Source organism: Nerophis ophidion, linkage group LG26 (assembly GCF_033978795.1).
Source record: "Nerophis ophidion isolate RoL-2023_Sa linkage group LG26, RoL_Noph_v1.0, whole genome shotgun sequence".
NCBI classification, from domain to species: domain Eukaryota; kingdom Metazoa; phylum Chordata; class Actinopteri; order Syngnathiformes; family Syngnathidae; genus Nerophis; species Nerophis ophidion.
This window is the reverse complement of record NC_084636.1, coordinates 5,438,817-5,500,915: the sequence shown is the minus strand read 5'-3', so window position 1 is coordinate 5,500,915 and position 62,099 is coordinate 5,438,817. Positions and strand designations below refer to the sequence as shown.

Below are 62,099 nucleotides of genomic sequence, written 5' to 3'. Positions count from 1 at the left end.
ATGATGTTAAAATGTAATGTTAGCATGTAGCTCACATACTTATGCTAGCGTTTCTCATGTAGATTGATGTTAAAATGTAATGTTAGCATGTAGCTCACATAGCTATGCTAGCGTTACTCATGTAGATTGATGTTAAAATGTAACTTTAGCATATAGTTCACATAGCTATGCTAGTATTGCTAACTTAGTATGATGTTAAAATGTAATGTTAGCATGTCGTTAACTTACCTACGTTAATATTGCTGACTTAGTATGATGTTAAAATGTAATGTTAGCATGTAGCTCACATACTTATGCTTGCGTTTCTCATGTAGATTGATGTTAAAGTGTAATGTTAGCATGTAGCTCACATAGCTATGCTAGCGTTACTCATGTAGATTGATGTTAAAATGTAACTTTAGCATATAGTTCACATAGCTATGCTAGTATTGCTAACTTAGTATGATGTTAAAATGTAATGTTAGCATGTCGTTAACTTACCTACGTTAATATTGCTAACGTAGTATGATGTTAATAGTATAATGTTAGCATGTAGCTCACATAGTTATGATAGCGTTACTCATGTAGATTGATGTTAAAATGTAATGTTAGCATGTAGCTCACATACCTATGCTAGCATTACTCATGTAGATTGATGTCAAAATGTAATTTTAGTATGTAGCTCACATAGCTATGCTAGCGTTACTCATATAGATTGATGTCAAAATGTAATGTTAGCATGTAGATCGCATACCTATGCTAGCGTTACTCATGTAGATTGATGTTCAATTGTAATGTTAGCATGTCGCTCACTTACCTATGTTAGTATTGCTAGTTTAGTATGACGTTAAAATGTAATGTTAGCATGTCGCTCACTTACCTACGCTAGTATTACTAACTTAGTGTGATGTTAAAATGTAATGTTAGCATGTTCCTCACATACCTATCCTAGCATTAATCATGTAGAGTGATGTTAAAATGTAATGTTAGCATGTAGCTCACATAGCTATCCTAGCATTGCTCATGTAGATTGATGTTAAAATGTAATGTTAGCATGTCGCTCACATAGCTATCCTAGCATTACTCATGTAGAGTGATGTTAAAATGTAACGTTAGCATGTAGCTCACATAGCTATCCTAGCGTTACTCATGTAGATTGATGTTAAATTGTAATATTAGCACGTAGCTCACGTACCTTTGCTAGTATTGCTAACTTATTATGATGTTAAAATGTAATGTTAGCATGTCGCTCACTCCACTACGCTAGTATTGCTAATTTAGTATGATGTTGAAATGTAATATTAGCATGTCGCTCACTTATCTACGCTAGTATTGCTAATTTAGTATGATGTTGAAATGTAATATTAGCATGTCGCTCACTTATCTACGCTAGTATTGCTAACTTAGTGTGATGTTTAAATATAATTTTAGCATGTCGCTCACATACCTTTACTAGCGTTGCTCATGTAGATTGATGTTAAAATGTAATGTTAGCATGTAGCTCACTTACCTACGCTTGCATTGCTAACTTAGTATGATGTTAAAATGAATGTTAGCATGTCGTTAACTTACCTACGCTAGTATTGCTAACTTAGTATGATGTTAATAGTGTAATGTTAGCATGTAGCTCACATATCTATGCTAGCATTACTCATGTAGATTGATGTTAAAATGTAATATTAGCACCTAGGTCACATACGTATGTTAGTGTTGCGTTGTTGTATTATATTTTAGCTTATATTACATTTTATATAAAATATTATATAATACGACAACGCAACACTATGCTAGTGTTGCGTTGTCGTATCATATTTTAGCTTAGCTGTCCTTGGCGAGGCTTAGCTTGCGTTAGCTTAGCATGCTATTTAACTATGGCAAAATCCACTCCAAACAGGTCATGTGCTAGTTTGAGGGGTTTACAGCCCGTCCCGTGACGCAGTTTTGCATTTTCTTTCACAGATTTTTTTTTTTTTTTTTTTTTTTTTTTTGTGTTGTTGTTTTGCATAACGGCCCGACTTATCTCGAAGCTGACGACGTGCGGGGGGGGGGGGGGGGGGGCATTCTTCTGCAACGGCCATTCAAATGAGCAGGTGGAGGCCGGTGATAAAGTGTGTGGCGTCGACAGGCCGGCTCTTGTTTGCGCCGCACACTTAACCCCTCCTGACTAAAAAGTGTCAATAAGCTGATGCAGCTCGGAGGGGACGGCAGATGGCAGGTCTGGGGGGGGGGGGGGGGGGGGTTGACACAATGCATCCCTCACAGCCAGGAGGAGGGGAGGGGCCCTTTAAGGACAGCTGGCAGGCCGTGTAGACCACCACAACCCCCCGCCCCAGACACTCAATTACTCGGCTTAAATATTTACCAGGCAAATACTTTTTTTATCAAAATCTCTACGGACATTTTATGACGGAAAACACTGCTGGCCCCGCCCCATGTATAAGCCCACAACTTGCTTTGAAAAAAAAAAACAAAAAAACGAGGCTTCGCTACATGTCTTAAAATGGAATTCTGCCAACTATCAGTTGGTTACAGACATGGCACTGCAAGGTTGTTTGGTTTTGTGTCAATCAACATGCTAACTTAGCATGATGGTATCACGTAATGTTAGCATATATATAGCTCACGTAGCTATGCTAGTGTTGTTAACCTAGCATGACGTTGAAATATAATGTTAGCATGTAGCTCACCTAGCTATGCTAGTGTTGTTAACCTAGCATGACGTTAAAATGTAATGTTAGCATGTAGCTCACATAGCTACGCTAGTGTTACTAATGTAGATTAATGTTAAAATGTATTGTTAGCATGTAGCTATGCTAGTGTTACTAATGTAGATTGATGTTAAAATGTAATGTTAGCATGTAGCTCATGTAGCTATGCTAGTGTTATTAATGTAGATTGATGTCAAAATGTAATGTTAGCATGTAGCTCACATAGCTTTGCTAGTGTTACTAATGTAGATTGATGTTAAAATGTAATGTTAGCATGTAGCTATGCTAGTGTTACTAATGTAGATTGATGTTGAAATGTAATGTTAGCATGTAACTCATGTAGCTATGCTAGTGCTACTAACGTAGATTGATGTTAAAATGTAATGTTAGCATGTAACTCATGTAGCTATGCTAGTGTTACTAACGTAGATTGATGTTAAAATGTAATGTCAGCATGGAGCTCACATAGCTATGCTAGTGTTACTAATGTAGATTGATGTTAGAATGTATTGTTAGCATGTAGCTATGCTAGTGTTACTAATGTAGATTGATGTCAGAATGTAATTTTAGCATGTAGCTCATGTAGCTATGCTAGTGTTACTAATGTAGATTGATGTTAGAATGTATTGTTAGCATGTAGCTATGCTAGTGTTACTAATGTAGATTGATGTCAGAATGTAATTTTAGCATGTAGCTCATGTAGCTATGCTAGTGTTACTAATGTAGATTGATGTCAAAATGTAATGTTTGCATGTAGCTCACATAGCTATGCTAGTGTTACTAATGTAGATTAATGTTAAAATGTATTGTTAGCATGTAGCTATGCTAGTATTACTAATGTAGATTGATGTTAAAATGTAATGTAGCATGTAGCTCATGTAGCTATGCTAGTGTTACTAATGTAGATTTATGTCAAATGTAATGTTAGCATGTAGCTCATGTAGCTATGCTAGTGTTACTAATGTAGATTGATGTCAAAATGTAATGTTAGCGTGTAGCTATGATAGTGTTACTAATGTAGATTGATGTCAAATGTAATGTTAGCATGTAGCTATGCTAGTGTTACTAATGTAGATTGATGTTAAAATGTAATGTTAAGCATGTAACTCATGTAGCTATGCTAGTGTTACTAACGTAGATTGATGTTAAAATGTAATGTTAGCATGGAGCTCACATAGCTATGCTAGTGTTACTAATGTAGATTGATGTTAGAATGTATTGTTAGCATGTAGCTATGCTAGTGTTACTAATGTAGATTGATGTCAAAATGTATTGTTAGCATGTAGCTATGCTAGTATTACTAATGTAGATTGATGTTAAAATGTAATGTTAGCATGTAGCTCATGTAGCTATGCTAGTGTTACTAATGTAGATTTATGTCAAAATGTAATGTTAGCATGTAGCTCATGTAGCTATGCTAGTGTTACTAATGTAGATTGATGTCAAAATGTAATGTTAGCGTGTAGCTATGATAGTGTTACTAATGTAGATTGATGTCAAAATGTAATGTTAGCATGTAGCTCTGCTAGTGTTACTAATGTAGATTGATGTCAAAATGTAATGTTAGCATGTAGCTCGCATAGCTACGCTAGTGTTACTAATGTAGATTGATGTTAAAATGTAATGTTAGCATGTAGCTCACATAGCTTATGCTAATGTTAATCATTTAAATTGATGTTAAAATGTAATGTTAGCATGTAGCTATGCTAGTTTTACTAATGTAGATTGGTGTTAATAGTGTAATGTTTGCATGTAGCTCACATGGCTATGCTAGTGTGACTAATGTAGATTGATGTCAAAATGTAATGTTAGCATGTAGCTATTCTAGTGTTACTAATGTAGATTGATGTCAAAATGTAATGTTGGCATGTAGCTTATGTAGCTATGCTAGTGTTAGTAATGTAGATATATGTCAAAATGTAATGTTAGCAAGTAGCTCACGTAGCTATGCTAGTGTTACTAATGTAGATTAATGTTACAATGTATTGTTAGCATGTAGCTATGCTAGTGTTACTAATGTGGATTGATGTCAAAATGTAATGTTAGTATGTAGCTCATGTAGCTATGCTAGTGTTACTAATGTAGATTGATGTCAAAATGTAATGTTGGCATGTAGCTTATGTAGCTATGCTAGTGTTACTAATGTAGATATATGTCAAAAATGTAATGTTAGCATGTAGCTCACGTAGCTATGCTAGTGTTACTAATGTAGATTAATGTTACAATGTATTGTTAGCATGTAGCTATGCTAGTGTTACTAATGTAGATTGATGTCAAATGTAAAGTTAGCATGTAGCTCATGTAGCTATGCTAGTGTTACTAATGTAGATTGATGTCAAAATGTAATGTTAGCATGTAGCTCACATAGCTATGCTAGTGTTACTAATGTAGATTAATGTTAAAATGTATTGTTAGCATGTAGCTATGCTAGTGTTACTAATGTAGATTGATGTTAAAATGTAATGTTAGCATGTAGCTCATGTAGGTATGCTAGTGTTACTAATGTAGATATATGTCCAAATGTAATGTTAGCATGTAGCTCACATAACTACGCTAGTGTTACTAATGTAGATTCATGTTAAAATGTGTTGTTAGCATGTAGCTATGCTAGTGTTACTAATGTAGATTGATGTCAAAATGTGATGTTAGCATGTAGCTCATGTAGCTATGGCTAGTGTTACTACTGTAGATTGATGTCAAAATGTAATGTTAGCATGTAGCTATGCTAGTGTTACTAATGTAGATTGATGTCAAAATGTAATGTTAGCATGTAGCTCATGTAGCTATGCTAGTGTTATTAATCTAGATTGATGTCAAAATTGTAATGTTAGCATGTACCTCACGTAGCTATGCTACTGTTACTAATGTAGATTAATGTTAAAATGTAATGTTAGCATGTAGCTATGCTAGTGTTACTAATGTAGATCGATGTCAAAATGTAATGTTAGCATGTAGCTCATGTAGCTATGCTAGTGTTTACTAATGTAGATATATGTCAAAATGTAATGTTCATGTAGCTTACATAGCTACGCTAGTGTTACTAATGTAGATTCATGTTAAAATGTATTGTTAGCATGTAGCTATGCTAGTGTTACTAATGTAGATTGATGTCAAAATATAATTTTAGCATGTAGCTCATGTAGCTATGCTAGTGTTAGTAATGTAGATTGACGTTCAAATATATTGTTAGCATGTAGCTCACATAGCTATGCTATTTATACTAATGTAGATTGATGTTAAAATGTGATGTTAGCATGTAGCTCACATAGCTATGCTAATGTTACTCATGTAAATTGATGTTAAAATGTAATGTTAGCATGTAGCTATGCTAGTGTTACTAATGTAGATTGGTGTTAATAGTGTAATCTTAGCATGTAGCTCACATAGCTATGCTAGTGTTACTAATGTAGATTGTTAAAATGTAATGTTAGCATGTAGCTATGCTAGTGTCACTCATGTAGATTGATGTTAAAATGTAATGTTAGCATGTAGCTATGCTAGTGTCACTCATGTAGATTGACGTTAAAATGTAATGTTAGCATGTAGCTATGCTAGTGTCACTCATGTAGATTGATGTTAAAATGTAACGTTAGCATGTAGCTGAGGTAGCATGAAATTGTTGTTCAAAGTGGGAGAGTTAAAGGTTGAAAATGAACATTGTGGTCGGAGTTGAAGACCAGGAGGAATCCTCAATGGAGCGACATGCAAACCCCGCCCCTTTCTCTTTGCCCCGCCCCCATGCCCGCCCCCCTCCTCAGGGACGCGTATCCTCAGCATTCCACTCATTCCAGCCCTGCAACCTCACTCAGGACACGCGTGGACACACTACATCCTCACTCGGGGACTGGAAGAAGCTTTGTGGCGGCACACATGACACCTGACACCTGACACGTGACACCAGCTTTGGGTGAGTTTGGCCTCTTTATTTGGATTCATCATCATTATCATAATGATAATAATAATAATAATATGAAGACTAACTGATAGGCTGTTTGTGCGTCCATGCAACTACATGCAGCAAGTCAATGATACTATACCGAATACATCTGAACACAAAGCCCTTTAAATTAAAGTTATATATATATATATATATATATATATATATATATATATGTGTGTGTGTGTGTGTGTGTGTGTGTACACATAAATATATGAACATGTGTATATATGTATTTATACACACACATATATATATATATATGTATATGTGTGTATATATGTATTTACATGTGTACATATGTGTGTGTATATATACTTATATGTATATATACTGTTTTATAATATGCACACAAATAGTTTTAAAAATGTGTATATATATTGTATTTGTATAAATGTGTGTATATATGTATATTTAATTTTATATATGTATGTGTGTATACATACATAAGTATATGTATACATATGTGTATATATGTGTGTATGTATGTATATGTATTTATATATATGTATTGACATATGTATACGTGTGTGTATATATAATTATACATGTATATATACTGTTTTATAATATGTTATGCATATAAATACTGTTTTAAAAATGTGTATAAATATATTGTATTTGTATAAATGTTTGTATACATATGTGTGTATTAATGTGTATATGTAATTATATGTATGTATGTGTGTATACATATATAAATATATATATATTAGGTATACTGTATATGTGTGTATGTATGTATATGTATTTATATATATATATATATATGTATTTGTATATACAGTATGTGTGTGTATATAAGTATATGTATATACATGTATATATGCTTATATATGTATATATATACTGTTTTATAATATATTATGCATATAAATACTGTTTACTATGTGTATAAATATTTTTTCATATAAATGTGTATATATATGTATATACATATATATGCATGTATATATACATACATATATGCATATATATATATATATATATATATATATATCAGCTCAATTGACAAATGCAAACACTAAACATATACTTTGCACACAGGGACACAGTTTATTTTACTTCTGCTTTAAGTATTTCTTTTTATCTTACGTTTACTTTTTTTAAACAAGTTTTATTATTATTACTGGCATCCAACGTAATCATTTCATTTATTTTTTTTACTGTTCAAATAGTGTTTAAAATGTTTTAAAAGTACAAAAAGACATGAGCTGATTTATTTTTTTTTTTTTGTCCTGTCCAGCTTCTCAGGCCAATCATATAGTTGATGTAGATGCCCGTATCGGCTGTACAAGTTTACTTTACAAAACAGAAGTGTGGGATACTTCTGTCGTTGTTTTATTTGTATTCGACTTTATTCTAACTTTTCGTACAATTAGTTGTTTTATATTGTATTTTCCAAAAATTTGCTCATCTAGGAGTGGCCTGATTTGATGACTATATCGGATATTGGTTCGATATTGGTCCGATATCGGCAAAACAAGGATTGTATCAGCATGCATGTAACATTTAAATACAAGCAGTCCTGCAGCGCCTTTTAAATGTCCTCCAATAAGCACACAAGCTTTGTTTTCCTATTTTAGTGCAAAAGTAAACATGCTGGGCTAAAAACACCAAATGATAGTGTCCATTGTGTATTTTACATCAACACAATAACAAGGTGGAGTGTTGTACATTCACACAATAAATGTTTACACTTGTAGAAATGACACAACATTCCAACAGCAAACATTGTGTATTTTACATCAACACAATAACCAGGTGTTGTACATTCACACAATAAATGTTCACACTTGTAGAAATGACACAACATTCCAACAGCAAACATTGTGACTCTTAGCGTTGTCGCCCTCTGCTGGCCAAATGTGGCACTACATGTACGAAACGAGGTTGGATCGTTATTCTCAGACCAAAAAAATAACACGCCCAATACAAAACACATTACAAAGTCAGCACTTTCATTACAAAACAAAATACACATATTTATTTGCAAATGATATTTAATTACAAAGGTTTCACCGAGTTTGGTGATGAAGAATACATGTGAGCATTTCAACCTTTGGATCAATGTGTGCATCACTTAAAAGATCCGCCAGGAAACAATGACTCCAGCACTTGAACCTTCCTACTTTGTTATTTAGTCCAATTTGTTATAAGCCAGGTTTGAATGTGTAGTTTTCTTCTGCTGCGTCACTGTGTCTCGTTGTCGCCCCCTGTGGGCTGGCGGGAGTACTGCACACATGAAGACTGGTGATGAACAGCTGACTAGATAGTTGACTAGAGCTGCACACAGCAGCTACACAGCAGCTAAGCACACTAAAGCACAGAAGCTAGACGTAGCTAATAATAAGTGAACAATATTGCAGTACAAAAGAACCACTTTGTCGATGTATGGAACTATTCTCCTTATCTCCTTTCATCAATCCTTCCTTCTTCCCTTGCCTCCTTTTGTCAATCCTTCCTTCTTTCCTTATCCCCCTTTATCCATCTTTTTCCCTTACTTCCTTTTATTCATCCTTCCTTCTTCCCTTACTTCCTTTTATTCATCCTTCCTTCTTCCCTTACTTCCTTTTATCTATCATTCCTTCTTTATTTACTTCCTTTTATCCATCCTTCCTTCTTTCCATACCTCCATGTATATCCATCCTTCCTTCTTTCCTTACCTCCTTTTATCCATCCTTCCTTCCGTCCTTACCTCCTTTTATCCATCCTTCCTTCTTTCCTTACCTCCTTTTATCTATCCATCCTTCCTATCTCCTTTTACACATCATTTCTTATTTTCTTATCTGATTTTAACCATCCTTCCTTTCCTCATCTCCTTTTATCCTTCCTTCCTTCTTTCCTTACCTCATTTTATCCATCCTTCCTTTTTATCTCCTCTTACCCATCCTTTCTTCTTTCCTTATCTCCTTTTATCCATCTTTTCTTCTTTCCTTACCTCCTTTTCTTCCTTCTTCCCTCCCCTCCACTTTACTTCCCTCTTTCCTTATCTCCTTTTATCCTTCCTCCCTTCTTCCCTTATCTCCTTTTACCCATCATTTCTTTGTTCCTTATCTCTTTATATCCATCTTTCATTCTTTCCTTTCCTCCTTTTATCATCCTTCATTCTTTCCTTACCTCCTTTTGTCCATGCTTCTTTCCTTCCTTACCTCCTTTTATCCACCCTTCCTTCTTTCCTTACCTTCTTTTATCCCTCCTTCCTTCATTCATTATCTCCTTTAACCCATCCTTTCTTCTTTCCTTACCTCCTTTTATCCATCTTTTATTCTTTCTTTACCTCCTTTTGTCCACCCTTCCTTCTTTCCTTATCTCCTTTTACCCATCCTTCCTTCTTCCCTTCCCTCCACCTTTCTTCGTTCTTTCCTTACCTCCTTTATCCATCCTTCCTTCTTTCTTTACCTCCTTATAGCCATCCTTATTTCATTTCCATCCTTCCTTCTTTCCTTACCTCCTTTTATCCATCCCTCTTTCTTTCATTACCCCCTTTATCCTTCCTTCTTTCTTTCCTTATCTGCTTTTGCCCATCCTTTCTTCTTCCCTTACCTCCTTTTCTCCATCCCTACTTATTTCCTTGCCTTCTTTTATCCATCCTTTTTTTTCCTCATCTCCTTTTATCCATCTGTCTTTCTTTCTTTCTTTCTTTACCTCCTTATATCCATCCTTAATACCTTTCCATCCTTCCTTCTTTCCTTACCTTCTTTTATCCATCTTTTCTTCTTTCGTTACCTCCTTTTCTTCCTTCTTTCCTACCCTCCACCTTCCTTCCTTCTTCCCTTCCCTCCACCTTCCTTCCTTCTTTCCTTATCTCCTTTTATCCTTTCTTCCTTCTTTCCGTATCTCCCTTTATCCATCTTTCCTTCTTTCCTTACCTCCTTTTATCATCCTTCCTTCTTTCCTTACCTCCTTTTATCCACACTTCCTTCTTTCCTTATCCCCTTTTATTCATCCATCTTTCCTTCTTTCCTTACCTCCTTTTATCATCCTTCCTTCTTTCCTTACCTCCTTTTATCCACACTTCCTTCTTTCCTTATCCCCTTTTATCCATCTTTCCTTTTTCCCTTACTTCCTTTTATTCATCCTTCCGGCTTCCCTTACTTCCTCTTATCCATCCTTCTTTCTTCCCTTACTTCCTTTTATTCATCCTTCCTTCTTCCCTTACTTCCTTTTATCTATCCTTCCTTCTTTATTTACTTCCTTTTATCCACCCTTCCTTCTTTTTTTCCTCATCTCCTTTTATCCATCTTTCTTTCTTTACCTCCTTATATGCATCCTTAATACCTTTCCATCCTTCCTTCTTTCCTTACCTCCTTTTATCCAACTTTTCTTCTTTCCTTACCTCCTTTTCTTCCTTCTTTCCTACCCTCCACCTTCCTTCCTTCTTTCCTTATCTCCTTTTACGGACCCTTCCTTCTTCCCTTCCCTCCACCTTCCTTCCTTCTTTCCTTATCTCCTTTTATCCATATTTCATTCTTTCCTTACCTCCTTTTATCATCCTCCCTTCTTTCCTTACCTCCTTTTGTCCATCCTTCTTTCCTTCCTTACCTCATTTTATCCACCCTTCCTTCTTTCCTTATCTCCTTTTATCCTTTCTTCCTTCTTCCCTTATCTCCTTTTACCCATCAATTCTTTTTTCCTTACCTCCTTTTGTCCATCCTTCTTTCCTTCCTTACCTCCTTTTATCCACCCTTCCTTCTTTCCTTATCTCCTTTTACCCATCCTTCCTTCTTCCCTTCCCTCAACCTACTTTCCTTATCTCCTTTTATCCCTCCTTCCTTCATTCATTATCTCCTTTTACCCATTCTTTCTTCTTTCCTTACCTCCTTATATCCATCTTACCTTACCTCCTTATATCCATCTTTCATTCTTTCCTTACCTCCTTTTGTCCACCCTTTCATTCTTTCCTTACCTCCTTTTGTCCACCCTTCCTTCTTTCCTTATCTCCTTTTACCCATCCTTCCTTCTTCCCTTCCCTCCACCTTTCTTCATTCTTTCCTTACCTCCTTTTAGCCATCCTTCCTTCTTTCTTTACCTCCTTATAGCCACCCTTATTTCCTTTCCATCTTCCATTCTTTCCTTACCTCCTTTTATCATCCTTCCTTCTTTCCTTACCTCCTTTTATCATCCTTCCTTCTTTCCTTACCTCCTTTTGTCCATCCTTCTTTCCGTCCTTACCTCATTTTATCCACCCTTCCTTCTTTCCTTATCTCCTTTTATCCTTCCTTCCTTCTTCCCTTATCTCCTTTTACCCATCAATTCTTCTTTCCTTATCTCCTTTTATCCATCTTTCATTCTTTCCTTACCTCCTTTTGTCCATCCTTCTTTCCTCCCTTACCTCCTTTTATCCACCCTTCTTTCTTTCCTTACCTCCTTTTATCCACCCTTCCTTCTTTCCTTATCTCCTTTTACCCATCCTTCCTTCTTCCCTTCCCTCAACTTACTTTCCTTATCTCCTTTTATCCCTCCTTCCTTCATTCATTATCTCCTTTTACCCATTCTTTCTTCTTTCCTTACCTCCTTTTATCCATCTTTCATTCTTTCCTTACCTCCTTTTGTCCACCCTTCCTTCTCCCCTTCCCTCCACCTTTCTTCATTCTTTCCTTACCTCCTTTTATCCATCCTTCCTTCTTTCTTTACCTCCTTATAGCCACCCTTATTTCCTTTCCATCTTTCATTCTTTCCTTACCTCCTTTTATCATCCTTCCTTCTTTCCTTATCTCCTTTTATCATCCTTCCTTCTTTCCTTACCTCCTTTTGTCCATCCTTCTTTCCGTCCTTACCTCTTTTTATCCACCCTTCCTTCTTTCCTTATCTCCTTTTATCCTTCCTTCCTTCTTCCCTTATCTCCTTTTACCCATCAATTCTTCTTTCCTTATTTCCTTTTATCCATCTTTCATTCTTTCCTTACCTCCTTTTGTCCATCCTTCTTTCCTCCCTTACCTCCTTTTATCCACCCTTCTTTCCTTCCTTACCTCCTTTTATCCACCCTTCCTTCTTTCCTTATCTCCTTTTACCCATCCTTCCTTCTTCCCTTCCCTCAACTTACTTTCCTTATATCCTTTTATCCCTCCTTCCTTCATTCATTACCTCCTTTTACCCATTCTTTCTTCTTTCCTTATCTACTTTTACCCATCCTTCCTTCTTCCCTTCCCTCCACCTTTCTTCGTTCTTTCCTTACCTCCTTTTATCCATCCTTCCTTCTTTCTTATTTACTTATAGCCACCCTTATTTCCTTTCCATCCTTCCTTCTTTCCTTACCTCCTTTAATCCATCCCTCTTTCTTTCATTACCCCCTTTATCCTTCCTTCTTTCTTTCCTTATCTGCTTTTGCCCATCATTTCTTCTTCCCTTACCTCCTTTTCTCCATCCCTACTTATTCTTTGCCTCCTTTTATCCATCCTTCCTTTTTTCCTCATCTATTTTTATCCTTCTTTCTTTCTTTCTTTACCTCCTTATATCCATCCTTAATACCTTTCCACCCTTCCTTCTTTCCCTACCTCCTTTTATCCATCTTTTATTCTTTCCTTACCTCCTTTTCTTCCTTCTTTCCTACCCTCCACCTTCCTTCCTTCTTTCCTTATCTCCTTTTACCGACCCTTCCTTCTTCCCTTCCCTCCACCTTCCTTCCTTCTTTCCTTATCTCCTTTTATCCATCATTTCTTCTTTCCTTATCTCCTTTTATCCATCTTTCATTCTTTCCTTACCTCCTTTTATCATCCTTCCTTCTTTCCTTACCTCCTTTTGTCCATCCTTCTTTCCTTCCTTACCTCATTTTATCCACCTTTCCCTCTTTCCTTATCTCCTTTTATCCTTTCTTCCTTCTTCCCTTATCTCCTTTTACCCATCATTTCTTCTTTCCTTACCTCCTTTTACCATCCTTCCTTCTTTCCTTCCTTACTTCCTTTTATCCACCCTTCCTTCTTTCCTTATCTCCTTTTACCCATCCTTCCTTCTTCCCTTCCCTCAACCTACTTTCCTTATCTCCTTTTATCCCTCCTTCCTTCATTCATTATCTCCTTTTACCCATTCTTTCTTCTTTCCTTACCTCCTTTTATCCATATTTCTTCCTTCCCTTACCTCCTTTTATCATCCTTCCTTCTTTCCTTCCCTCCTTTTGTCCATCCTTCTTTCCTTCTTTACCTCATTTTATCCACCCTTCCCTCTTTCCTTATCTACTTTTATCCTTTCTTCCTTCTTCCCTTATCTCCTTTTATCCTTTCTTCCTTCTTCCCTTACCTCATTTTATCATCCTTCCTTCTTTCCTTCCTTACATCCTTTTATCCACCCTTCCTTCATTCATTATCTCCTTTTACCCATCCTTCCTTCTTCCCTTCCCTCAACCTACTTTCCTTATCTCCTTTTGTCCCTCCTTTCTTCTTTCCTTATCTCCTTTTACCCATCCTTCCTTCTTCCCTTCCCTCCACCTTTCTTTGTTCTTTCCTTACCTCCTTTTATCCATCTTTCCTTCTTTCTTTACCTCCTTATAGCAACCCTTATTTCCTTTCCATCCTTCCTTTTTTCCTTACCTCCTTTTATCCATTCCTCTTTCTTTCATTACCCCCTTTATCCTTCCTTCTTTCTTTCCAAATGGCTTTTGCCCATCCTTTCTTCTTCCCTTACCTCCTTTTCTCCATCCCTACTTATTTCCTTACCTCCTTTTATCCATCTTTCTTTCTTTCTTTCTTTACCTCCTTATATCCATCCTTAATACCTTTCCATCCTTCCTTCTTTCCTTCCCTCCTTTTATCCATCCTCCCTGCAGACAACATGCACCAAAGGACAGGTCAAAATGGAGGTCATGGTGTGAAGTAGTGTGTTGTTCCTCTTCAGGTTCCTGAAGTAGCGTCCCTGCGTCATGAGGACCGCGGAGACGGGTCCCACCACGGTCCTGCACCGTCTCATCCAGGAGCAGCTGCGCTGGGGGAAGCTGGCGGACACTCGGGCGCTGCTGGCCATCCAGCAGCAGGCCCTGCGTGGAGGAGGACGCCCCGTCACAGGAAGTCCTGGTCACTCCGAGGAGAAGCTGAGCCGGGGGGACACGCGGGCGTCCACCAGGCAGGACCCTCAAGGCCAGGAGCACCGGGGTAGCGGCGTCCAGCCGGAAAAGTCCCAGAAGAACTCCTTCCAGCTGGGTGGAGAGGAGCTTCCTAGCTATGAGGAGGCCCAGCACCTGATGTCCCACAAGGAGGACATGACATGCGGAGGAGGACACCTGATATCAAACAAGGAGGACATGAGGTGTGGAGGAGGACATCTGATATCAAACAAGGAGGATATGACATGTGGAGGAGGACACCTGATATCAAACAAGGAGGACATGACATGCGGAGGAGGACACCTGATATCAAACAAGGAGGACATGAGGTGTGGAGGAGGACATCTGATATCAAACAAGGAGGACATGAGGTGTGGAGGAGGACATCTGATATCAAACAAGGAGGATATGACATGTGGAGGAGGACACCTGATATCAAACAAGGAGGACATGAGGTGTGGAGGAGGACACCTGATATCAAACAAGGAGGACATGACATGTGGAGGAGGACACCTGATATCAAACAAGGAGGACATGAGGTGTGGAGGAGGACACCTGATGTCAAACAAGGAGGACATGAGGTGTGGAGGAGGACACCTGATATCAAACAAGGAGGACATGAGGTGTGGAGGAGGACACCTGATATCAAACAAGGAGGACATGAGGTGTGGAGGAGGACATCTGATATCAAACAAGGAGGACATGAGGTGTGGAGGAGGACATCTGATATCAAACAAGGAGGATATGACATGTGGAGGAGGACACCTGATATCAAACAAGGAGGACATGAGGTGTGGAGGAGGACACCTGATATCAAACAAGGAGGACATGACATGTGGAGGAGGACACCTGATATCAAACAAGGAGGACATGAGGTGTGGAGGAGGACACCTGATGTCAAACAAGGAGGACATGAGGTGTGGAGGAGGACACCTGATATCAAACAAGGAGGACATGAAGTGTGGAGGAGGACACCTGATGTCAAACAAGGAGGACATGAGGTGTGGAGGAGGACACCTGATATCAAACAAGGAGGACATGAGGTGTGGAGGAGGACACCTGATGTCAAACAAGGAGGACATGAGGTGTGGAGGAGGACACCTGATGTCCCACAAGGAGGACATGAGGTGTGGAGGAGGACACCTGATGTCCCACAAGGAGGACATGACATGTGGTGGAGGACACCTGATGTCCCACAAGGAGGACATGAGGTGTGGAGGAGGACACCTGATGTCCCACAAGGAGGAGATGTGGTGTGGAGGAGGACACCTGGACGCCAAGCTGGAACACAGTCGTTCCCTCAGCGAGCGGCTGATGCAGTTGTCCCTGCAGAGGAGCACTCAGAGTCAGGTTCTGTCCCTCAGCTCCTCCCACAGTTCTCCTCAGCTGTGCAGCAGTCCAGGAGCCCCATTGGACCCCAGAGGACCGCCGCCAGGATACCAGCAGGAGGCTCCGCCCCCCTCGCACAGGTAGGTGTTTGCTCGCCGTGTCAATCTGCCGCTTCTGATCACGTGACGACCCCTCGCAGGAAGGCTGGCGTTGCCATGACGACGGCGGCGGCGTCCGGCGACGCGCTGATGATGGAGAACATCAGGCTGAGGCAGGAAGTGGAGATGTACGCCCAGAAGGTGGCTCGCCTGGACAAGGTCGGGGACGCCACGGCCATCTTTAAAAATACATGATGGAAATATTACATCAAATAAATGATGGAAATATTACATCAAATAAATGATGTCATCAAAAAATACATGGAATAGATGATATATAAAAATAATATAAAGTAATCAAATAAATAAATTAAATGGATGATATAACTATTAAACAACAACCATAATAGAGTGATGACGAAGTAAATGATATAAATAATAAATAAAATATGTCAATAACTAAGTAGGACATAACAATGCTCACTAATCTTTCCTTCTTTCCTTCCAACTCATTCCTGTTCTCTTTTTTTTTCATATTTCACATTCTTTTATTTTGTGTTCTTTCTTTCCAAAGTCTTTACTTTCTTCACACTTACTGTCCTTGCTTGTCTCCTTATTTCCTTGCGTCCTTCTTTCCTTACCTTCCTTTATACATCCTTCCTTATTTCCTTATCTCCTTCCTCCCTTATCTCCTTCCTTCCTTCTTTTCATACCTCCTTTTACCCATCCTTACTTCTTTCCTTAACTCCTTTTATCCATCTTTCATTCTTTCCTTACCTCCTTTTATCCATCTTTCCTTCTTCCATCCTTCCTTCTTTCCTTATCTCCTTCCTTCCTTCTTTCCTTATCTCCTTCCTTCCTTCTTTCCTTATTGCCTTTTACCCATCCTTGCTTCTTTCCTTATCTCCTTCCTTCGTTCTTTTCTCACCTCCTTTTATTCATCCTTCCTTCTTTCCTTTTTTCCTTCTTTCCATTTCTACCTTCCTCACTTATTTCCTTATCTACTTCTTTCCATATTTCCTTCACTTCTATCTTTTCTTACCTCCTTTTATCCATCCTTCCTTCTTTCCTTATCTTCTTTTACCCACATTTCCTTCTTTCCTTATCTCCTTCCTTCCTTCTTGCCTTACCTCCTTTTATTCATACTTCCTTCTTTCATTATCTCCTTCCTTACTCCTTTCCTTATCTCCTTCCTTCCTTCTTTCCTTACCTAATTTTCCCCATCCTTCCTTCTTTCCTTACCTCCTTTTATTCTTCCTTCCTTCTTTCCTTACCTCCATTTTCCACCCTTCCTTCTTTCTTTCCTTACCTCCTCTTACCCATCCTTCCTTCCTTCTTTCCTTATTTTCTTTTATCCATCCTTCCTTCTTTCCTTATCTCCTTTTACCCATCCTTCCTTCTTTCCTTACCTCCTATTATCCATCTTTCCTTCTTGAAGGTGTCTGTGGTTCCTCGGCTACCTGAAGGTGTCTGTGGTTCCTCGGCTACCTGAAGGTGTCTGTGGTTCCTCGGCTACCTGAAGGTGTCTGTGGTTCTTCGGCTACCTGAAGGTGTCTGTGGTTCCTCGGCTACCAGAAGGTGTCTGTGGTTCCTCGGCTACCAGAAGGTGTCTGTGGTTCTTCGGCTACCTGAAGGTGTCTGTGGTTCCTCGGCTACCTGAAGGTGTCTGTGGTTCCTCGGCTACCTGAAGGTGTCTGTGGTTCTTCGGCTACCTGAAGGTGTCTGTGGTTCCTCGGCTACCAGAAGGTGTCTGTGGTTCCTCGGCTACCTGAAGGTGTCTGTGGTTCTTCGGCTACCTGAAGGTGTCTGTGGTTCCTCGGCTACCAGAAGGTGTCTGTGGTTCCTCGGCTACCTGAAGGTGTCTGTGGTTCCTCGGCTACCAGAAGGTGTCTGTGGTTCCTCGGCTACCAGAAGGTGTCTGTGGTTCCTCGGCTACCTGAAGGTGTCTGTGGTTCCTCAGCTACCAGAAGGTGTCTGTGGTTCCTCGGCTACCAGAAGGTGTCTGTGGTTCCTCGGCTACCAGAAGGTGTCTGTGGTTCCTCGGCTACCAGAAGGTGTCTGTGGTTCCTCGGCTACCAGAAGGTGTCTGTGGTTCCTCGGCTACCAGAAGGTGTCTGTGGTTCCTCAGCTACTTGAAGGTGTCTGTGGTTCCTCGGCTACCAGAAGGTGTCTGTGGTTCCTCGGCTACCAGAAGGTGTCTGTGGTTCCTCGGCTACCAGAAGGTGTCTGTGGTTCCTCGGCTACCAGAAGGTGTCTGTGGTTCCTCGGCTACCTGAAGGTGTCTGTGGTTCCTCGGCTACCAGAAGGTGTCTGTGGTTCCTCGGCTACCTGAAGGTGTCTGTGGTTCCTCGGCTACCTGAAGGTGTCTGTGGTTCCTCGGCTACCAGAAGGTGTCTGTGGTTCCTCGGCTACCAGAAGGTGTCTGTGGTTCCTCGGCTACCAGAAGGTGTCTGTGGTTCCTCGGCTACCTGAAGGTGTCTGTGGTTCCTCGGCTACCAGAAGGTGTCTGTGGTTCCTCGGCTACCAGAAGGTGTCTGTGGTTCCTCGGCTACCTGAAGGTGTCTGTGGTTCCTCGGCTACCAGAAGGTGTCTGTGGTTCCTCGGCTACCTGAAGGTGTCTGTGGTTCCTCGGCTACCTGAAGGTGTCTGTGGTTCCTCGGCTACCAGAAGGTGTCTGTGGTTCCTCGGCTACCAGAAGGTGTCTGTGGTTCCTCGGCTACCTGAAGGTGTCTGTGGTTCCTCGGCTACCAGAAGGTGTCTGTGGTTCCTCGGCTACCAGAAGGTGTCTGTGGTTCCTCGGCTACCAGAAGGTGTCTGTGGTTCCTCGGCTACCAGAAGGTGTCTGTGGTTCCTCGGCTACCAGAAGGTGTCTGTGGTTCCTCGGCTACCAGAAGGTGTCTGTGGTTCCTCGGCTACCAGAAGGTGTCTGTGGTTCCTCGGCTACCAGAAGGTGTCTGTGGTTCCTCGGCTACCTGAAGGTGTCTGTGGTTCCTCGGCTACCAGAAGGTGTCTGTGGTTCCTCGGCTACCTGAAGGTGTCTGTGGTTCCTCGGCTACCTGAAGGTGTCTGTGGTTCCTCGGCTACCAGAAGGTGTCTGTGGTTCCTCGGCTACCAGAAGGTGTCTGTGGTTCCTCGGCTACCAGAAGGTGTCTGTGGTTCTTCGGCTACCTGAAGGTGTCTGTGGTTCCTCGGCTACCTGAAGGTGTCTGTGGTTCCTCGGCTACCTGAAGGTGTCTGTGGTTCCTCGGCTACCAGAAGGTGTCTGTGGTTCCTCCGCTACCTGAAGGTGTCTGTGGTTCCTCGGCTACCTGAAGGTGTCTGTGGTTCCTCGGCTACCAGAAGGTGTCTGTGGTTCCTCGGCTACCAGAAGGTGTCTGTGGTTCTTCGGCTACCTGAAGGTGTCTGTGGTTCCTCGGCTACCTGAAGGTGTCTGTGGTTCCTCGGCTACCTGAAGGTGTCTGTGGTTCCTCGGCTACCTGAAGGTGTCTGTGGTTCCTCGGCTACCAGAAGGTGTCTGTGGTTCTTCGGCTACCTGAAGGTGTCTGTTGTTCCTCCGCTACCTAAAGGTGTCTGTGGTTCCTCGGCTACCTGAAGGTGTCTGTGGTTCCTCGGCTACCAGAAGGTGTCTGTGGTTCCTCGGCTACCAGAAGGTGTCTGTGGTTCTTCGGCTACCTGAAGGTGTCTGTGGTTCCTCGGCTACCTGAAGGTGTCTGTGGTTCCTCGGCTACCTGAAGGTGTCTGTGGTTCCTCGGCTACCTGAAGGTGTCTGTGGTTCCTCGGCTACCAGAAGGTGTCTGTGGTTCTTCGGCTACCTGAAGGTGTCTGTGGTTCCTCGGCTACCTGAAGGTGTCTGTGGTTCCTCGGCTACCTGAAGGTGTCTGTGGTTCCTCGGCTACCAGAAGGTGTCTGTGGTTCTTCGGCTACCTGAAGGTGTCTGTGGTTCCTCGGCTACCTGAAGGTGTCTGTGGTTCCTCGGCTACCTGAAGGTGTCTGTGGTTCCTCGGCTACCAGAAGGTGTGTGTGGTTCTTCGGCTACCTGAAGGTGTCTGTGGTTCCTCGGCTAACAGAAGGTGTCTGTGGTTCCTCGGCTACCAGAAGGTATCTGTGGTTCTTCGGCTACCTGAAGGTGTCTGTGGTTCCTCGGCTACCTGAAGGTGTCTGTGGTTCCTCGGCTACCAGAAGGTGTCTGTGGTTCCTCGGCTACCTGAAGGTGTCTGTGGTTCCTCGGCTACCTGAAGGTGTCTGTGGTTCCTCGGCTACCAGAAGGTGTCTGTGGTTCCTCGGCTACCAGAAGGTGTCTGTGGTTCTTCGGCTACCTGAAGGTGTCTGTGGTTCCTCGGCTACCTGAAGGTGTCTGTGGTTCCTCGGCTACCTGAAGGTGTCTGTGGTTCCTCGGCTACCTGAAGGTGTCTGTGGTTCCTCGGCTACCAGAAGGTGTCTGTGGTTCTTCGGCTACCTGAAGGTGTCTGTGGTTCCTCGGCTACCTGAAGGTGTCTGTGGTTCCTCGGCTACCTGAAGGTGTCTGTGGTTCCTCGGCTACCAGAAGGTGTCTGTGGTTCTTCGGCTACCTGAAGGTGTCTGTGGTTCCTCGGCTACCTGAAGGTGTCTGTGGTTCCTCGGCTACCTGAAGGTGTCTGTGGTTCCTCGGCTACCAGAAGGTGTGTGTGGTTCTTCGGCTACCTGAAGGTGTCTGTGGTTCCTCGGCTAACAGAAGGTGTCTGTGGTTCCTCGGCTACCAGAAGGTATCTGTGGTTCTTCGGCTACCTGAAGGTGTCTGTGGTTCCTCGGCTACCTGAAGGTGTCTGTGGTTCCTCGGCTACCAGAAGGTGTCTGTGGTTCTTCGGCTACCTGAAGGTGTCTGTGGTTCCTCGGCTACCTGAAGGTGTCTGTGGTTCCTCGGCTACCTGAAGGTGTCTGTGGTTCCTCGGCTACCTGAAGGTGTCTGTGGTTCCTCGGCTACCTGAAGGTGTCTGTGGTTCCTCGGCTACCTGAAGGTGTCTGTGGTTCCTCGGCTACCAGAAGGTGTCTGTGGTTCCTCGGCTACCAGAAGGTGTCTGTGGTTCCTCGGCTACCAGACGGTGTCTGTGGTTCTTCGGCTACCTGAAGGTGTCTGTGGTTCCTCGGCTACCTGAAGGTGTCTGTGATTCCTCGGCTACCAGAAGGTGTCTGTGGTTCTTCGGCTACCTGAAGGTGTCTGTGGTTCCTCGGCTACCTGAAGGTGTCTGTGGTTCCTCGGCTACCTGAAGGTGTCTGTGGTTCCTCGGCTACCAGAAGATGTCTGTGGTTCCTCGGCTACCTGAAGGTGTCTGTGGTTCCTCGGCTACCTGAAGGTGTCTGTGGTTCCTCGGCTACCAGAAGGTGTCTGTGGTTCCTCGGCTACCTGAAGGTGTCTGTGGTTCCTCGGCTACCAGAAGGTGTCTGTGGTTCCTCGGCTACCAGAAGGTGTCTGTGGTTCCTCGGCTACCAGAAGGTGTCTGTGGTTCCTCAGCTACTTGAAGGTGTGTGTGTGGTCCCCAGATGGAGGAGGAGATGAAGAAAGTCTCTGAGGCGCACCAGACCTTGATGAAGGACTCAGTCAAGCGCCAAGACCTGGAGAAGACGATGAGGAAGAAGCTGGAGGCGGAGATGAAGAGGATGCACGACTTCAACCGCGACCTAAGAGGTACGTGGTCCCGTGAGAAGCGTAACCACGACGACCGCAGGCGGCGTGACGGGCATACCTCCTTGCAGAACAACTGTGGGCGGCGACCAAGCAGCGAGCGGTCAAGGAGGAGGAACACTCGGACCACAAGCAGCACGTCTTCCTGAAGCTGCTGGAACAAAGTAAGTCCTCACACTTCCTCTTGGCGGCCTTTGTGCCCTGGACTGTTCCTTGCAGTCTTTGGAGCGCCCACTCTCCTCATGAGGAACCAGGAATTTCTTTTCACTGAAAAACAACAAAATTATGATTCAACTTACAACTTTGACCACGTCTGTCAGGGACCAGTTGGCAGAGCTCCTTTTGAAGATGTGTAGCGAAGCCTTGGCGTGCGATGTGTTAAGAGGACAAATGTGTGTGTCAGACGAGCAGCAGTGGCGGGAGAAGGAGCGCCTGGAGAAGAAGGTCCAGCACCTGTGTCTCTCGGCCGAGGACAGCCGGCGGGCGCGTGAGCGCCTGGAGGTGGCGCTGCTGGCGTCGCACGCTCGCAACCGGCTGCTGGGGGAGGAGCTTCAAAGAAAGCGCGCCTACGTGGAGAAGGTGGAGCGCCTCCAGGGCTCGCTGGCCCAGCTGCAGGCGGCGTGCGAGAAGCGGGAGGAGCTGGAGCTGCGCCTGCGCACCCGGCTGGAGGAGGAGCTGAGGAGCCTGCGGGGACAACAGGTGAGGTCCGTCTCATCCCCCCAGTGAGACCTGGCCTACATTGTGACATCCCTCTCGCCCTCAGAACCGGACCTCGGGCCTGCGGGCTGCGGAGCCAGAGTCCTGCTTGTGGCGGCAGCAGCTGGGGGAGCCAGAGGGGCGCATCCTGGTCCTGGAGGATGACATCAGCAGCTGGGAGCACAAGTACCTACAAGAGAGTACCATCAGGTACTTTGCTGTGGACCCTGCTGCGGCGCACAGGTACCACCTGTCTTATGTCACTTGACACATGACACTTGTCTTCTGTAACAAGACACCTGTCTTTTGTCACATGACACTTGTCTTCTGTAACATGACACCTGTCTTATGTCACATGACACATGACACTTGTCTTCAGTAACATGACACCTGTCTTTTATCACATGACACATGTCTTCTGTAACATGACACCTGTCTTATGTCACATGACACTTGTCTTCTGTAACATGACACCTGTCTTATGTCACATGACACTTGTCTTCTGTAACATGACACCTGTCTTATGTCACATGACACATGACACTTGTCTTCTGTAACATGACACCTGTCTTTTGTCACATGACACATGACACTTGTCTTCTGTAACATGACACCTGTCTTATGTCACTTGACACATGACACTTGTCTTCAGTAACATGACACCTGTCTTTTGTCACATGACACATGTCTTCTGTAACATGACACCTGTCTTATGTCACATGACACTTGTCTTCTGTAACATGACACCTGTCTTATGTCACATGACACTTGTCTTCTGTAACATGACACCTGTCTTTTGTCACATGACACATGACACTTGTCTTCTGTAACATGACACCTGTCTTATGTCACATGACACTTGTCTTCTGTAACATGACACCTGTCTTTTGTCACATGACACATGTCTTCTGTAACATGACACCTGTCTTATGTCACATGACACATGACACTTGTCTTCTGTAACATGAAACCTGTCTTTTGTCACATGACACATGTCTTCTGTAACATGACACCTGTCTTATGTCACATGACACTTGTCTTCTGTAACATGACACCTGTCTTGTGTCACATGACACTTGTCTTCTGTAACATGACACCTGTCTTATGTCACATGACACATGACACTTGTCTTCTGTAACATGACACCTGTCTTTTGTCACATGACACATGACACTTGTCTTCTGTAACATGACACCTGTCTTTTGTCACATGACACATGCCACTTGTCTTCTGTAACATGACACCTGTCTTTTGTCACATGACACATGTCACTTGTCTTCTGTAACATGACACCTGTCTTATGTCACTTGACACATGACACTTGTCTTCTGTAACATGACACCTGTCTTTTGTCACATGACACATGTCTTCTGTAACATGACACCTGTCTTATGTCACATGACACTTGTCTTCTGTAACATGACACCTGTCTTATGTCACATGACACTTGTCTTCTGTAACATGACACCTGTCTTTTGTCACATGACACATGACACTTGTCTTCTGTAACATGACACCTGTCTTTTGTCACATGACACATGACACTTGTCTTCTGTAACATGACACCTGTCTTTTGTCACATGACACATGACACTTGTCTTCTGTAACATGACACCTGTCTTTTGTCACATGACACATGTCACATGTCATCTGTCACATGGCACCTGTCTTTTGTCACATGTCACCTGTCTTCTGTCACATGTCACATGACACCTGTCACATGTCACATAACACATGACACCTGTGACATGTCACCTCTCACATGACACCTGTCTTCTGTCACATTTCATCTGTCTTCTGTCACATGTCATCTGTCTTCTGTCACATGACACATGTCACCTGTCACATGACACCTGTCTTTTTGTCACATGTCATCTGTCTTCTGTCACAGGTCTTCTGTCACAGGTCTTCTGTCACATGTCATCTGTCTTCTGTCACATGTCACCTTTCACATGACGCCTCTCTTCTGTCACATGTCATCTTTCTTTTGTCTTCTGTCACATGACACATGTCATATGTCACCTGTCAAGTAACACCTGTGTTCTGTCACATGTCATCTGTCACATGACACCTGTCTTCTGTCACATGACACCTGTTTTCTGTCACATGACACCTGTGTTTTGTCACATGTCATCTGTCACATGTCACCTGTCTTCTGTCACACGACACCTGTCTTCTGTCATATGTCACCAGTCTTTTGTCACGTGACACCTGTCTTCTGTCACATGTCACGTCATCTGTCTTCTTTCACACGGCACATATCACCTGTCACATGCCACCTGTCTTCTCTTACATGACACATGTCACCTGTCTTCTGTCACATGACACATGTCACTTGCACCTGTTACAGGTCACCTGTCTTCTGTCACATGTCACCTGTCTTTTGTCACATGACACTTGTCACCTTTCTTCTGTCACATGACACTTGTCACCTGTCTTCTGTCTTCTGTCACATGATACATGACACATGTCACCCGTCACATGTCTTCTGATACATGTCACCTATCACATGCCACCTGTCATCTATCACATGACACCTGTCACATGTAAACTGTCACTTGTCACCTGTCTTCTGTCACATGACTTCTCTCACATGACACATGTCACCAGTGTTCTGTCACATGACACATGTCACCTGTCGCATGTGTCATGTGACAGAAGACAGGTGACAGGTGCATGTGACATGTCACTTGTCAAATGTTACATGTCGCACGTTAAACCTCCAGACGTATGATGATGTATCGTATTGTGATGTCCCTCACAGAGACACCACCACCACCACCATCAGCAAGTCGCCTCCACTTTCTCCTGACAGCAGCTCGAAGGAGGACCTGCCTGTCACCTGTCTCACACAGCAGGAAGTGCAGAACAGGTACACACCATCTTAGTGGAGGCAACACACGCCGAGAAATAGCTTACCGGGGATAACAAGTAGGTAAGAGATGGTAAGAAGTGTGTAAGAGAAGGTAAGAAGTATGTAAGGGAAGGTAAGAAGTATGTAATAGAAGGTAAGAAGTATGTAAGGGAAGGTAAGAAGTATGTAATAGAAGGTAAGAAGTATGTAAGAGAAGGTAAGAAGTATGTAAGGGAAGGTAAGAAGTATGTAAGGGAAGGTAAGAAGTATGTAATAGAAGGTAAGAAGTATGTAATAGAAGGTAAGAAGTATGTAAGGGAAGGTAAGAAGTATGTAAGGGAAGGTAAGAAGTATGTAATAGAAGGTAAGAAGTATGTAAGGGAAGGTAAGAAGTATGTAATAGAAGGTAAGAAGTATGTAATAGAAGGTAAGAAGTATGTAAGGGAAGGTAAGAAGTATGTAAGGGAAGGTAAGAAGTATGTAATGGAAGGTAAGAAGTATGTAAGGGAAGGTAAGAAGTATGTAATAGAAGGTAAGAAGTATGTAATAGAAGGTAAGAAGTATGTAATAGAAGGTAAGAAGTATGTAAGGGAAGGTAAGAAGTATGTAATAGAAGGTAAGAAGTATGTAAGAGAAGGTAAGAAGTATGTAAGAGAAGGTAAGAAGTATGTAATAGAAGGTAAGAAGTATGTAATAGAAGGTAAGAAGTATGTAAGGGAAGGTAAGAAGTATGTAATAGAAGGTAAGAAGTATGTAAGGGAAGGTAAGAAGTATGTAATAGAAGGTAAGAAGTATGTAAGAGAAGGTAAGAAGTATGTAAGGGAAGGTAAGAAGTATGTAAGGGAAGGTAAGAAGTATGTAATAGAAGGTAAGAAGTATGTAATGGAAGGTAAGAAGTATGTAAGGGAAGGTAAGAAGTATGTAAGGGAAGGTAAGAAGTATGTAAGGGAAGGTAAGAAGTATGTAAGGGAAGGTAAGAAGTATGTAATAGAAGGTAAGAAGTATGTAAGGGAAGGTAAGAAGTATGTAAGGGAAGGTAAGAAGTATGTAAGGGAAGGTAAGAAGTATGTAAGGGAAGGTAAGAAGTATGTAATAGAAGGTAAGAAGTATGTAATAGAAGGTAAGAAGTATGTAATAGAAGGTAAGAAGTATGTAAGGGAAGGTAAGAAGTATGTAATAGAAGGTAAGAAGTATGTAAGAGAAGGTAAGAAGTATGTAAGAGAAGGTAAGAAGTATGTAATAGAAGGTAAGAAGTATGTAAGGGAAGGTAAGAAGTATGTAATAGAAGGTAAGAAGTATGTAAGGGAAGGTAAGAAGTATGTAATAGAAGGTAAGAAGTATGTAATAGAAGGTAAGAAGTATGTAATAGAAGGTAAGAAGTATGTAAGGGAAGGTAAGAAGTATGTAAGGGAAGGTAAGAAGTATGTAATAGAAGGTAAGAAGTATGTAATAGAAGGTAAGAAGTATGTAAGGGAAGGTAAGAAGTACGTAAGAGAAGGTAAGCAGTATGTAATATAAGGTAATACGTGTGTAAGAGAAAGGTAAGAAGTGTGTAGGAGAAGGTAATAATTATGTAAGTGAAGGTAATAAGTACTTAAGAGAAGGTAATAAGTCTGTAAGAGAAGGTGCTAAGTATGTAAGAGATGGTAAAAAGTGTGTAAGAGAAGGTAATACGTATGTGAGAAGGTAAGAAATAAATAAGAGAAAGTAATAAATGTGTGAGAGAAGATAACAAGTATGTAAGAGAGGATAAGGTAAGACTTATGGAAGGAAAGTTAGGAAAAGGTCATAAGTATTGTAAGAAAAGGTAATAAGTACGTAAGAGAAGGGAATACCTTTGTAAGAAAAGGTAAGAAGTATGTTATAGAAGGTAATACGTTTTTAAGAGCATGTAAGAAGTATGGAAGAGAAGATAAGGGAAGGTAATAAGTAGGTAAGAGAAGTAATAAGTATTTAAGAGAAGGAACTGAGTCTGGAAGAGAAGGTAATAAGTATTTATGAGAAGGTAATATGTTTGTAAGAGAAAGTGAAGGTAATAAATATGTAAGAGCATGCAAGAAGTATGGAAGAAAAGGTAAGAAGTTTGTGAGAGATCGTCAGGAGAAGATCTAAAATATAGAAGAGGAGGTAAGAAGTAGGTAATAGATGGGAAAAGGCCATAAGTATGTCATAGAAGGTAAGAAAAGTATGGAAGAGAGGGTAAGAAAATATAAGAGCAGGTAATAAGTAGGTAAGGGAAGGTAAGAAATAGGTAAAAGAAGGTGAAATAATGTAAGATAATTTAAGAGCGTGTTAATGTGGTGTCCATTCAGGATGCGAGCCTTGCACGTCCAGCTCCTGGAGAAGGACTCCATGATCCGGGTCCTGCAGCAGCGCTCCAGACGGGACCAAGGAGTCCTCAGGCCTGCCCGCTCCGTCCCATCCATCTCTGCAGCAGGGGGCGCCTCCACCGACACCAAAGGTGAGTCAGGGGCGACCAAACAAGATGGAGAGAGAGGGAGTGAGAGAGGAATAAAAAGGACTTTTAGGCGGGAATGCGTCTGGTCTCCCCCAGACCAGTCCTCCTGATGTAGCGCCAGACTAGTCCTCCTGATGTAGTGTCTGGTCTCCCCCAGACTAGTCCTCCTGATGTAGCACCAGACTAATCCTCCTGATGTAGTGTCTGGTCTCCCCCAGACTAGTCCTCCTGATGTAGCGCCAGACTAGTCCTCCTGATGTAGTGTCTGGTCTCCCCCAGACTAGTCCTCCTGATGTAGCGCCAGACTAGTCCTCCTGATGTAGCGCCAGACTAGTCCTCCTGATGTAGCGCCAGAGTAGTCCTCCTGATGTAGCGTCTGGTCTCCTCCAGACTAGTCCTCCTGATGTAGCGCCAGAGTAGTCCTCCTGATGTAGCGTCTGGTCTCCCCCAGACTAGTCGTCCTGATGTAGCGCTAGACTAGTCCTCCTGATGTAGCATCTGGTCTCCTCCAGACTAGTCCTCCTGATGTAGCGCCAGAGTAGTCCTCCTGATGTAGCGTCTGGTCTCCTCCAGACTAGTCCTCCTGATGTAGCGCCAGAGTAGTCCTCCTGATGTAGCGTCTGGTCTCCCCCAGACTAGTCCTCCTGATGTAGCGTCTGGTCTCCTCCAGACTAGTCCTCCTGATGTAGCGCCAGAGTAGTCCTCCTGATGTAGTGTCTGGTCTCCTCCAGACTAGTCCTCCTGATGTAGCGCCAGAGTAGTCCTCCTGATGTAGCGTCTGGTCTCCTCCAGACTAGTCCTCCTGATATAGCGCCAGAGTAGTCCTCCTGATGTAGCGTCTGGTCTCCTCCAGACTAGTCCTCCTGATGTAGCGCCAGAGTAGTCCTCCTGATGTAGTGTCTGGTCTCCCCCAGACTAGTCCTCCTGATGTAGCACCAGACTAATCCTCCTGATGTAGTGTCTGGTCTCCCCCAGACTAGTCCTCCTGATGTAGCGCCAGACTAGTCCTCCTGATGTAGTGTCTGGTCTCCCCCAGACTAGTCCTCCTGATGTAGCGCCAGACTAGTCCTCCTGATGTAGCGCCAGACTAGTCCTCCTGATGTAGCGCCAGAGTAGTCCTCCTGATGTAGCGTCTGGTCTCCTCCAGACTAGTCCTCCTGATGTAGCGCCAGAGTAGTCCTCCTGATGTAGCGTCTGGTCTCCCCCAGACTAGTCGTCCTGATGTAGCGCTAGACTAGTCCTCCTGATGTAGCATCTGGTCTCCTCCAGACTAGTCCTCCTGATGTAGCGCCAGAGTAGTCCTCCTGATGTAGCGTCTGGTCTCCTCCAGACTAGTCCTCCTGATGTAGCGCCAGAGTAGTCCTCCTGATGTAGCGTCTGGTCTCCCCCAGACTAGTCCTCCTGATGTAGCGTCTGGTCTCCTCCAGACTAGTCCTCCTGATGTAGCGCCAGAGTAGTCCTCCTGATGTAGTGTCTGGTCTCCTCCAGACTAGTCCTCCTGATGTAGCGCCAGAGTAGTCCTCCTGATGTAGCGTCTGGTCTCCTCCAGACTAGTCCTCCTGATGTAGCGCCAGAGTAGTCCTCCTGATGTAGCGTCTGGTCTCCTCCAGACTAGTCCTCCTGATGTAGCGCTAGAGTAGTCCTCCTGATGTAGCGTCTGGTCTCCTCCAGACTAGTCCTCCTGATGTAGCGTCTGGTCTCCTCCAGACTAGTCCTCCTGATGTAGCGCCAGAGTAGTCCTCCTGATGTAGCGTCTGCTCTCCCCCAGACTAGTCCTCCTGATGTAGCGCCAGAGTAGTCCTCCTGATGTAGCGTCTGGTCTCCTCCAGACTAGTCCTCCTGATGTAGCGCCAGAGTAGTCCTCCTGATGTAGCGTCTGGTCTCCTCCAGACTAGTGCTCCTGATGTAGCGCCAGAGTAGTCCTCCTGATGTAGTGTCTGGTCTCCCCCAGACTAGTCCTCCTGATGTAGCGCCAGACTAGTCCTCCTGATGTAGTGTCTGGTCTCCCCCAGACTAGTCCTCCTGATGTAGCGCCAGAGTAGTCCTCCTGATGTAGTGTCTGGTCTCCCCAAGACTAGTCCTCCTGATGTAGCGTCTGGTCTCCCCCAGACTAGTCCTCCTGATGTAGCGCCAGAGTAGTCCTCCTGATGTAGCGTCTGGTCTCCCCCAGACTAGTCGTCCTGATGTAGCGCTAGACTAGTCCTCCTGATGTAGCATCTGGTCTCCTCTAGACTAGTCCTCCTGATGTAGCGCCAGAGTAGTCCTCCTGATGTAGCGTCTGGTCTCCCCCAGACTAGTCCTCCTGATGTAGCGCCAGACTAGTCCTCCTGATGTAGTGTCTGGTCTCCCCCAGACTAGTCCTCCTGATGTAGCGCCAGAGTAGTCCTCCTGATGTAGTGTCTGGTCTCCCCAAGACTAGTCCTCCTGATGTAGCGCCAGACTAGTCCTCCTGATGTAGCGCCAGAGTAGTCCTCCTGATGTAGCGTCTGGTCTCCCCCAGACTAGTCCTCCTGATGTAGCGCCAGAGTAGTCCTCCTGATGTAGTGTCTGGTCTCCTCCAGACTAGTCCTCCTGATGTAGCGCCAGACTAGTCCTCCTGATGTAGCGCCAGAGTAGTCCTCCTGATGTAGTGTCTGGTCTCCCCAAGACTAGTCCTCCTGATGTAGCGCCAGACTAGTCCTCCTGATGTAGCGCCAGAGTAGTCCTCCTGATGTAGCGTCTGGTCTCCCCCAGACTAGTCCTCCTGATGTAGCGCCAGAGTAGTCCTCCTGATGTAGCGTCTGGTCTCCCCCAGACTAGTCGTCCTGATGTAGCGCTAGACTACTCCTCCTGATGTAGCATCTGGTCTCCTCCAGACTAGTCCTCCTGATGTAGCGCCAGAGTAGTCCTCCTGATGTAGCGTCTGGTCTCCCCCAGACTAGTCCTCCTGATGTAGCGTCTGGTCTCCTCCAGACTAGTCCTCCTGATGTAGCGCCAGAGTAGTCCTCCTGATGTAGCGTCTGCTCTCCCCCAGACTAGTCCTCCTGATGTAGCGCCAGAGTAGTCCTCCTGATGTAGCGTCTGCTCTCCCCCAGACTAGTCCTCCTGATGTAGCGCCAGAGTAGTCCTCCTGATGTAGCGTCTGGTCTCCTCCAGACTAGTCCTCCTGATGTAGCGCTAGACTAGTCCTCCTGATGTAGCGTCTGGTCTCCCCCAGACTAGTCCTCCTGATGTAGCGCCAGACTAGTCCTCCTGATGTAGCGCCAGACTAGTCCTCCTGATGTAGCGCCAGAGTAGTCCTCCTGATGTAGCATCTGGTCTCCCCCAGACTAGTCCTCCTGATGTAGCGCCAGAGTAGTCCTCCTGATGTAGCGTCTGGTCTCCCCCAGACTAGTCCTCCTGATGTAGCGCCAGACTAGTCCTCCTGATGTAGCGCCAGACTAGTCCTCCTGATGTAGCGCCAGAGTAGTCCTCCTGATGTAGCGTCTGGTCTCCCCCCAGACTAGTCCTCCTGATGTAGCATCTGGTCTCCCCCAGACTAGTCCTCCTGATGAAGCGCCAGAGTAGTCCTCCTGATGTAGCGTCTGGTCTCCTCCAGACTAGTCCTCCTGATGTAGCGCCAGAGTAGTCCTCCTGATGTAGCGTCTGGTCTCCTCCAGACTAGTGCTCCTGATGTAGCGCCAGAGTAGTCCTCCTGATGTAGTGTCTGGTCTCCCCCAGACTAGTCCTCCTGATGTAGCGCCAGACTAGTCCTCCTGATGTAGTGTCTGGTCTCCCCCAGACTAGTCCTCCTGATGTAGCGCCAGAGTAGTCCTCCTGATGTAGTGTCTGGTCTCCCCAAGACTAGTCCTCCTGATGTAGCGTCTGGTCTCCCCCAGACTAGTCCTCCTGATGTAGCGCCAGAGTAGTCCTCCTGATGTAGCGTCTGGTCTCCCCCAGACTAGTCGTCCTGATGTAGCGCTAGACTAGTCCTCCTGATGTAGCATCTGGTCTCCTCTAGACTAGTCCTCCTGATGTAGCGCCAGAGTAGTCCTCCTGATGTAGCGTCTGGTCTCCCCCAGACTAGTCCTCCTGATGTAGCGCCAGACTAGTCCTCCTGATGTAGTGTCTGGTCTCCCCCAGACTAGTCCTCCTGATGTAGCGCCAGAGTAGTCCTCCTGATGTAGTGTCTGGTCTCCCCAAGACTAGTCCTCCTGATGTAGCGCCAGAGTAGTCCTCCTGATGTAGCATCTGGTCTCCTCCAGACTAGTCCTCCTGATGTAGCGCCAGAGTAGTCCTCCTGATGTAGCGTCTGGTCTCCTCCAGACTAGTCCTCCTGATGTAGCGCCAGAGTAGTCCTCCTGATGTAGCGTCTGGTCTCCCCCAGACTAGTCCTCCTGATGTAGCGCCAGAGTAGTCCTCCTGATGTAGCGTCTGGTCTCCTCCAGACTAGTCTTCCTGATGTAGCGCCAGAGTAGTCCTCCTGATGTAGCGTCTGGTCTCCTCCAGACTAGTCTTCCTGATGTAGCGCCAGACTAGTCCTCCTGATGTAGCGCCACAGTAGTCCTCCTGATGTAGCGTCTGGTCTCTTCCAGACTAGTCCTCCTGATGTAGCGCCAGACTAGTCCTCCTGATGTAGCGTCTGGTCTCCTCCAGACTAGTCCTCCTGATGTAGCGCCAGAGTAGTCCTCCTGATGTAGCGTCTGGTCTCCCCCAGACTAGTCCTCCTGATGTAGCGCTAGACTAGTCCTCCTGATGTAGCGTCTGGTCTCCCCCAGACTAGTCCTCCTGATGTAGCGCTAGACTAGTCCTCCTGATGTAGCGTCTGGTCTCCCCCAGACTAGTCCTCCTGATGTAGCGCCAGAGTAGTCCTCCTGATGTAGCGTCTGGTCTCCCCCAGACTAGTCCTCGTGATGTAGCGCCAGAGTAGTCCTCCTGATGTAGCGTCTGGTCTCCTCCAGACTAGTCCTCCTGATGTAGCGCCAGAGTAGTCCTCCTGATGTGGCGTCTGGTCTCCTCCAGACTAGTCCTCCTGATGTAGCATCTGGTCTCCTCCAGACTAGTCCTCCTGATGTAGCGCCAGAGTAGTCCTTCTGATGTAGCGTCTGGTCTCCCCCAGACTAGTCCTCCTGATGTAGCGCTAGACTAGTCCTCCTGATGTAGTGTCTGGTCTCCCCCAGACTAGTCCTCCTGATGTAGCGCCAGAGTAGTCCTCCTGATGTAGTGTCTGCTTTCTTTGCGCAGGGAAAAGTCTCTCAGATGACCAGACAGGCGTCGCCGGGCTGCGACACAGGAGCCCACAAGAGTGTGACGTGGCCCCCCCACTGGAGACAACACCCACGGGTGGGTTGGACATGTGACGCCAACGCTGGCTTTAATCAAACCATTCCTGCTCGGGCCGATTATCACCGCCGATATTTTGCATTATGACGTATATCGGTGTCAACCTTTTTTCAGTATCAGCTTCTCCCCCCTACATTATCTACCCAAGTGATACCATTATCTAGTATGTACAAAAAAGCAACACCTGTCAAGACCCTCCTTTTTTGCGGGAATTCCAGTTTTTGTCCTTCTCCCCTGGCGTCTACCTCGGTCCCGTTTTGTTCGTTTTTTTCGCGACTGCAGCTCTGGAGTCGTTCGACCAGCGTCGGTCGCAACACCCGCAGCGCTGGCTCGTTAAAAGAGCGCCACAAGTTTCATGTTCCGTCATGCAACCAAACAACACAACATAGACAACGGACCAAAAAAAAGGCAAAAAAAATCTAAAATACATTTTTAAAATAAATAAATAAATATATATATACATATATAAAATATAATATATTATATATAATAATATATGTATATATATATATTTAAAAAAAATACTTATTACCTTTTAAAAAACTATATATATATATGTATATGTGTGTGTGCGTACACATGTGTATATATGGGTATAAATATAAATTGTTACTTTGTGTATGTGTATATATATATGTATATATATATATATATATATATATATATATATATATGAAATTATATATTTTTTTATTTAGTTTTTTGATCAAGTAGAAAAAAATCTAAAATCAATTTAATATATATATATGTATACTTTGTATATACTGTATATATATATATATATATATATATATAAATACTTACTACCTTTTACAAGAAAATAAACATTAATACAGTGGGGCAAAAAAGTATTTAGTCAGCCAGCGATTGTGCAAGTTCTCCCACTTAAAATGATGACAGAGGTCTGTAATTTTCATCATAGGTACACTTCAACTGTGAGAGACAGAATGTGAAAAATCCAGGAATTCAAATTGTAGGAATTTTAAATATTTTTTTTGTAAATTATGGTGGAAAATAAGTATTTGGTCAACCATTCAAAGCTCTCACTGATGGAAGGAGGTTTTGGCTCCAAATCTCACGATACATGGCCCCATTCATTCTTTCCTTAACACGGATCAATCGTCCTGTCCCCTTAGCAGAAAAACAGCCCCAAAGCATGATGTTTCCACCCCCATGCTTCACAGTAGGTATGGTGTTCTTGGGATGCAACTCAGTCTTCTTCTTCCTCCAAACACGACCAGTTGGGTTTATACCAAAAAGTTCTATTTTGGTTTCATCTGACCAGATGACATTCTCCCAATCCTCTGCTGTATCATCCATGTATCCATTTTGGTATGAACTCAACTCGTCGTGTTTGGAGGAAGAAGAATGTTCCGTCATTCAACCAAATAACACCACATAGATAACGGACCAAAGATATGTGATTATTTTTTTTCAGACTAATCACGATTCTCATTTATAACGATTCGTAATCAAATAAAGATAAAAGGAAAAATCTATTAAAAAATAGATAAATATAGATAAAATCTCCTGACGATTGACGGAACCCCTCTTGAAACAGTTCTGTAGAGATGAAATAGTCTTGTGATTTTTCCCACACATACGGGACGGCGTGGCGCAGTGGATGTGTGACCATGCGCAACCCGAGCGTCCCTGGTTCAATTCCCACCTAGTACCAACCTCGTCACGTCCGTTGTGTCCTGAGCAAGACACTTCACCCTTGCTCCTGATGGGTGCTGGTTGGCGCCTTGCATGGCAGCTCCCTCCATCAGTGTGTGAATGTGTGTGTGAATGGGTAAATGTGGAAGTAGTGTCAAAGCTTTGAGTACCTTGAAGGTAGAAAAGCGCTATACAAGTACAACCCATTTATCATTTATTTTATACATATATATATATATATATATATATATATATATATATATGTATATATATTTTTTAAATCCTTTTTTATATGTATAAATACATAACGAACCCAGAATAGTTTTTTTTAAAGGTTCAAAATATTTCAGGGTTCCTGCTAGATGGTTATTGTGATGTAGAAATATTACTTTTTTTTTTTTTAAACAATTTTGCATAGCAAATGTTGCTCTTAAACCCGTAATAAAGTTGTTTTAGTGCTAAATTAAACTCAACATGATGTCACTGCTGGTCCCACCTTTACTTCAAAATAATGTGAAAAAAACCCCAACTTGTCCAGATGTTTACTGACGTACACGATTCATGTTTAAACCAACTTTTACTATATCCGCTCCAAATATGGTTTATCGGCCTCCTTGACTACTGAGTATCGGTATCGGCCCTGAAGAAACCGTATGGGTCCAAATGTACTTGAGACAGACTGGATGATGGATGCACCTAAACATGACTTTTATTGTTGTTTTTGCCTCAGGGGAAGTGACGAGCACGGGCAGAAGGGATGAGGACGTGGTGGACATGGTGGACATGGTGGACATGGAGGACATGGTGGAGATCCTCATCTGAAGAAGGCTCAAAATGTCATGGAAGCCTGAAGGACTCTGAGACCTTGGAACACGTGTGTCTTATTTATTTCTAATGTGCTGCTCGTCTTTTTTAAGCTCCAACATTCTGTTTTATTGCCTTTTTATTTAAAATTAAGCGTCTTTTCTGTGTAACAGACCTCCATCTTTTTATCTAACTTATTATTTATCTTTTCTGTCCAAAGTCCACTTAGTCCTCCTTCCAAAGACCCTCAAAAATAATGTCCTTCGGCGCCGCTGTGCGTCAAAAAAAACCTAGCGTGACCAAAAAATAAAATAAAAAAAAGTGTCCATAATGTGAGATCGCATGAGTGCTGCCGGCACAAGGGAGCTGCAGTTTTCTGAAAGAGACATTCATCCCGTCATGACATTGCAAAGCAGAGACAAGATGACGATGCCTATTTTATAAAAAACAAACAAACCTAGGAAAAACACCCTTCTGAAAGTCACAAGCCGGTTGCTCGAGTGCTGCCGGCACTAGATAGCTGCAGTTCACTGAGGGAGAAATAACTGTGTCATGACATTGCGACGCAGAGACAAGATGACGAAGCCTATGTTAATTTTTTTTTTTTCAAACCTAGGAAAAACACCCATCCGATAGTCACAAGATGGTTGCACGAGTGCTGCCGGCACAAGGGAGCTGCGGTTCAATGAAAGGGATACCTTTCGTCATGACATTGCATCGCAGAGACAAGATGACGACACCTATGTTATAAAAAAACAAACAAACCTAGGAAAAACACCCTTCTGAAAGTCACAAGATGGTTGCTCGTGTGCTGCTGGCACTAGAGAGCTGCAGTTCACTGAGGGAGAAATTACTCTGTCATGACATTGCGACGCAGAGACAAGATGACGAAGCCTATGTTAATTTTTTTTTTTTTCAAACCTAGGAAAAACACCCATCCGATAGTCACAAGATGGTTGCATGAGTGCTGCCGGCACAAGGGAGCTGCAGTTTTCTGAAAGAGAAATTCATCTCGTCATGACATTGCATCGCAGAGACAAGATGACGACGCCTATTTTATAAAAAAACAAACAAACCTAGGAAAAACACCCTTCTGAAAGTCACAAGATGGTTGCTCGAGTGGTGCCGGCACTAGATAGCTGCAGTTCACTGAGGGAGAAATAACTCTGTCATGACATTGCGACGCGGAGACAAGATGACAAAGCCTACGTAAAAAAATTTTTTTTTTTAAACCTAGGAAAAACACCCATATGATAGTCACAAGATGGTTGCACGAGTGCTGCCGGCACAAAGGAGCTGCGGTTAAATGAAAGGGATACATCTCGTCATGACATTGCGACGCAGAGACAAGATGACGATGCCTATGTTAAAAAAAACAAAAAGAAACAAACCTAGGAAAAAACACCCATTTGATAGTCACAAGATGGTTGCATGAGTACTGCCAGCTCTAGGGAGCTGCAGTTTAATGAAAGAGAGATACAAATCGTCATGACATTGTGACACAGAGACAAGAATATGATGCCTAAGTTAAAAAAAAAAAAACAAACCTAGGAAAAACCACCCATCTGATAGTCATAAGATAGTTGCACGAGTGCTGCCGGCACTATGGAGCTGCGGTTCAATGAGGAAAAGATGAATCCCGTCATGACATTGTGACGCAGAGACAAGATGATGACGCCCATGGACAAAAACACAAATAAACCTAGGAAAAACACCCATCTAATAGTCACAAGATGGTTGCACGAGTGCTGTCTGCACGAGGGAGCTGTAGTTCACTGAGGGAGAAATAACTCCATCATGACATTGAGACGCAGAGACAAGATGACGAAGCCTATGTTAAAAAAATAATATTTTTAAACATAGGAAAAACACCAATCTGATAGTCACAAGATGGTTGCACGAGTGCTGCCGGCACAAGGGAGCTGCTTTTAAATGAAAGGGATACATCTCGTCATGACATTGCGACGCAGAGACAAGATGACGAAGCCTATGTTAAAAAAAACTAACAAACCCAGGAAAAACACCCATCTGATAGTCACATAATGGTTGCACGAGTGCTGCCGGCACCCGGGAGCTGGTTCACTAAGGTAAAGATAACTCCTGTCATGATACTGTGACGCAGAGACAAGATGACAACCCCTATATTAAAAAAATAAAAACCTAGGCAAAACACCCATCTGATAGTCACTAGATGGTTGCACGAGTGCTGCCGGCACTAGGGAGCTGAGGTTCACTGAGGAAAAGTTGAAATCCATCATGACATTAAAGAAACAAACAAACTTAAGATGATTAAAAAAACTAATATATAATCTGAGAGTAGCAGGATAATTGCACAAGTGCTGCCTGAACTAGGGAGCTGCGGTTCCCTGAGGGAAAGTTGAGATCCATCATGACTTTAAACAACAACAAAAAACTTAAGATGATTAAAACGTTAAAATGGCTCACATTCTCCGCGATGCACCCGTCCCGGGCTCGGACCCGTGGCGGCTGGTTCCGCCACCAATGGAGCTCTGTTTGTTTTTTAATTTTTATTTAATTGTTTATTTTATAACACACACACACACACACACACACACACACACACACACACACACACACACACACACGTGTCATGACGTCTTGTGTTCCACCAAGAGATTAAAGTATTAATATATGTCCATCAGGTCTGCCTTCCTCTTTTGTTGACTATTCGCTGAAATGCATAAGTTAGCACTTCCGGCACGAGTTAGCAAGCAGGGACCGACTCACTCGTCACCATAGAAAATGTAAAAAGGAATTAATAAAAAGTAGAAAATGCCATTCCGGTAGAAATTGCATGTGAATTAAAAAAAAAAAAAAATGAAATGCTAACAGTTAGCACACTAGCCAGATAGCATCAAACAACAAAAAATGATGTATGGCACTTGGGTGTAAAACTGCAAAGGGAGCTAGCGTACTAACATGCTAATGGTAGCATGCTAACAATTGATATGTGTGAAGTCACCAAGTATTTGAGTCTTGCAAACTTAACTAAAAAGCTACCATGCTAACGTTAAAATGTGTGAAGCAAAATGTTTGACTCTGAGGTGTGCACCTGCAAAATGAACTTAAAAGCTAGCATGCTAACGTTAATATGTGTGAAGTAAAATATTTAAATGAGGTGTACGCCAGCAAAATTATCCCCAGAAGCTAATGTGCTAACACTTAGCATGTGTGAAGTAACAAAACATTTGACTCTGAGGTGTACACCTGCAAAAAAGCCAACAGTTAACATGTGAGTAGTCATAAAATATTTGACTATGAAGTATACACCTGCAAAAAAAAGCTAACATGCTAACAGTTAACATGAGAGTAGTCACAAAATATTTGACTCTGAGGTGTACACCTGCCAAAAAAGCTAATATGCTAACAGTTAACATGAGAATAGTCACAAAATAACTGACTATGATGTGTATTTTTGCTAAATGAAGTAAAAAGCCAGCACAATGCTAACACGCTAACAGTTAGCATGCGTTAAGAGACAACATATTTGAGTGAAGTCTACACCTGCAAAATTAGCTAAAAAGCTAATGTGCTAACACTTAGCATGTGTGAAGCAACAAAATATTTGACTCTGAGGTGTACACTTGCAAAAAAAAGCTAACATGCTAACAGTTAACATGAGAATAGTCACAAAATAATTGACTATGATGTGTATTTTTGCAAAATGAAGTAAAAAGCCAGCAGGATGCTAACATGCTAACAGTTAACATGCGAGTAGTCACAAAATATTTGACTCTGAGGTGTACACCTGCAAAAAAAGCTAACAGTTAACATGTGAGTAGTCACAAAATATTTGACTATGAAGTGTACACCTGCAAAAAAAGCTAACATGCTAACAGTTAACATGAGAGTAGTCACAAAATATTTGACTCTAAGGTGTACACCTGCCAAAAAAAGCTAACATGCTAACAGTTAACATGAGAATAGTCACAAAATAACTGACTATGATGTGTATTTTTGCTAAATGAAGTAAAAAGCCAGTACAATGCTAACATGCTAAAAGTTAGCATGCGTTAAGAGACAAAATATTTGAGTGAGGTGTACACCTGCAAAATTAGCTAAAAAGCTAATGTGCTAACACTTAGCATGTGTGAAGCAACAAAATGTTTGACAATGAGGTGTACACTTGCAAAAAAAAGCTAACATGCTAACAGTTAACATGAGAATAGTCACAAAATAATTGACTATGATGTGTATTTTTGCAAAATGAAGTAAAAAGCCAGCAGGATGCTAACATGCTAACAGTTAATATGCGAGTAGTCACAAAATATTTGATTCTGAGGTGTACACCTGCAAAAAAAGCCAACAGTTAACATGTGAGTAGTCATAAAATATTTGACTATGAAGTATACACCTGCAAAAAAAAGCTAACATGCTAACAGTTAACATGAGAGTAGTCACAAAATATTTGACTCTGAGGTGTACACCTGCCAAAAAAGCTAATATGCTAACAGTTAACATGAGAATAGTCACAAAATAACTGACTATGATGTGTATTTTTGCTAAATGAAGTAAAAAGCCAGCACAATGCTAACACGCTAACAGTTAGCATGCGTTAAGAGACAACATATTTGAGTGAAGTCTACACCTGCAAAATTAGCTAAAAAGCTAATGTGCTAACACTTAGCATGTGTGAAGCAACAAAATATTTGACTCTGAGCTGTACACTTGCAAAAAAAAGCTAACATGCTAACAGTTAACATGAGAATAGTCACAAAATAATTGACTATGATGTGTATTTTTGCAAAATGAAGTAAAAAGCCAGCAGGATGCTAACATGCTAACAGTTAACATGCGAGTAGTCACAAAATATTTGACTCTGAGGTGTACACGTGCAAAAAAAGCTAACAGTTAACATGTGAGTAGTCACAAAATATTTGACTATGAAGTGTACACCTGCAAAAAAAGCTAACATGCTAACAGTTAACATGAGAGTAGTCACAAAATATTTGACTCTAAGGTGTACACCTGCCAAAAAAAGCTAACATGCTAACAGTTAACATGAGAATAGTCACAAAATAACTGACTATGATGTGTATTTTTGCTAAATGAAGTAAAAAGCCAGTACAATGGCTAAAAGTTAGCATGCGTTAAGAGACAAAATATTTGAGTGAAGTGTACACCTGCAAAATTAGCTAAAAAGCTAATGTGCTAACACTTAGCATGTGTGAAGCAACAAAATGTTTGACTATGAGGTGTACACTTGCAAAAAAAAGCTAACATCCATCCATTTTCTACCGCTTATTCCCTTTTTGGGTCGCGGGGGGGCGCTGGCGCCTAAAGCTAACATGCTAACAGTTAACATGAGAATAGTCACAAAATAATTGACCATGATGTGTATTTTTGCAAAATGAAGTAAAAAGCCATTAGGATGCTAACATGCTAACAGTTAGCAGATGGTGGGCGAGTGCTGGGGAGCTGTGGTTGGTCTGTTGCTGCACTCAGACTACTTTAAAGAAGCCTGCAGGACGCTCCCTGGAAGGAACAGTCTTCCCAGAGAGTTTCCCTGCCACATTCCACACATGCCGCACATTTCCCTGCAGCCTCAGCTTGTTTTCTCCCGAGAGGAGCAGGTGTGACATGTTCTCTTCCACACTCTCGCCACATTCCTCACATTCCTCGCACATCTGGACTACTTCTCAGAGGAGGAACAAACTTCTCCTCACCTTGAAGACCAGCAGAAGGAACGCCTGGAAAAACTTTTCTACTGAGATTCCCTGACTTCCTTCGAACTGTGCTATGACTTCCTGTTCCTTTTTCCTTGACTTCCTGTTCCCTTTTCTTTGACTTCCTGTTCCCTTTTCCTTAATGTCCTGTTTCCTTTTCCTTGGTTTCCTGTTCCATTTCCCCTAACTTTCTGTTCCATTTTCCCTAACTTCCAGTTCTATTTTCATTGACTTCCTCATCCCTTTTCCCTAACTTCTCGTTCCCTTTTCTTTTACTCCCTGCTTTCTTTGCTTCCTGTTCCCTTTTCCCTTTTCTCTAACTTCCTGTTCCAGTTTCTTTGACTTCCTGTTCCCTTTTCCCTAATTTCCTGTTCATTTTTCCTTTACTTCCTATCCCTTTTCTGTGACTTCCTGTTTGCTTTTCCTTGGCTTCCTGTTCCCTTTTATTTGACTTCCTGTTCCCTTTTCCCTAACTTCCTGTTCCCTTTTCCCTAACTTCCTTTGAACTTTTCTATGACTTCCTGTTCCCTTTTTCTTGATTTCCAGTTCCCTTTTCCTTGCCTTCCTCATCCCTTCCCTAACTTCATGTTCCCTTTTCTTTGACTTAATGTTCCCCTTTCCTTAACTTCCTTTTTCTTTTTCCTTGACTTCCTGTTCCCTTTTCTGTGACTTCTTGTTCCCTTTTCCTTGACTTCCTGATCCCTTTTCCCAAACTTCCTGTTTTCTTGTTCCCTTCTCAGCGACTTCCGGTTCTCTTTTATATGACTTCCTGTTCCATTTTCCCTAACTTCCTGTTCCATTTTCCCTAACTACCAGTTCTATTTTCATTGACTTCCTCATCCCTTTTCCCTAACTTCTTGTTCCCTTTTCTTTTACTCCCTGTTTTCTTTGCTTCCTGTTCCCTTTTCCCTAACTTCCTTTTCCCTTTTCTCTAACTTCCTGTTCCATTTTTTTTATTTCCTGTTCCCCTTTCCCTAATTTCCTGTTCATTTTTCCTTGACTTCCTCATCCCTTTTCCCTAACTTCCTGTTCCCTTTTCCTTTAGTTCCTATCCCTTTTCTGTGACTTCCTGTTCACTTTTCCTTGGCTTCCTGTTCCCTTTTATTTGACTTCCTGTTCCTCTTTCCCTAACTTCCTGTTCCCTTTTCCCTAACTTCCTTTGAACTTTTCCATGACTTCCTGTTCCCTTTTTCTTGATTTCCAGTTCCCTTTTCCCTAACTTCCTGTTCCCTTTTCCTTGACTTCCTTATCCCTTCCCTGACTTCATTTTCCCTTTTCTTTGACTTAATGTTCCCCTTTCCTAAACTTCCTTTTTCTATTTCCTTGACTTCCTGTTCCCTTTTCTGTGACTTCTTGTTCTCTTTTCCTTGACTTCATAATTCCTTTTCTCAAACTTCCTGTTCTCCTGTCCTTGTTTTCCTGTTCCCTTCTAAGTGACTTCCGGTTCTCTTTTATATGACTTCCTGTTCCTTTTTTCCATAACTTCCTGTTCCCTTCTTCCTAACTTCCTGCTCCCTTTATCCTAACTTTCTGTTCCATTTTCATTAACTTCCTGTTCCATTTTCCCTAACTTCCTGTTCACTTTTCCATAACTTCCTGTTTCCTGTTCCTTGACTTCCTGTTCCCTTTTCTGTAACTTTTGTTCCCTTTTCCTTGACTTCCTCATCCCTTTTCCCAAACTTCCTGTTCCCCTGTCCTTGATTTCCTGTTCCCTTCTCAGTGACTTCCGGTTCTCTTTTATATGACTTCCTGTTCCTTTTTTCCATAACTTCCTGTTCCCTTTTCCCTGACTTCTTGTTCCATTTTCCCTAACTTCCTGTTCCCTTTTCCTTAACTTCCTGTTCCATTTTCCCTAACTTCCTGTTCACTTTTCCATAACTTCCTGTTTCCTGTTCCTTGACTCCCTGTTCCCTTTTCTGTGACTTCTTGTTCCCTTTTCCTTGACTTCCTCATCCCTTTTCCCAAACTTTGTGTTGCCCTGTCCTTGATTTCTAGTTCCCTTCTCAGTGACTTCCGGTTCTCTTTTATATGACTTCCTGTTCCTTTTTTCCATAACTTCCTGTTCCCTTTTCCCTGACTTTTTGTTCCATTTTCCCAAACTTCCTGTTCCCTTTTCCCTAACTTCCTGCTCCCTTTATCCTAACTTTCTGTTCCCTTTTCCATAACTTCCTTTTCCATTTTCCCTAACTTCCTTTTGCCTTTTCTTCGACTTACTGTTCCCCATTCCTTAACTTCCTTTTTCTTTTTCCTTGACTTCCTGTTCCCTTTTCTGTGACTTCTTCTTCCCTTTTCCTTGACTTCCTCATCCCTTTTCCCAAACTTTGTGTTGCCCTGTCCTTGATTTCTAGTTCCCTTCTCAGTGACTTCCGGTTCTCTTTTATATGACTTCCTGTTCCTTTTTTCCATAACTTCCTGTTCCCTTTTCCCTGACTTCTCGTTCCATTTTCCCTAACTTCCTGTTCCCTTTTCCTTAACTTCCTGCTCTCTTTATCCTAACTTTCTGTTCCCTTTTCCATAACTTCCTTTTCCATTTTCCCTAACTTCCTTTTGCCTTTTCTTCGACTTACTGTTCCCCATTCCTTAACTTCCTTTTTCTTTTTCCTTGACTTCCTGTTCCCTTTTCTGTGACTTCTTCTTCCCTTTTCCTTGACTTCCTAATCCCTTTTCCCAAACTTCCTGTGTTCCTGTCCTTGTTTTCCTGTTCCCTTCTCAGTGACTTCCGGTTCTCTTTTATATGACTTCCTGTTCCTTTTTTCCATAACTTCCTGTTCCCTTTTCCCTGACTTCTCGTTCCATTTTCCCTAACTTCCTGTTCCCTTTTCCTTAACTTCCTGCTCCCTTTATCCTAACTTTCTGTTGCCTTTTCCATAACTTCCTGTTTCCTGTTTCTTGACATCCTGTTCCCTTTTCTGTGACTTCTTGTTCCCTTTTCCTTTACTTCCTCATCCCTTTTCCCAAACTACCTGTTCCCCTGTCCTTGATTTCCTGTTCCCTTCTCAGTGACTTCAAGTTCTCTTTTATATCAGTCAATCAATCAATGTTTACTTATATAGCCCTAAATCACTAGTGTCTCAAAGGGCTGCACAAACCACTATGACATCCTCGGTAGGCCCACATAAGGGCAAGGAAAACTCACACCCAGTGGGACGTCGGTGACAATGATGACTATGAGAACCTTGGAGAGGAGGAAAGCAATGGATGTCGAGCGGGTCTAACATGATACTGTGAAAGTTCAATCCATAATGGATCCAACACAGTCGCGAGAGTCCAGTCCAAAGCGGATCCAACACAGCAGCGAGAGTCCCGTTCACAGCGGAGCCAGCAGGAAACCATCCCAAGCGGAGGCGGATCAGCAGCGCAGAGATGTCCCCAGCCGATACACAGGCAAGCAGTACATGGCCACCGGATCGGACCGGACCCCCTCCACAAGGGAGAGTGGGACATAGAAGAAAAAGAAAAGAAACGGCAGATCAACTGGTCTAAAAAGGGAGTCTATTTAAAGGCTAGAGTATACAAATGAGTTTTAAGGTGAGACTTAAATGCTTCTACTGAGGTGGCATCTCGAACTGTTACCGGGAGGGCATTCCAGAGTACTGGAGCCCGAACGGAAAACGCTCTATAGCCCGCAGACTTTTTTTGGGCTTTGGGAATCACTAATAAGCCGGAGTCCTTTGAACGCAGATTTCTTGCCGGGACATATGGTACAATACAATCGGCAAGATAAGATGGAGCTAGACCGTGTAGTATTTTATACGTAAGTAGTAAAACCTTAAAGTCACATCTTAAGTGCACAGGAAGCCAGTGCAGGTGAGCCAGTACAGGCGTAATGTGATCAAACTTTCTTGTTCTTGTCAAAAGTCTAGCAGCCGCATTTTGTACCAACTGTAATCTTTTAATGCTAGACATGGGGAGACCCGAAAATAATACGTTACAGTCATCGAGGCGAGACGTAACAAACTCATGGATAATGATCTCGGCGTCTTTAGTGGACAGAATGGAGCGAATTTTAGCGATATTACGGAGATGAAAGAAGGCCGTTTTAGTAACGCTTTTAATGTGTGCCTCAAAGGAGAGAGTTGGGTCGAAGATAATACCCTGATTTTTTACCGTGTCGCCTTGTTTAATTGTTTGGTTGTCAAATGTTAGAGTTGTATTATTAAATAGAGTACGGTGTCTAGCAGGACCGATAATCAGCATTTACGTTTTTTTGGCGTTGAGTTGCAAAAAGTTAGCGGACATCCATTGTTTAATTTCATTAAGACACGCCTCCAGCTGACTACAATCCGGCGTGTTGGTCAGCTTTAGGGGCATGTAGAGTTGGGTGTCATCAGCATAACAGTGAAAGCTAACACCGTATTTGCGTATGATGTCACCTAGCGGCAGCATGTAGATGCTGAAGAGTGCAGGGCCAAGGACCGAACCCTGGGGAACTCCACACGTTACCTTAACGTAGTCCGAGGTCACATTGTTATGGGAGACACACTGCATCCTATCAGTAAGATAAGAGTTAAACCAAGACAGGGCTAAGTCTGACATACCAATTCGTGTTTTGATACGTTCTAATAAAATATTATGATCGACGGTATCAAAAGCAGCAAGACGTGATTGCTTATACATTTATGCACTCTTGCTTGCATAACATTTGAACATAATGTATTCATAAGACTTGTGGTAAAATGTGTGCTTAGGAATGCTCTGGTCATGCTTGAGCTTTCAGGAATATTTTGGAAGCTTCAATGACCTTACATGTACATCTACATGTACATGTACACTACATACATGTACACTACATACATCCACATGTACATGTATGTAGTGTACATACATCTACATGTACATGCACACTACATACATCTGCATGTAAATACACTGTTTTAATTTTACAGAAGGAACTCTCCTGAAGGAATCTATAAAGTACTATCAAGCTATCTATGTACAGATACTACATACATGTATACTACATAAATATACATGTACATACATCTAAATGTAAATACACTTCATACATGTACATGTCCATACACTACATACATTTACACTACATACAGTACATGCATGATACATCTACATGAACCTACATGTACACTACATACATGTACACGTTCATACATGTATACTACATACAGTACATACATCTATATGTACATACACTACATACAGTGCATCCATGTACACGTTCATACATGTATACTACATACAGTACATACATCTACACATACATACACTACATAGAGTGCATGCATGTACATGTTCATACATGTATACTACGTAATGTACATACATCTACACATACATACACTACATACAGTGCATGCATGTACATGTTCATACATGTATACTACATAATGTACATACATCTACATGTACATACACTACATAGAGTGCATGCATGTACATGTTCATACATGTATACTACATAATGTACATACATCTACATGTACATACACTACATAGAGTGCATGCATGTACATGATCATACATGTATACTACATACAGTGCATACATCTACACATACATACACTACATACATTGCATGCATGTACATGTTCATACATGTATACAGAACATACATCTACATGTACATACTATCATAAGTGCACATGCATGTAAATACTGTATATGTAAATGTGTGGTCATGATGATGACTCCACTGCAGGGACACACACCAGGTCAAAGGTCATGGATACTGTTCGTGTGTATCGGATGTGGGCGTATCATGCAGTATATACTACACCGCGGGATAGTGTCGCATCAAAAAGTTCTGGTATCGCTTAACCCAATTTTGGAGCAACCAGACTTGAAATAAAGTTCTACTATGCTCCAGGCAAAAAATGTTCTACATAAATGTCGATTTATTAAAGTAAGGCCTACATTTTCTATTTGGCTTAATGGGTTACAATTATCAATCAAATCTTGGAAGATGATTAAGAGTACAAAAGCCCTTAAAAAATATTTTAAGTGATTTAGGTAGCCCATTTTTATTTATTTTTTTCATATATTTTTTGTATTATTACTCTTTGTATTTGTTTTTGTTTTATTTCCTTGGTGTTGAAAGTGCCTTGACTTTTGTGTGAATTTGTTTTTCAATTTAAAAAAAATTAAAAAAAATAATAAAAAGTTCTACAATGGCAGTCTAGCGCCCCCTAGTCTTCATTGCAGGAATTGACGTGCAAATCGAAAGCGGAAGACGCGAGAGACTGCCACAACCTTGTCCCTTCAAAATAAGAGTGATTTGAGCTAGCCTGGCTAATTTCCAGCGAAATTGCAGCATTTCTCCCTTGCGTGCGTTTGGTGCATTTGTATGATTTTTCTTTTACATGTGTTGTATATGTTTTGGACGCGTTTTCCCAGGTCGGTTGTGGCGGTCCGAGAAGACTTCGACCGCCCCTCTCCCGGGTGTAGGTTTAGTTTAGTCAACAACAATCCTCGACCTCCCATTGGTCGACACCTCGGCCTTCGCTTCGCTGATTGGTTAGAATCAGCCAAGGGGGTGGGGCCGGGCTCTTCGTTGAGCGTTTTTCCGGTTTACATGTTGGGGTAAAAAAAAGAAGAAAAAAAAAAGAAGAGAAAATCGAATCCAGAAAAGGAGAATTATTTATGACCTCGACGATACGGTAAGGACCCGCAAACGCATTCGACCGCTCAGCGTCACGGAATCTGCACTCTTTGGAAGTTGAGCGTATGGTAAGATGACCGGGGTTAGCCCGGCTAGTGTTAGCATGTTGCTAGGCTAGGCTAGCTGGCTAGCCGTTTTATTCTGTTTAGTCACCGAACGAAAAGCCTGTTCAAAGATGGACCTTCACTCCGCTAACACCGCGCTTACTCCTTCAATTTCAGCAGCAAAAAACAAACAAACAATAAAACACACGTATCGGCTCACTCCATGTTTTCATGTGCGACGATACAGTTGTCGAGTCCCGCTGACCACCAAACGTGAGGTCCACCTCTAAATGTAGATTGGATATACTAACTCATTCTTACAAATATGTCCTTTTTAAAGTGATGCGTGAACCATGTTGGCGTCTCCGCTCGGTGCTCGAAGGGTTAATTCGAGCTTTTCATTGTTGAGGTCGTCATACTTTGTGTCATCCATCCATTACCTACCGCTTTTTCCCTTTGGGGTCGGGGGGGGTTGTCATTTCTACTCAATCAATCAATCGACGTTTACTTTTATAGCCCTAAACCACGAGTGTCTCAAAAGGTTGCACAAGCCACAACGACACCCTCGGCTGGGATCCCACATCAGTCAATCAATCAATGATTATTAATATACTGTAGCCCTAAATAACTAGTGTCTCAAAGGGCTGCACAAACCACTATGACATCCTTGGTAGGGCCCACATAAGGGCAAGGAAAACTCACACCCACTGGGACGTTGGTGACAATGATGACTTTGAGAAACCTTGGAGAGGACCGTATATGTGGGCATATACGGTCCTCTACACTCTTCCATATCAGTAGGTGGCTGCAGGTAACTAATTGCTTTGTAGGTGTCGGTAACAGCGGGAGGCAGTGTGCAGGTAAAAAGGTGTCTAATGTTTTAAACCAAAAATAAACAGAAGGTGAGTACTCCTAAGAAAAAGGCGTCGAAGCCTAGGGAAGGCTATGCAGAACGAAACTAAAACTGGACTGGCTACAAAGTAAACAAAAACGGAATGCTGGACGACAGCAAATACTTACTGTGGAGCATAGCTGAACATGACATGACAATCAACAATGTCCCTCCAAAGAAGGATAAAAACAACTGAAATATTCCCGATTGCTAAATCAAAGTAGATGCGGGAAATATCGCTCAAAATGAAACTGTTACAGGAATATACCTGTGTGTGTGTGTGTATGTATATATATATACACAGTATAGGCGTACAATGATAAAACTTTGTTGTTCTTGTCAAAAATCTTTCTACGCACTGCCTTTTTAAAGGGATAAAGTCAGCGTAACACAAATAATGTACATTTTTGGGTTGTTTTAGGCCATTACATTAATCCGAATGAGCTCTCAGCAATTTCCACGCCACGGGCTGCCTGCTTCCAGCGGAGGGGCGCCCCTCATCCCGGCCGGTGGGAACCTGGTGGCTGTCAATCAGCCGTCTAACGCCCTAGGTAAGTCACGTGACGCTAGCACCACCAGCTGCCAGACATCCATTCCACTTCTTTCCTGTTAGCGCTCGCAGAAGCTGACGGCGGCCGGGATGGCGATCATGGCCAGCAGGAGCATCCTCCAGTAGGGGCCGGGGGGACGGTGGGCTTCAGAGACGACAAGCAGGACACTATGGTGGTCAGACCGTACCCCCAGGTGCAGACACACGGCCTGCCACAGCCCGGCCCCCAGACGGTGTCCATCCAGTCTGGCACACCTGTGGCCCTCCCGGCAACCCCATTGCACCTCCCACAGGGCCAACCCGCAGTCCTTACTGACGGACAGATGAAGGTGCGTCTTGAACTACAATTATATTTATTGTTTGGGAATTGAAAATACATTGGAACCCCGATTGAAGAACTTAACTGGTTCCTGAGCAGGGTTCGTAAATCAAAAAGTTTGTACAGTGAAATAAATTTCTCCATAAGAAACAATGTAAATATAAATAATGTGTCCTGGTCTTGACAAATGTCCACACTTTGAATACAATATAAACTACTACGCAGTACTGTATACATCATGGGTGTCAAACTCTGGCCCACGGGCCAAATTTGGCCCGCCGTGTAATTTCACTTGGCCCTTGAGGCAATATCAAATTAACATTAGAGCTGGCCCGCTGCTGTAACACCGCATTCACCGCTAATACTCTTACTTGCCAACCCTCCCTATTTTCCCAGGAGACTCCTGAAGTTCAGTGCCCCTCCCGAATTTCATCCCGGGCAACAATATTGGGGGTGGCCCTAAAGGCACTGCCTTTGGCGTTCTCTACAACCTATCACCACGTCGGCTTTTCTTCCTTACAAACAGTCACATAATATATGCGGCTTATACACACAAGTGAATGCAAGGCATACTTGGTCAACAGCCATACAGGTCACACTGAGGGTGGCCGTATAAACAACTTTAACACTGTTACAAATATGCGCCACACTGTGAACCCACACCAAACAAGAATTACACATTTTGGGGGAACACCCGCACTGTAACAAAACATAAACAACAGAACAAATACCCACAACCCCTTGCAGCACTAACTCTTCCGGGACGCTACAATATACAACCCCCCGCTATCACCAAACCCTGTCCACCTCAACCCCGCCGCCGAAAAGAGGCATTCCATTTTTATTTAAATTTTATTTGATATGCCATTGATATTTTTTAATTATTACTATTATTTGAAACTCGATTTTGCATGTCTCTATAAATGTATATACTGTAAACCTTGCTTGTTCAAGATTCAATGCAAAACTTGTTTGGGTCCCTATTAAAAGGTTAGTTTGTTTAACTTCGGCCCGTTGCTTTGTTCGGTTTTAAATTTTGGCCCACTCTGTATTTGAGTTTGACACCCCTGGTATACATCAATCAAATATTTATTAACAAGTTGCATATGTGCTGCTCTGGAAAGTCCCTATGGTGCACTCACAAACGATCAGAAATCACAAACATCCTTAAGTCTTTACCAAACTGTATTGTTATAATAATAAGCACTTTGAAAAGTAATATCCAATTACATTAACATCGGCAAAGGAGGAGCTTAACAGAAAGGAGCCGACAGACGGGGGACGGGGGAAAGGGCCGTGTGTGTGTGTGTGTGTGTGTGTGTGTGTGTGTGCGCGCGCGCTAAAAGAGATGAGTGCCTTTTCCCACGATATGAAATAGATCTTCTTTGGCATCCCTAGCCTAACCCCCTCCCTCCACCACATCCGTATTTTTCGGATTATAAATCGCAGTTTTTTTCATAGTTTGGCCGGGGGTGCGATTTATACTCTGGAGCGACTTATGTGTGAAATTATTAACACATTACCGTAAATAATCAAATTATATTATTTATCTCATTCACGTAAGAGACTAGGCGTATATCAGCAATCGTGTCACACATGTCGACCAATTAAAATTCAGCGGTGGTGGGACTCCGACATAAGCGACGTACCGATAGAAGAGAAAGCGTCGCATTGTGTACTTTTGGAGTTGGCAAAGTTGTTTAGAACCGACACCGAGGAAGAAGATTTCATCGAATTTAGGGATTAGGAGTGACAGCTTGTTTGGTAAACGTATAGCATGTTCTACAAACTCCGTTTCCATATGAGTTGGAAAATTCAATCAATCAATCAATGTTCATTTACTGTATATAGCCCTAAATCACTAGTGTCTCAAAGGGCTGCACAAACCACAACACAAACCACTACGCATCATATAACGTACACTTACTCAGCCTGTTGTTCACTATTCTTTATTTATTTTGAATTACCTTTCAAATGTCTATTCTTGGTGTTAAATTTCACCCAAAAATGCGACTTATACTCTAGTGCCGGTACCGGGCCGCAGCCCGATTGGTACCGGGCCGCAGAAGAATTTTTTATTAATTTTTATAATAAATAAAAAAATCCACATAAAAAACACAATATACACTTACAATTAGTGCACCGACCACAAAAACCTAAATTTTTCATGACAAAAACGTCCCTTTTTCATGACAAAGGAAAAAAAAAAAAAAAAAGGACTCCCTTATTGTGCAATTTAATTGTCTTGTAATTAATGTACATCAGAGCTATTCAATTTTTATTTTATTTTTGTATTTAGTGTATAACATTCTGCAACTAGTGTTTGGATCCCACTGTACACAATATCTGAAGAGCATGGAAAAAAGCATTTCACTGCGGTGTACTCTGCATGTGACGAATAAACTTTGAACCTTGAAAGTGTGACTCACTCGACGGATCGATGGCAGGGGAAGTTTTTTTCTGGTTTATTTGGGTAAGCACTCCATTTATGTCGAAATAGCTCCAAGTTTCACATTTTGCAGCTTTGAGTCACTTTCATCTCACTCTTCCTTCATGCTCGCTTCTACAAGTTCATCCTCCGTATATTCAGCTTCAAAAAGATAAGATTGTGAATCCTCATTTGTCTAAGAATAGTTGTCTTCATCGTTTGTTACATTTCTCGGCTCGATCTAAAAGTTGGTCAGTCGAATAGTTCCCCAAAAGAGGGGTTCGTAAAACTGCGGTTTCACTGTACAACTGTGGGTTGAGTGGACGCTCAGGCTTTGTTGACGGTATTGTGTGTTTTTAAAAGGCTGTCCTGAAGTCACCCATGCCGAGCCGTTTAATCGCCCCGGCACCCGTCTCCAACCAGGGGCACATTCCCATGCCCCCCAAGGTACCGGCGCACATCACGGCCACCACAGAGAGCAGCATCGCCACAACACTCTCCATCCCCGTGGCGACCATCAGCGGTCAACAGGTGAGATGTCCCGTGTTTATGTCTAGTAAGTGTCTTGGAGGTGCCACAAGAGAGGCTAGTCTTTGAACAACACCAATCCACTACCCGAATAGTCCAGAGTTTTTAGCCTTCAGACATTTGAAAAGTCACTCCTTTTTATTTGCTGTAGCTTTATTGCTAATGAGCTGTTTGTCTCCATGAGGCGATGTTGTGTACTTTACATTCAAACTGCAACGATTCAACGACTAGAAAATTACTTTGATTTATATTCGGTTGCTTTGAATGATCGGTGGAGTATAAATAATAAATATGACTTAAATTCTGCCCGCACGGCGTGGCCAGAACTTTGAATATGCGGACATAGCTTCCGCACAACCGCTGCAAAGCGCGGACATGAGAGCGGGGGAGTGTGTGTTTTTTTGATTACGAAGTTTATTGACATCTTAAAGAATTGAATCCATGTAATGCTTTAAAAAGGCGAATGGATGGCACAAAAAGCCAAAAGGCTTGTTTCCATTGTGGTCCATTTAAATAGAATAGAATGTACTTTAGCGCGGTTTAGCTCGGTTGGTAGAGCGGCCGTGCCGGCAACTTGAGCGTTGCAGGTTCGATTCCCGCATCCGCCATCCTAGTCACTGCCGTTGTGTCCTTGGGCAAGACACTTTACCCACCTGCTCCCAGTGCCACCTACACTGGTTTGAATGTAACTTAGATATTGGGTTTCACTATGTAAAGCGCTTTGAGTCACTAGAGAAAAAGCGCTATATAAATATAATTCACTTCACTTTATTGTCATTATATTTGCATATAACGAGATTTAGGACTCCAACTTAAGGTGCGGTAGTGGGAACAAATACGGGATGAAAATAATTTACACAAGAGGTAATAAATATAAAACTAAGAATTGAAATGAACAGACTAATACCCAATACAAATGATAAGCAATCATGTACAATATACAAAATACTGTATAATATGCGGAACAAGACAAGAGTACTAAATTACAATCAGTGTCGGATGTATTGCACTCGAAGGGTAATATTGCACAGTAGGGTATATTGATATAATGTATAGCGGTGAATTATTTATTATAAGTTGGAGTTCAAGATGGTGACAGCTCTGGGAAAGAAGCTGTCTCTGAGCCTGTTTGTTCTGGCTCTAATGCACTTGTAGCGCCTGCCCGATGGTAGCAGGTCGAACAGGTGTAAGCCAGGGTGTGTGCTGTCTTTGGTGATGCTTTTTGCTCTGTTGAGGCAACGGGAGTTGTGTAAATCCTGGGAGGGGAGGGGGCAGCCGATTATTTTTTTTGTGCGGACTTTATGACCCTCTGAATCGCCCGTTTGTCTGCTTCAGTGCAGCTGGCGTACCACACCGTTATGCAGTACGTCAGCAGGCTCTCGACAACCGAGCGATAGATGGATAGATAGCGATAGATATTCATCACATTTGATACATTCAATAATAAAAGATATATAACCTGTAACACGTATAAAAAAATGACGTTAAAAAAATTGATAAATTATGTACATATACACGGTATACATGTCAGGTGATTTGGAAAACAACATATACGTCGTCTGTCCGAGAAGGGTTTTTTTCATTCTTTATTAATGCGTACAGGTTAAAAGTGCAATTTCAATGTTGGAGTGCATTTGTTGCAGAAAACAAGATAGGCTCCAGCATCCCTGCCACCCCGAACGGCACAAGCGGTAGAAATGGATGATTGGATGGAAAATGCCGAGCGGAAAAAATGTTGTTTATTTGAAATACATTTCATAAAATACACTTTGAGGCTGCAAATTGCTTTTTCTGATTATTTGATTAATCCATCCATCCATTTTCTACCGCTTATTCCCGTTGGGGTCGCGGGGGGCGCTGGTGCCTATCTCAGCTACAAGTGGGCGGAAGGCGGGGTACACTCTGGACAAGTCTCCACCTCATCGCAGTATTTGATTAATCGAACAAACTAATTAAAATTACTAGATTACTAAAATAACCAATAGCTGCAGTACTACTGTACATATATGTACACTGCAATTACAAACAAAACAAAAACAAAAAAATTCACTGGAAGAAGTCTTTTTCTCACAATGTGTTGACTTATTTCTTGTAAAATTGGGAAACATTTCTCCTATTTTTCCTGTTTCTGTAATATTGCAGTATTTTCTTGAAAAATTATTAATTTTTAAATTAAATCATTAATTTTTAATTCAAAATGGTGACGTTTGTCATATGAAGTTCTGACTTGACTACTTGGGTTCCCTCCGGGTACTCCGCCTTACTCCCACCTCCAAATACATACACCTGGAGATAGGCTCCTCCCACTTCCAAAGACATGCACCTGGGGACAGGTTGATTGGCAACACTAAATTGGCCCCAGTCTGTGAATGTGCGTGTGAATGTTGTCTGTCTGTGTTGGCCTTCCGCCCGATTGCAGCTGAGAGAGGCTCCAGCACCCCGCCCCCCAACCCCCCCGCGATCCCGAACAAGACAAGAGGTAAAAAAAAGGATGAATGGATGGATGAAAAGAATGTTAGCAATTTTAGCGTATCTACGTGAGCATATTTGCCGAAGAAGCACTAAAACAATCAAACTTACATCTCCCGCATCTGTAAGCGACTGATGGACACTTGGCAGAGGGGCATTTTAAGATGGGTAGTGAATCCATTTAGAATTATTATTTTTACAAAGTTGTGGGTGTATTCACAAGGTGGGCTCATCCATTTTGTCTCAAAAGTGGATTAGTAAAGAGAATTGATGGATTTTTTTCCCCACATTTGCTGACAATAAACATTCTCCCGGTACATTTATTACTGTTAAAAAGGTCATCTTAGGGTACCTTTTATCGATGTCCATTCTTACCATGTTCATTGTTTCAGGGTCACACCAGCAACCTGCACCACCTCATGCCAGCCAACATTCAGATCATTCGAGGCAGCGCCCCCGCATTGCAGATTGGGACCCCCGCAGTCCCTTCCCAGACCTTCACGTCTCATTTACCGCGAGGTGAGATGTTTCCGCAGTGTGCCACACTTGAAGATGTTTTTTTTTTTCACAAGCTTCCCACAGTTGAGTTTGATGTGACCCCTCATTCTTTTACTGTCATATACCAACTGAGCGAAGTGACACGTTTCTCAGTCTTGGTTTCAATAAATCAATCAATGTTTATTTGTATAGCCCTAAATCACCAGTGTCTCAAAGGGCTGCACAAGCCACAACGACATCCTTGGTTCAGATCCCACATAAGGGCATGGAAAAACTCGAACCCAGTAGGATGTCAATATGAATGACTATGAGAAACCTTGGAGAGGACCGCAGATGTGGGTGATAGTGCCCCGCTCCCCTCTAGGGGAGACCGGATGCAATGGACGTTGAGTGGGTCTAGCATAATATTGTGAAAGTCCAGTCCATAGTGGATCTAACATAATAGTGAGAGTCCAGTCCATAGTGGTGCCAGCAGGAGACCATCCCGAGCGGAGACGGGTCAGCAGCGCAGAGATGTCTTCAACCTGGACCTATGCCCCCCCCTTCCACAAGGGAGAGGGGGGAAGAGCAGAAAAGAAAAAAAACGGCAGATCAACTGGTCTAAAAGGGGGTTCTATTTAAAGGCTAGGGTATACAAATGAGGTTTAAGATGGGACTTAAATGCTTCTATTGAGGTAGCATCTCTAACTGTTACTGGGAGGGCATTCCAGAGGACTGGAGCCCCAATAGAAAACGCTCGCAGACTTTTTTTGGGGCTCTTGGAATCACTAATAAGCCGGAGTTCTTTGGACGCAGATTTCTGGTACAATACAATCAGCAACATAGGCTGGAGTTAGACCGTGTAGTATTTTATACCTAAGTAGTAAGTACCGGTAGTTTGATTTCCTAGGACATGCTATTAAAAAACACACATTTATTTAAAGAAGTACAAACAGTAAGAAAACAACTTGACGGTTACAGGTTCGATCCCCGCCTCCGCCATCCTAGTCACTGCCGTTGTGTCCTTGGGCAAGACACTTTACCCACCTGCTCCCAGTGCCACCCACACTGGTTTAAATGTAAAAATTAGATATTGGGTTTCACTATGTAAAGCGCTTTGAGTCACTAGAGAAAAAGCGCTATATAAATATAATTCACTTCACTTACCCTCACTTTTTGTCTCGGGGACACGGAAGCATCTGTCATAAAATGTTAAAAATAAGTTATATACTGTGTTTATTTAGTTTTGTCAACGCCTAATTCTCTAGATCAACTTCATATGTTGCTGTTGACATAAGGAAAACATTATTATTTTTTTTTATAATAACAGATTTTGATGATTTTTTTCGATTATTTTTTTCAGCAGACAGTTTAAAAAAAATCATATTAAATTTCTCAGTGATCTAAAAGCTATTCTTTTCCTTTTTTATTTTATTTTTTTTTTTACTTTAAATGCTTAAATCTTTAGAGCAACTTAAGATCCATCTTTCAATTTTAAGTCTTTATTAATTGTTTCATGCCCTTTTTGTGGCAAATATACAAAATATGTAATATTTTCCCCCCCAAAAATTTCAAAGTGGAAAGTAATTTGAGCTTTCAATATATCAATAATCCATACCATTGATTTTAAATTGAGATGTCCGATAATTTTGGCCTGCCGATAATATAGGCCTGTCTATATTATCGACCGATAAATGCTTTAAAATGTGATATCGGAAACTATCGGTCTCGGTTTCAAAAAAACGCCGCTGTATGGAGCGGTACATATCTGGTAAAACACAAGAGGAGGACTATGTTATTGTTTACTTTATCATTCTAGTATACTCTGGACAGAAGCTGTGTGCCTTCATTTTTTTTGTAGCTGTTTTGAGGCATGCTTTAAAAAAAATTAAAATAAAAATAATGCACTTTGTGAAAGTCAAAGTATAGTATTTCCTATAGGTTTAGTGGGTATCGGGATTATCTCAGGGAGAGCTTGTCCCAAATTTGAGGCATGTTAGAAAAATATAATGCACTTTGTGACTTCAATAATATATCAATCAATCAATCAATCAATGTTTACTTATATAGCCCTAAATCACTAGTGTCTCAAAGGGCTGCACAAACCACCACGACATCCTCGGTAGGCCCACATAAGGGCAAGGAAAACTCACACCCAGTGGGACGTCGGTGACAATAATGACTATGAGAACCTTAGAGAGGAGGAAAGCAATGGATGTCGAGCGGGTCTAACATGATACTGTGAAAGTTCAATCCACAATGGATCCAACACAGTCGCAAGAGTCCAGTCCAAAGCGGGTCCAACTCAGCAGAGAGAGTCCCGTTCACAGCGGAGCCACCAGGAAACCATCCCAAGCGGAGGCGGATCAGCAGCGCAGAGATGTCCCCAGCCGATACACAGGCAAGCAGTACATGGCCACCGGATCGGACCGGACCCCCTCCACAAGGGAGAGTGGGACATAGAAGAAAAAGAAAAGAAACAGCAGATCAACTGGTCTAAAAAGGGAGTCTATTTAAAGGCTACAGCATACAAATGAGTTTTAAGGTGAGACTTAAATGCTTCTACTGAGGTGGCATCTCGAACTGTTACCGGGAGGGCATTCCAGAGTACTGGAGCCCGAACGGAAAACGCTCTATAGCCCGCAGACTTTTTTTGGGCTTTGGGAATCACTAATAAGCCGGAGTCCTTTGAACGCAGATTTCTTGCCGGGACATATGGTACAATACAATCGGCAAGATAGGATGGAGCTAGACCGTGTAGTATTTTATACGTAAGTAGTAAAACCTTAAAGTCACATCTTAAGTGCACAGGAAGCCAGTGCAGGTGAGCCAGTACAGGCGTAATGTGATCAAACTTTCTTGTTCTTGTCAAAAGTCTAGCAGCCGCATTTTGTACCAACTGTAATCTTTTAATGCTAGACATGGGGAGACCCGAAAATAATACGTTACAGTAGTCGAGGCGAGACGTAACAAACGCATGGATAATGATCTCAGCGTCTTTAGTGGACAGAATGGAGCGAATTTTAGCGATATTACGGAGATGAAAGAAGGCCGTTTTAGTAACGCTTTTAATGTGTGCCTCAAAGGAGAGAGTTGGGTCGAAGATAATACCCAGATTCTTTACCGTGTCGCCTTGTTTAATTGTTTGGTTGTCAAATGTTAGAGTTGTATTATTAAATAGAGTTCGGTGTCTAGCAGGACCGATAATCAGCATTTCCGTTTTTTTGGCGTTGAGTTGCAAAAAGTTAGCGGACATCCATTGTTTAATTTCATTAAGACACGCCTCCAGCTGACTACAATCCGGCGTGTTGGTCAGCTTTAGGGGCATGTAGAGTTGGGTGTCATCAGCATAACAGTGAAAGCTAACACCGTATTTGCGTATGATGTCACCTAGCGGCAGCATGTAGATGCTGAAGAGTGCAGGGCCAAGGACCGAACCCTGGGGAACTCCACACGTTACCTTAACGTAGTCCGAGGTCACATTGTTATGGGAGACACACTGCATCCTATCAGTAAGATAAGAGTTAAACCAAGACAGGGCTAAGTCTGACATACCGATTCGTGTTTTGATACGTTCTAATAAAATATTATGATCGACGGTATCGAAAGCAGCGCTAAGATCGAGGAGCAGCAACATAGATGACGCATCAGAATCCATCGTTAGCAATAGATCATTAGTCATTTTTGCGAGGGCTGTCTCCGTCGAGTGATTTGCCCTGAAACCGGATTGAAAGGTTTCACATAGATTGTTAGACGCTAAGTGTTCATTTAACTGCTCCGCAACAATTTTTTCGAGGATTTTTGAAATGAAGGGAAGGTGAGACACCGGTCGGTAGTTTACCATGAGGTCAGGATCGAGGTTAGGTCTTTTAAGGAGAGGATGAATAACCGCTTTTTTGAATGCTAGGGGAACAGTGCCCGAGGAAAGTGATAAGTTTATAATATTTAGCACTGATGGACCTAATAATACAAAGAGCTCCTTGATCAGTTTCCCAGGAAGAGGGTCAAGTAAACATGTTGTTTGTTTTATTCCATTTACACGTTGTAACAATTCCTCTAATGTTATTTCCTCAAAACGAGAGAAACTATTTTGGAGGGCAGTATCCGCCGTATATACAATCGTGTCAGTGTTAATAGAACCCCGTTGTAGCTGGGACGCATTGTCTTTAATCTCCTTTCTAATTACTTCAATTTTCTTACTAAAGAATTGCATAAAGTCATCAGCTGAGTGGGTGGAGCTACTGGAAGGAGTCCCTTGTTGGGTTAGCGATGCTACCGTACTAAACAAAAATTTAGGATCGTTTTTATTACGGTGGATGAGATTTGAGTAATAATTAGCTTTAGCTAAGGTAAGCATGCGTTTATAAGTTATTAAACCATCACTAAATGCTTAATGGTGCACCTCAAGTTTAGTCGTGCGCCATTTGCGTTCCAGCTTTCTGCATAATAATTTCTGAGCTCTAGTTTCTTCTGTAAACCACGGGGTGCGCTTTTTTGGAGCCTTTTTTAACTTTAGCGGTGCTATGTTATCAATGGGCGTCGTTAAAATTGTTAAAATATACCGTATTTCGTTGAATTGCCGCAGTGCATATAGTATGCGCCTGCCTTGAATTACTGCCGGGTCAAACTTGTGACGTCACGCGTGACACTTCCCCTGCCATAGTTTTCAAAATGGAGGAGGCTGATTTCAATACCGGTAAATTGAAATCGCATTAAGGGAAGAGCTTTTCAGTAGGATTTAATTTCCAAGCTTACATCACACTCAAATTTTTACTGCATGCCTTTGGTAAGTGCCGGAGTGAGAAGAGGTTTTGAAATAATTAGAGCGTGCTTACCTTTACTGCATGCCTTTGGTAAGTGCAGGAGTGATAAGAGATTTTAAATTAATTAGCGACCCGGCGGCAATTCAAGGAAATACGGTATGGCAGTGCAATGTTGGCATTTTTTTTTTTTCAATAACTTGAGTTGATTTATTTTGAAAAACCTTGTTACATTGTTTAATGCATCCAGCGGGGCATTACAATGAAATTAGGCATATTATGTGTTAATTCCACTATTGTATATATCAGTATCGGTTGATATCGGAATCTGTAATTAAGAGTTGAACAATATCGGCAAAAAAGTCAATATCGGACATCTCTACATGTTACCTTCATTTTTGGTCTCGGGGACCCGGAAGCATCTCAGTCATAAAATGTTAAAAGTAAGTTATATACCGTATTTATTTTGTTTTGTCAACGCTTAAATCTCTAGATCAACTTCATATATTGCTGTCAATATAAGGAAAACATTTTTATTTTACTGATAATAACAAAGATTTTGATTCATTATTTTTTCAGCAGACAGTTTCAAAAAATCCTAGTAAAATTCTCAGTGATCTAAAAGTGCCTCACTCATAAGTGTTAGTTTTTTTTTTACTTTAAATGCTTAAATCTTTAGAACAACTTAAGATCCATTTCTCAATTTTAAGTTTTTATTTTTTTTGTTTGTTTCATGCCCTTTTTGTTGCAAACACTCAAAATATGCAATATTTCTCCTAAAAAATATTTAAATTTAAGCTTTCAATATGTCAATAATCCATACCATTGATTTTAATTCATATTTTTTTCAAGCAGACAGTTTAAAAAAAAAAACATACAAGTGTTAAAGTAGTAATACATTGTAATCATTTTTCCTGATAGCGGTATAGCTCGGTTGGTAGAGTGGCCGTGCCAGCAACTTGAGGGTTGCAGGTTCGATTCCCGCTTCCGCCATCCTAGTCACTGCCTTTGTGGCCTTGGGCAAGACACTTTACCCACCTGCTCCCGGTGCCACCCACACTGGTTTAAATGTAACTTAGATATTGGGTATCACTATGTAAAGCGCTTTGAGTCACTAGAGAAAAGCGCTATATAAATATAATTCACTTCACTTCACCTTTTAACACTTTAATGTCTAGAACATGGTTGTCAAACTCTGGCCTGCCCTACAATTTCATTTGGCCCTTGAGTCAATATCAAATTAACATTAGAGATGGCCCGCCGGTACTATAAAGGCACTGCCTTTAGCGTTGTCTACAATATGTTGTCACGTCCGCTTTTACTCCCTACAAACAGCATGCCGGCCAAGTCACATGATATATGCGACTTGTACACACACTTAAGTGAATGCCACGCATAGTTGCTCAACAGCCATACATGTCAGACTGAGGGTGGCCGTATAAACAACTTTAACACTGTTACAAATATGCGCCACACTGTGAACCCACACCATACAAGAATGACTAACATATTTTTGGGAGAACATCCGCACCGTAACACAACATAAACACAACAGAACAAATACCCAGAACCCCTTGCAGCACTGACTACCACCAAAACCCGCCCCCCACTACCAACCCCCCCATCTCATTATTATTTTATTTTAAGATTTATTAGCCTGTGGAAAAATGTAATGTTGATATTTACCTCAGAAGGCTGCAAATAGAAAAGAGGCATTAAACGTTTTATTTAAATTGTATTTATTGGACCATTTTTTTTTTTTTCGTTTGTTTTTTGAATGTTGATTTTGCACTACTAAGTTCTATAATTATT

At 42.4% G+C, this 62,099-nt stretch overlaps 2 protein-coding genes across 2 annotated transcripts in view; both read left to right on the top strand.

Annotated features, from left to right (window-relative positions):
• Positions 1–6,445: 6,445 nt before the first annotated feature.
• amotl2a (angiomotin like 2a) lies at positions 6,446–38,179 on the top strand. The gene is made up of 11 exons (XM_061888069.1): positions 6,446–6,594; positions 14,455–16,128; positions 16,188–16,305; positions 21,604–21,748; positions 21,817–21,909; positions 22,149–22,444; positions 22,509–22,684; positions 25,206–25,313; positions 27,608–27,756; positions 32,956–33,054; positions 35,444–38,179. Exons 2-11 carry the CDS (start codon positions 14,480–14,482, stop codon positions 35,533–35,535), a joined length of 2,925 nt encoding a protein of 974 aa, XP_061744053.1. The 5' UTR covers positions 6,446–6,594; positions 14,455–14,479; the 3' UTR covers positions 35,536–38,179.
• Positions 38,180–47,669: 9,490 nt separating this feature from the next.
• sap130a (Sin3A-associated protein a) overlaps positions 47,670–62,099 on the top strand; it is a 57,107-nt gene continuing 42,677 nt past the window's right edge. Inside the window, exons 1-5 of the mRNA XM_061888784.1 lie at positions 47,670–47,818; positions 49,178–49,307; positions 49,370–49,635; positions 52,417–52,584; positions 55,443–55,569. Of these exons, the coding sequence (XP_061744768.1) occupies positions 49,196–49,307; positions 49,370–49,635; positions 52,417–52,584; positions 55,443–55,569 (673 nt within the window). The 5' untranslated portion in view covers positions 47,670–47,818; positions 49,178–49,195. The remainder of the gene's footprint in view (positions 47,819–49,177; positions 49,308–49,369; positions 49,636–52,416; positions 52,585–55,442; positions 55,570–62,099) is intronic.

Bases quoted from the DNA above. Each gene is read 5' to 3' on its own strand.
- amotl2a (XM_061888069.1), top strand. From the start codon at position 14,480: ATGAGGACCGCGGAGACGGGTCCCACCACGGTCCTGCACCGTCTCATC. The intron at 22,685-25,205 runs GTACCACCTGTC...TGTCCCTCACAG, and splicing joins GACCCTGCTGCGGCGCACAG to AGACACCACCACCACCACCA. The intron at 33,055-35,443 runs GTGGGTTGGACA...TTTTTGCCTCAG, and splicing joins ACTGGAGACAACACCCACGG to GGGAAGTGACGAGCACGGGC.